The following is a 69879-nucleotide window of genomic DNA, read 5'->3' as shown; positions in this document are numbered from 1 at the left end:
GGTGCTTGCCGGATCTACAACGCGAACCGCCGGTGCCGTGATCTCGAGCTCGCGGGGCTCTGCTTCTTGTGCTAGCGCTGGAGGACCGGCGCAAGGTCGGTGGACGCTGCCACGGCAGAGCGCGGTCAGGTGGAGTGGGACAGCAACCAGGCGTGGATGCAGGGCACCTGGAACGCATGGCCGCATGTCGGGAGCAGCCGGAACCCGCGACCAAGGCGAACTCGCACAGCTGGCACACGTGCAGACGAAGATGGGGGGAGCGCCTGGATGAATGCCTGGTTGATGCCAGAAATCCACGGTCTAACTACTTGTCGTTGGAAACGAAGAGAGTACCAAACAAAAGCATGTCATGTATCCAAACAAGCTGCAGCATAATACAACGTACAAAGTTCCATTTTGGCTACTACATATTACTCCTACATGAGATATCAATGATAGGTAGCTGGTAAAAAAATTCAAAAGTTACTAGTGTGGTTATTCAGGATGAACGCTAAAAAGCTAGAAACACATGTGCACAGTGCACTAACATTTTAGAGTACCATCTCCAGAAGTTTCACTAAGAAAAACTCCAACGCCAACACTGACCTGAAAAAAATAAAGACATGGCACAAAAAACTTTTACGGAGAAGCTGCCACAGGAGATTCACTTTAGTTCTGCTACTTTTATGAGCTACAGTACTTAAAAACACAGATCCTCACAACAACATTCATGCCAGAGGGTTCAAATTACAACACAAGCAGATGCCTCTTCAATGGCCTTGCCCATACTAATCCTTGTCTGAAAAAGGTAATTGTCAAAAGAAATACGGAGTACAAGCTAGGAGAACATGGAAACTAAAAGTGAGCATCAACAATCTTAACCAGCATTCAGACTGTCTTTACCTTCTCTTCCACTGATTCTATTATCCCCTTAAGATCTTTAGATATAGCAGCTGAGTCTACCTCATAGCTACAATTTGGGGGTATTGGGAGCTTCTTCCCCTAGCATATCCTTCCCCTCCTCCACTGTTTTTGTGATCTCCTGAAGAAGTTCTTCAGAAATGGCAGCAGGGTCTACCTCATAGCTATCTTTGGGCACATTTGTAGCTTCTTCCGCTGACATCCTAACAAAAGGAACCTGGTGTGAAAACCGGAACATCTCATCTTTCGGAATCCTCTTGATGACATTCAGATCCTGATGACGCTGAAAAATTGTTCTATACCCTTTTATCTTTATCAAGGGAAGGACAGTAATGCTGCAGTCTTGATCATAATCAGTCAGTACCTCAGCAAGATCATAAATACGAATCACATTATCTGGAGTATCTCCATTCCAGTCAGGTGAGCAATTCCGGTACACTGCCCAGATGTCGCCTTTCCGTGGATAAATTTTGATTATCCCACTTGGACCTTTCTCCCATTTAATCTGATGAGAGAATATGTTAAATACTTCACGGGTTTCGCATCTACCGATCCTGAAATTACCACATGTCTTTTTGAAGCCAGATGAAACCCAATTTAAAGACCCAAATTCAGTATTTGCCCTTGAGGTAAGAAAGCTAATTTTGATATTAAATGGACTAGAGGAGATAGGTTCCCGAATAAATGCATAATAGCGAGGCATACCATCTTCTTCATCATATAAAGCCCATATTTGATCACTCTGAAAAGATCTCTCTGTACGATCCTTATCAAAATCATGGAAATGAGGATCAGCAACAATATAAGAGGATGGGCCATCTTCTTCATTTGCATTAGAATAATCGATGCAAAAGTTTTATTAGCCTCAACATGTTCTTTAACTATTTGCTTGTTGCTCGCTTTTCCATCAACTACAACTTCGACTGTTTTACTTTTAATCTCCTTTAGCTTCTCCATCAAATCGTTCTTCGTCTTGTCAATCATAATTCTTCTCATTTCAGCATTAGAAAAGGTCTTGCTCATGTGAGTACGAGCTCTTTGTTTCCCATTGGACCCACCATAAACATGTTGAAACTGAGAGGATCCGCTGCTGGTGGAAAATGAAACGCATCCATCTGGCATTCTAAAAGAATTGTCCCCTGCATCTTTACCCACACTTCTCATCTTCTTTCCACATGCAACATCACTTGTTCCAAGGTTAACAGAGTGTGACATATTTGATTGTTTTTGTCGAGGCTTGCGCTTCTTCTGAACAGCATTTTCCCTTCCTGTTGCTGCTTGTTTCTCCTCCCTCTTTCTCTTAACTTTCTCAAATGTCTGATGGACAGCACCAGGAGCTGCCCTTGCCTTAGTTGATCGAGATGTCTTCGGCCGGAATATCCCTAACTTCCTCTTCCGGTCATACAACACTTTCTTGGTTTTATCAGACAGCACACTATATGCATCTGTGACTTTTAGGAAAGCACCGAGAGCACCAACTGACTTATTCTTGTCGGGGTGAATCTGAAGAAGCAACTTCCTGTACTGCTTCTTTATAGTCTTGTCATCTGCCGATGTGTCCACAGAAAGGACAGAGTACCAGTCCTTCTCCCCGGCAATCTTTACCTCTGAAGCAAGGTAAATATCAAAGGTGGTAATCATTTGATCAATGCCTTCAATCCCTGGAAAGAGAGCCTGTGCCTTGAGGGCCCACTTCTTGGCACCCTTCAGGTCCATGCTTTCAAACTTCCTCTCTGCAAGCTCCCTCAACCTAAGTGCCGCAGCCTTGTTGCATTCCATTTCGTCACACCTCAGAAAAGTAGAAATGCCACAACGACAAGACGGATTCACAAAAATATGTCACTTCAGAGTCCTCCAATATCAGAGCTAAGCACGTGACCATAAAACAACCTTCCAAGTCATACCCAAAAGGAAACAAATGTTAGTTACAATAATGACCAAATGCAGATACAAAAACTTCTTTTGCATATAGAACCCTCCCATAATATCTAAATAATTACACAAAACTTAAACACTGCCCTAACATTCAATGCGCAGTGCGCCAACTATGAAGGATACAAGATCAACTGCAGTTACAAAAACTTAAATGACCATTCAAAACACAAGGGGACTTATAACTGTGCATAACTCGAAAACTAACCTACTGCACAATGCAAGATGCACCAAAATATAAGGTATAGAAAGCCAATTAAAGATACCAAAATTTGGCATAAATACTGAAACACGCCAAAACATGAAGGATGCAAGACGAAATGAAGGTACATAAATTTATTATAAAATAATCACCCCTAGCACCACTCGAATTAATGACACGGAACTAACATTTCCCTACAAGAACTTTGCCTAAATACAAGCATCCCCAGCAGACTGCAGGAAATCTAGAGAACTCAAACACTGGTCTGGCACAACACACACCAAAATATGAGGACAGGAAGAGTAATTCATGACACGATAAACATAATACAAACAACACCATATCCTAGGTACGTGAGACTGGAATTAAAACTACAGAAAACTCATACTCCTCCAATAGCGCGCAATGGGCGACATGCCAAAATATATAAGACCAAACGAAAATAGGGAAACTTAGTAAGCAACAATCCCTGACATGACTAGAAGTATAGCTACGCAGTGCGCACTCCTCTAGGACGTAGTGGGTGAATTCACCAGTAGAACAAGGTAGCTATCGTGCTCCACGGGATAAAAACAAAGCATGTTGCGCAGTGGTGGAGCTCCATAGGCCAAAGAAGCAGCTATAACTAACCCAAAATTACGAATGAGCCATAAAAAAGGTATAGCCCACATGCATATTTGATGTGAAGTTTGAAATCCACACTTAAGGACACAATAAATTAGATAAAATATGGAAAATATTGAGCGAGATACAAAAGCTAGTACGTAATCATCAAAGGATTGTCTTCGAGCTAATCATGCAATCATCGGTGATCCTCAAATCATTTAAAGAACTCTTTAATGAATAATAGAAGCATTGCACATAAAATTAAGCCACTTGTCAAATGAGGGATGGCAATGCAATTTCAACAATATGTTTAGTTCCCCCAAGTCTAACAGATAAGAATTATTCATCAACATATAGTCTTTTCTTCAATAATTTTACATTCATCTATCGGAAGCATAAGGAAGCAAATGCTTGTTAAATATATAGAATTAAAGCAAGCTAGGGCTTCCTTACCAACATAAGAAATCATGCAAGGATGGATCCTTACACCGTGCTGGTGATCTGATGCTCCGTACCTATGAGAGAACTGAGTGCGTCTGCTTTGGCGCTGCTGGATGGATCGATGGAAAGGACCGAGGTACTGCAAGCGAGGCGATGCGTGGTTAGAATAGCAGCTACATCGGCAAAATATGAAGGATACAGGATCAATTGGAGATACATAGTCTTGTTAGAAAAAAAAAACATATGCGACGTGACTGGAATTAAACTCCGCATATCGCATGGCTAAGACATTCCCCTAGTGCAGGATGCATAACACACCAAAAAATGAGAAATACAAGGCCAAATTATTTTCGAAAAGGGATACAAATCCAATTAAAGATAATTCCACACCCCCACCTCCACAGCCAACATGGCTCGCATGCCACCAAATTGGAGATAAATAAAATAAAATAAATAACCATCCCTGGGATCATTAGAACTAAATACATGGGACTCAAACATTTCCCTAACATGTGCGATATACATCACGCCGAAATAGGAATGATGCAGGACCAACTGAACATGTAGAAACTTAGTGTAAATACGGCCATTCTCATAATCACTGGAATTGCGGGGACACAGGGATCGAACACTGCTCTAGCACAATGGCCATCACACTAAATATGAAGGATACGACACCAACTGAATATACAATTAAACTTTGTAGAAATAAAACCATGCTATGCTTGACTGGAAATACAACTACAGAGAATTCACACTCCAGTTGTGCACAATGGATGACATACAAAAATTGGGTACAAGACCAAGAGAAAAATACAGAAACTTAGTATGCAACCATCCCCAACAGCATGAGTGGAATTATAACTGTAAGGGACATAACCCTAACATGTAGTTGGTGATTCGCAGAGACAACAAGCTGCTATCACACTCTAAAATAGTGGATCCAAGATTCCAGAAAGCCATGGGATAAGAACTAAGCAACTACAAGTAAACCCAAAATTACTCTCGCTGAGTCATAATAAAAGTGTACCACACTTTTTTCCCCATGTTTAATCTACTGTGCACGTGTGATACGCTTTTATTTTTATTTTGAGGAATAAATGTGCACATGTGGTATGCACGTGTGGTACACTTTTATTCCTAAAAAAAGAGTAGATTAAACATGGGAAAATAATAAAACATATACAAAAGCTAGTACCTAATCAACAATCAGTGGAGATTCTAGGATCATTTGAAAGGAATCATGGGTCATTTGAAAGGAATCATGGAAACATGTCACCTAAAATTAAGCTTATCATTTTTTTAATAGAGGGATGATTATTCAATCTTAACATCCTTGCCTTCTCCTAAATCTATTAGCTTGGAATTATTCACAAGGAAGTCTTTTCTCCAAGAATTTCACATGCATTTACCGAGAACATACAGAAGAAAATATTAACTGAACAAGAGGACATAGATTAGCCCTAAATTTTAGAAACATTTGCCTTCGATTGTAAAAAAAACCTCAGATCATGAAAATGAATCATAGAAAAAATGCCCTGATTTTTTTGAACTGGGGGATGAGACTTCAACTTCAGCCATATGCTTGCTTTGTCCCCCCAAATCTATTACTAAGAACTATCCAGTATCGATCCACAAAGAAGTAGTCTTTTGTCCAGATCAGAAACATACGCAAGAAAATAGGTGGGCTTAGACTAGCGGCTGAGATGATACTAAGCAATCAAATATTCAATTGTAAGAAAAGCAAGAATTCAAGCACTCCTTACCTACAAAACAAATCAGGCAAGAGGATCGAGGTTTACTCCACGCACGGGGATCGGAGGAGGAAGCCTATAAGAGAACCGAGCAGGTCCGTTTCGAGCTAGCAGTCTAGCACATCTAGGGGAGGTGGCGCTGCAAGCTAGGGGATGGAAAATCAGATCCGGCAGCATACAAAAAAAGAAAAGAATCGCGGCTGCGCGCGGCGGCAGCATACACGTGGAATCAATCGTCAGCACCTCGATCGGTGTTGCCTCGAGCTCGTCGGGACAAGCGGCCGCTTCAGTGGAGAGGGGCGCCGATCAGGGGTGAAGCTTCTTGCCGAACCTGCAAGAGGAGACGAGGCTCTTGATTAATTATCCATGTAGCTTCGGAGTTAAACAGGAAATGGAGGGAGAGGGAAATACAAATACCTGCGAAAGAGGGAGACGAGACGACGGTGGCCCCTTTTGGTACAGGAATGGAAGAAAAATTTAGGTTTTTCTCATTTCATCCATGGATGGGTTTATATAGGCAAACCCTACCCAAGAGAAACTTAGCGTAGGATGGGGGTGGAGGAGAAGGACAGTACCGTGGGCCACAATTGTGGGTTGTGATATGATAAACGAATAAGGTTGCGGTGGGAGGGTAGAGTAGTATGGTGGGCCACGATTGTGGCCTGTGATGGTGGACGTGGGAGGGTAGAATAGTACCGTGGGCCACGATTGTGGGCTGTGATATGATAGACGAATAGTTTGGGGTGAGAGGGTAGAGTAGTACTGTGGGCCATGATTGTGGGCCGTGATATGATGACGAATAAGATGAGAATGGGTATTTGCTCAATAGTGGGCCAATCAAAATTTGGCATGTCACATTTATGAGCCTTATTTTGACATGGGCCATGTAGGGGAAGAGCTGATGTGTGGATGATGAGGTAGGTGGAACATTACCTTGTGCCACAATTGTGGGCTATGGTATGCTAGGTGGATAATAGTGACATAATAAATATCTAGCATGTGTCACGTTTATGAGTAGAATGATGGTTATTAAAATTAGAACTATGTTAGACACGCTACTACAGAATTCGTTCCTCTTGAAAGCTCCACACTGACGCAAGACTAAAACGCGTCGACGCAGATCCTTATCTCTGACGCTCCTTACAAGGTGCGCCACAGGTAGCATCCAAGAGGCCGCGACAACAAGACATTTCTAAGACCTACCTCGGAAAAGCGTTAGAGAACTTTCATACTTCTGACCCTTCATTTCCATTGACGCTTCCTTACGTCCTACGTGTCAGAAGAGACTCTAGCTGCTATAACTCTTTCCTTTGTGGAAGCGTCAACTTTGTTCACGAGGAATTCTCTGAGTCTTCCTTGTGTCGTCACGTTAGTATACTTTTGATGCTGCACCGACCTCTTGTTCTAGCGCGCGTCATAGATTGTTAGAACTCACTTTTTTTACATGCACGACGTAGTTCCTAATTAATTCAAAGCTCGCTACAGCTAAGAATAAACACAAATCAAAATAGCAGCTAATATTGCTACAATGCTAACACATGCCACACTGAACCTAGTCTACTCTTGTAGCTGAACTTTGAGATTTCAGATCAGTTTATTCGCTCCTTTTATCTCCCTTTCGAGATTTTCTATCACCCCATCCTGGGCAACAAGATCGAACTCTAGTTTGAGCTTCTTATCGAACAATCTGTTGTTCACCTTCTTTTCATCCTCCACCATGGCTTGTAGCTTCAACACCTGAGTTATCGCCACCATCTTACCTTCCTTAATGCACAGGAGGTACTCAGGATCATACTCAGGATTATCTTCAAGGAGATTATCTAAGTCCTGGACGGAGGAGGTGCAAGAAACGGGGTCCCTAAGCCACGACATCATTGTTTCACCTGCATCGTTGGTGTATCCACTACGACCCATGAAGGAAGAATTCAAGGAAGATCTCGCAAGAGGGTTTTTTCCTTCCAGTCACTGGCAAATTTATTTCCGTAAGTAGAGGAGAAGGCAGACCGGGATATATATAGATTGCTAGACCGCTGACCCATTTTCATCCAACAAGAGTGAGTGGTGTAAGCTGAGAACCCGCATAATCTGCTGACGCTTGCAATACCAACAAGTGTCAAAGAACTACTCGAAGGATAAGATTCACGGGTTCTTACGGTTTCTGATGCTTAGCACAGAATAAACGTCAGAAATGTATATGGACAGACGAGGTCTCTGACAAAGCCTAGTTCCGGCGCGTCAGAGATTAGTTTGGAATCTACATAAGTTCACGGGCGCTGGTCAAAAAGGTAGTGTGTTCAGATGGAGCGAGCTCAGTATAGGTGCATGCAGAGCCATGGCGATGCATCGGGCAGACGCATGTACTCTTGTTTATCCGGTTCGTTGTCTCCCCTTCTGGTCCATGGACTGCCTCGCCTTGGCTATAAAAGCAACCTGATGCAGTGCAAGTCGGCCAGGAACTCCACCATGGTTCCTACTATCATAGCCGCATACTGTCGTCTAAATTAAATGGGTGGGTGATCCAGCAGCGACCACGTTCGTCCACTCCGCCATTGGCTGAGCCGACGCCTCCGAGGGGGCTTCATGCAGGCTCTTTGCCTCCGCCTCCGCCTTAGCTTCAACCTCAACTGCCTCAACCTCAGCCGAGGATTCCGTCGTTCACCGTCGACGAGGCTCCGACGGCGAAACAGCATCGGAGATGCCCACGATGTACCCCGGTGATTGTGATTACGTTTCTTAAATCACCCCCTTGTTCTTCTTCATTGCCCCAACTACCTCCACCCCCATAAGCACCTTCCTCTTTCCTCCTCCCCAAAACACCAGCTCCTCTTGTTGTCCCGGGTCATGCACCTCGCCTTCTTTTGTGTGGCGCTACACTGCTCTGATGTTTGTACCTTGTATGAAATGTAGTAGATCTTGTAATGCAATGCAATTTATTATGGTCGATCTTATATGAAATGTAGCAGATCTTGTCTGCAATGCAACGTAATGTGGTCGATCTGATATGAAATGTAGCAAATCTTGTATAAAATGTAGCGCATCGCATGCAACGAATGAAATTCAGATTGGCTCAATGTTTTCCCTGTGATTTAAAATTAAAATTATAATGGTTGACGCCGACGTTGATAGAAAAAAAAGTCAGCTGTAACTTTTTTTCTCTCATAAGAACCATCACTGCCGCTTCTTGTTCAAGGAGGCACGAAGATAAACCAGCTCTGACGCTTCTTATGGCCCAAAAGAGTCAGCAAAAAAAAACCCGATATGGCTCATGAGGCTCGGAGAAGACTAGTCCTGACTCCCGACACATGTCCTGGAAGAAGTGTCAGAAGGTTTTTCCTACCTCTAACGTTTGTCGACGCATCAGAAATTTTCAAGTCATCTCTGATACTTGATTAGTGACACGTCCCATTTGCATCACCTTAGAGGTTTTTCAACGCGTCAGAAATAAGTGATTCTGTAGTAGTGACACTTTACCTTGACATGGGCCATCTAGGGGCGAGGTGAGGGGAGGTAGATGCAACGGTCTCACATGCCACGATTTTCGGATGTGGCCATTTTTACATCTGAGCAGGTTGTGGTAGGGAAGGATATAGATGGATCAATGTGACAAAATATGGCTACACATTCAGTGCAAACTCCTTCACTTCAAACCTGCAAACTATCCACGTGGACCGTCGAATCTAAAACATGTGGTGTAGATCAAAAGTGTGAATCAAAACACCCACTTAAACACATTTTCAACAAAACCCCATATTCGCATCCCCTCATTTTTTTTCCATCGCTTTATATTTTATGAGTTATCGCCTTCCTCCCTTTGATTTATGTTCCCTACCCCGTGTGTTGGCGGCTTGGAGGCCAGCGACGACGCCGAGCAGTGATGGTGCTTTTGCTTCTTGGCTAACTTGGAGCCGGAGTCGTTGATGAGGCTGTCTTGAGATGCTCGATCTCGTCGACAGCCTCATCAGGCGGCATGGCGGCCGCGAAGAAGGAGTGGAACACGCGGCGGGACCCGGCATACGGCCTGAAGCAGAGGCGGAGCTCCGGGCGGACACATGACGTGGCATCATGGCCAACGGCCGGGCATCGAAGCGGCAAGCATCATGGCCGGCAGTGGATGCAGAGCTCAGAGCATCACGGTCGGCGGAGGACGTGATATGATGTCAACGGTAGAGCTCTGGCGGAGCCATTGGAGGACTAGGAAAAGCGTTGACGCGGGAGGAAGTGCAACGCCGGTGATCAGAACATGATGGCGAGGCTCCATCGCAGCGAGAGGCCGGCAACAAAGAAACGAATCTTCGGTACGAAAGAAATGAATCGACGAATAGTTTTCTTCTTCCTGCATTAGCGTTAGCAAGCGAGATGGGAGCAGGTTTTTGTGAAAAAAACATGTTAATAGTGGCTGGTTTGATCCCACCTTTAATCATGAGAGCTTCGATGCCCGTTGATAATTATGTGTCAGCGGAGGTTCAACTTCTACTGACGCAAACTCAACCGACGAGCATTGTGCATGATTGTCAATAGAAAGCCCTCCGGCCGACTTTGATAGTGCTTAAGGGAATGCTAAACTACTACAGACTAGGCCTTTTAAGCACCCCAATCACACATCAATTGAAGCAATTATGGGTGATGTGCATAATCCCACACAGAGTAAGTCGTGTGTCCACGATGCAACCGTGTGCGACGGTGAAATGAACATACTGTGTTTGGAAATTCCAACCATGTGTGATGTATGGCACACATTTTATTCATTTAAATTGTGTACAGTGAATATCCCATTCACACACTGCGCGAAGACCAACCGTGTGTGATGGTTGTTCCTCTATACTCGGAGTTCCAAATGTTTTTATAGTGCAAATTTAATCTTGTTTCATAAGAATACTCAATTGGCAAGAAATTAAACTAATTTAGCCGCTTAGAATTTATAAACTACGCACAGTTATTATCACAGTATTCGATCAGTCAATAGAGAGTCAGTTTCAAACCAAATGGAACTATATTAAACATAAATAAATTATATAATTAAACTAAGATAAGAGAACATAATAGGAGGGAGTAGTAATCCCTCTGCCCGTGCTGATTTGCCCTTGCAGGTCTTCGGTGCGCTTGGTCATCAAAGAATTGCGTCGACCGAGATTGATATCAGCACGCTCCTCCATGGCGTTCAAATCCCTCGGGTACCGGACTGAGGGGCTGTTTGCTTTTGAGCCAAAATCGGCCCGACCAAATAATTGGCTCGTCCTGGATTTTGGACGGTCTTTAGCTGGGTACCGATTATTTGGCTGGCCCAGCCCCGCCAGAGTCCGCCCGTGCATTATTCGCCAATTCAAGGGCGAACCGAGGGCGATGGAATCGCTCGCCAAATAATTGGCGACCAACTCTCCTGTCGTTCCTCTTCTTCCTCGCTTTTTTCTTTCTTCTTCCTATAAAGCTCTCGCAAATGAATCAGGCTCATAGGACAAGATGACAAGGAAATCAAGCATAAAATTGATTGCAAGTAATCCGAAATTCCTGTTCCATCCATTTCCCCTCTTAATTGGTGAACAAAAGCACATAAGAGGTCAGAATTTGCAAGTTTTTCCCACCAGATCTGGGCAACGGTTTGGCAAGTGATCGATCTTGCTGAACGCCTAAAGCTCAAGGCGAGACGGATAGTAGAGGTGGACGAGATCCTCACTGCGCGGTTGAGCGCCCGCCGGCCACATCAATTCTTCTAGCGGAGTATTCCAGGAAGGTCTGGTGGTGGATAAACAAGCACTTTGTGATGCTGTAGCCGATGCCAGAAAAAAAGATAATCAGCTGCATAAGTTTAGTATATTTGCTACGATTTCTGATTCAATACACCCTCCTTTTCTTACGAAAAACACAAGGACGGTCCAGATCGCTCCGTACCCCTTCATAAAAAAGGGCAGGATGGGCATTAAACATCATTTCTGTCTCTCTTTCCCGTCTGGCTCTGGACAGCACTCGGTGTTTTTAATTTTACCGGACATTGCACCCTTAGATTGTCACGAAATTTCACTATATAGTAGTAGACACAATTCCACACAATCCCACCAAAGGGATCGGTGAAAACTTTCTTGAGAAATCGGGAAACAGGCGAACAAGTCGGATGTTCGTGCTGTCCCGCACGGGCGCACAGCACTCGGTGTTTTGAAGTTTTCCGGAGCTTCCACCGTTGGATCGTGATGAAATTTAACATTTTATTAATAAACATAATTCCGCACAATCCCACCGAAGGGATCAGCGAAACCTTTCTTGACGCATCGGAAGACATGCAAACAAATCTGTCATTCGTGCTGTCCCGCACGGTCGCGAGAAATCAAAGCAACATTCGATGTTTTGAAGTTTTCCGGAGATTCCACCGTTGGATCGTAATGAAATTTTACATTGTGGTTGTAGACAAAATTCCGCAAAATCCCACCAAAGGGATCGTTGAAACATTACTCGAATCTGCGGGAAACATGTGAACATCTTGCCATCACGCACGGCCGCAACAAATCTGAACAGCACTCGGTATTTTGGTATTGGCCAAAAATTTCACCGTTGGATCGTGATGAAATTTCACAGCATCGTAGAAGAAACAATTCCGAACAACCTCACCGCTGTGATCGTCGAAATAGTTTTTGAGACAGCGGATACCTTGCAAGAGAGAAAGGAGGTAGGAGGAAGAAAAGAGCAGGCGACTGAAAAGTCCATCCTGACTTTCTGAGTTTGAGTAGAGGGGTGTATTGAATTTAGCCTCATTTGCTACTAGTATAAATACAAGGCTTGCTTTTAGCGACTTATACAAATTCTTGTGATTACTAGATCTGCCGATAGCTCGATCTGTTTTTGTTCTCCTCCGATCCTACTAATATGCCGATGAGCACAGATGGTTCAGGGAACAAACATCAAGAAACAATCTCTCCATTAGCCAAACACTAATCAGCCGTAAGTAATTTGGGTGCAAACCAAATAAAAGACCAACCACTTTGTAAAAAAATTGATGAGTATAGTTGGCTGCAATCCAAATAACTAAACCTTACCAAAATATTGGTCATACCTTTATTTTGATCATGCCAAATATTTGGCAGGGCTAGTTGGGGTTCACACCAAACAGCCACTGAGATCCAGTGCCCTGCCAGAGGCAGGACACGGGGTGCCATGCCCCCCATCATCCACCGTTAATTTCAATCAAACGGCCAGCAGCAACTCAAGCCCCATGCTATACCAAGTCAACGAACGCAGCACTAAAACAAACACTTCGCGGGTGTCCTCGCGCGGCCGCGCGGGCTCTCCCGCTGTCACCGCGGGAGAGAGAGGGGAGAAGCTCCGCCGGCTACCATTCGATCCTCCTCCCCCGATTCTACGGCTTCTTGCGTCGCACACCGCTCCGACGGCCTCCTCCACCGCGCACAGCTCCGACGGCCTCCCCCTGGGACCCCTCCTTGCCGGATCCATTCACTCCGCTGTGGCCGTTCCATCCGCTGGCCGGTGGCTGCCGGTAGCCGCCGCCAGCCTTACCCTTCCTTCTATAGCTGTGGCCATCGAGCTCCGGGTCGGAGGACTCTAGCAGCAGCAATCGGGGCGCAGCTAGTAGCCTAGTACAGCTGGTAGAAGGTGGAATCCGGATCTTTGCTCCCACGGAGTCTAAACATCATCCTCTTCTTGTTGGCTTGCTCAATCTTGTTGTTAGCAGCAACATCTAGCAGTTGCCTGATCCTGCATCTTTTTGCTTCCTCCACGAACGTCTTAGCAGGATCTCTTAACCGGCTGAGAAGGATTTAGATTCTGAGGCGGAGGCGGCGGCCGGCGCCCTTTCACGCGGCGGCGGCGGCCGGCGAAGCAGCCTGCTGTTTCCTCCCTGCCCCGTGCGTGCGCTCGTTATGGGGCTTGAGTTGCTGCTGGCCGTTTGATTGAAATTAACGGTAGATGATGGGGTGCCATGCCTCCAGCAGGGCTCTCAGTCCGTAGCCTCCTCCTTCCGCTTGCGCCACTTGTCCTTGTGCTTCAGCTCCTCCTACCACCCTAGTTACGGGTTGTGGTCGTACTCCTCATTGACGGAAGTGGCGGCACAATTTCTGCCATCGTCGTTGTACTCCACCTCAATATCGTCTGGGGAAAGGGCTGCCCCGGTACAACGGGAAGGGTCAAGGGCTGCTCTGGGACCTATCTGGCAAGGGCTACTGCGAGATAGTGGGACGGGATAGGGGCTTCTTGGGGATGGGACGGTTGAGAGATGCAAGACTAGTGTCGAGCATATGCACACTAGGTAACCTCGAGCTGCCATGTATCGGCCCAAGGACGTGGACGGCTGATGGGACCTGTCTGTGTGTGCACCAATTTGTTGGGACTCCAAGCGAAGACTGATGTAGCAAGCGTGTTTTCTCTGTCCAGGCCCTATCCAGTTTGGAGGATTTACAAAACAAACATAGGAATAGGAAAAGCGTAGGAATAAGATGTCCAAACCATCCAAATTCTTTGAAAAGCAAAACCTCAGTATTTCTGAATAACTAGCATTCGGTTGCACCATTTTGTAACATAGGAAAGGTACAGGAATACACTAGCCGTTAGCACACAATTAATTGACTCAACTAGCCGTTAGGTTTCAACTAGTACTAGTACGTGTATAAATAGCATCACTGGTTCTCTTCAGTTCTTCCTTTTTCCAGCTGCTCCTCGCACACTATGCTCTGTTTTATTCTCTTCAATCTCAGCTTTGCTCCTGGACAAGCCAACACAACAAGGCATAGCTGGCTGGAGAAATAAGGTCAGTACATGTCCAGCTTCTGCAAAAAAAAACTTATTTTCTCCCAAGCAAAAGTAATGATTTTCTTTACTCTCTTCCATTGATTTTTCAGCATCATCTGCACAACATCATTTCACAACATGTACTCAAGCTACCAGCGTAGATCAGCAACTGATGATGAGTTCATTAATTTTGTTCTCCCTACTTTAGAAGAGTCATCACCATCATCTTCTAATAGGAGATCAATGCACACATCAAAACTTACAGGTGCTTGTCGTGTTCATGAGATCCTGACTGGACATGAAAGCTTATGCAAAAGGAACTTTCGCATGGAGGTTCCCATTTTTGTTGCACTAGTCAATAAGTTGTGTGAGAAAAAATATCTAGTTGATACAACATATGTTTCAGTAGAAGAACAAGTTGCTATATTTTTGTACGCAGTAGCAAAAAATGCAACCAATGAAACACTTGAAGATTGGTTTCAACATAGCCCAGATACAATACATCGACATTTCAAAAGAGTTCTTGAAGCAATCACAAATCTCACACCTATCTACATACGTCCACCTTCTCTACACCCGCATTCAATATTGAGGAAACCAAAATTTTACCCCTTCTTCAAGGTACGACTACATCTTGAATTGTTTTGGTTTAACATTGGAATAAAATAATTTTAAATATCTAACTTTGACTTGTCTTGTGTGCAGAATTGTATTGGTGCTGTAGATGGTACTCATATCCCTATGAAACTTCCATTGGATCAACAAGAACCATACAGAAATAGGAAGCAAACAATCTCATAGAATGCGATGGTTGCTTGTGATTGTGATTTGAAGTTTGTACATATAAATCTTGGTTGGGAGGGATCAGCTTCGGATGCAAAAGTTCTACAAGATGCACTTAACCATGGTTTTGAAGTTCCTGATGGCAAATTTTATCTAGTAGATGCTGGTTATGCAAATACACCTCAATTTCTTGCTCCCTATCGTGGTACTAGGTATCACTTAAATGAACAAGGAAGAGCACGTCAAAAGCCACAGAATCACAAGGAACTATTCAATCTCCGACATGCTCAACTTCGGAATCATATTGAGAGAATTATTGGCATATGGAAAATGAGATTTCCTATACAAGTTGCTTCGCATTTCCCAAAAGAAAAACAGATTGACATATCTGTGGCTTGTGCAGTTCTACATAACTTCATACGCATACACAATGGAGATATGACTTGGCCTAGTGATGCTATCATGGATATTGATCCTGACCAGATTGTTGATGTACCAAATGGAGACCATAGCTATCATGCTGACATTCATGCATTCAACAACTCCAGGCTTGCGGGACATCAAATGCGAGATACCATAGCACAACAAATGTGGGAGCAGTATGTATCACATAGAAATTCAAGATAAAGATAGTGAGAAGGCTCCCAAGTTGTATTACCACTGATGTAACTTGGAATATTAAAGTTCTAATCCATAATATAGTAGTCTTAATATATTTTTCCTTGTTCCTTACCATGGCTGCAATAGAGATAAGCTTATACAAAATATTACCATTGATGTTAGTTGGACCTCTCGGCTTACCAAAATATACTAACCACCAAATGGCCAAAATATATGCTAACCACCACATGACACCATGAGATATGCAGGTTCTACTACTGACCTCACGGCATACCAAAATATACTAACCACCAAATGACCAAACTATACGCTAATCACCACATGACACCATGAGATGCAGGTTCTAGCACTGATAATTTGTGTTGCTACGTGTAATCTCCCTTTTAATCCAACCAACCGTAGTTCATCACTAGAAAATGATAAGAAAACTTCCCTGTGATCTTTTGCTTGGAAGATATCTGACGCCAACAAAATGTGACTCACTTGTAGACCATCTAACCCTTCAAGAGTTATAATGCACTTGTTAATGCTGTAGGGATCCTCTGCTTTCTTCTCCTCAATATAAGCTTTCTTCTCCTCGATAGCTGCAAATCGGTCTATTTCTTCCTGCTTCAGCTTTAGGTATCTCTCATGAAATCCCTCGGGAGGTTCAGCAGTACTTCTCTTTTGTTTTTTTGCACGTCTGCTGCTAGGCTTCTCAGTACGTGCTTGTGCAGAGCTTGGTGTGGATTTCATTTGTTGAAAAGGTGTTGATGAACATTGGGCAGCATCCGCAATGAAATCCTCGGTCTCTTCCTCAATAGAAAAATGCATACCATATTCTCCGGCACCTTGTAAAGTAGGTGATGGAGACTGATAAGCATCAGGCTGTTCATCAACAGAAATCACCACATTATTTGCCCTGCTTGCATAATAGTCCATACCACGACGAGTCCTTCCTTCAGCATGACGGCCTACATATATGTTCAATAAAAATTAGATTGGCATCAAGAAAAACATGACTAAAGCATGCTGAAAAAACACAAAGCTATAAGGATATTTCGCTAACCGTCGTAGAGTGGAACCAATTCATCATAGTATGGGAAAGACTTGTCTCGCCATTGGAGGGCATCCTTGCTGTTCTTGCGAGCAGCAAATGTGGCCTAAATATCTGCTGGTGCATCTACCATCATTCTCACGCTATCCCATCCAAAACCACTTTCAGCTAACAAGTCTTTTACACTTCGATAATATTTCTTTAAATCCTGCTCCTCTTGCTTGACTTGGTTAACAGTGAATGACACAACAAACTTGGTATTCAATTGAGAAGTAATACTTGTCCATGCTTCCTTACTCCATGCATTTTGGTTTCGAAAACTAGGCACATCATGATCTTTCAAGAGTTGAATAAGAAATAGCTTCATTTGGTGACTCCATTTAGCTCTAGGACAAGGCCTTACGGTACCTAAAGCAGGTAGAAACTTGCTCAATTTCAACTATATTAGTCCTTCTAAGGAAGTAGGAGAACACGCTAATCCAATTTATTTAAAACTGGAGCAATACCAATATATTATGCGCTTCGTCTGCAGTACCAAATTACTAATGCAAGAAATTTAACCCCTCAAGAGTAATACCTATTTGTTGAGAAGGCTGAGAAGTCACACGATCAGCTTCAAAATCACTTAGTCCCTGTGATTGTGAACGATGGCCTTGTTGCTCATAGCTCCGGTGATTACCATTCTGTAATAAGACAACAGTATTATTGCAACCAAAATAATCACCACAACTGATTGCTAATATTCTTCATCTGCACCTAAGCATCACACATTGGTGCTGCAGATTAATTACTGCTATGTAGGAGCACGTTAGTACACTGGCCAGATTAATCTCATTCAGTCATTCAGAGATGACTAGGACACACGGTAGATGGAGATTGATTGGTTCCGGCTTGAGAAAGATTACTTGGTGTACTGGTTCTACCTTCGGAATTGTCATCTGGTTGTATTTAACATCTCCTAATTATTTTCCAAAGCCAACTAATCATCTGGTTGTATTTAACAAAGAAAAACTCTGCTATTAATCTCCTAAGGGGACTGAAACCACAAAATTGATGAATCAGATCGACTGATCTCTGAACACCTGACATACCTGCAAAGAGGAACAAATGGCCATGCTGTAGGGATGACCTAGAGCAACCGGAGAAGACAAGATGGCCGAGCCTCGCCGTAGTGAGCGAGCGGAGAAGACGAGATGGGCGAGGGGAGAAACCAGCAGACGGGATCTGGTGGCTATCGTCGGTCGCTGCTCCCCTTCTAGACGAGGCAGAGTGCCTCCCTTTTTTTCCCCTTTTATTTGTCCTCGCGAAAGATCCAGATATATTACTTTTGCCGCGAGAGTTGGCGCGAGAGTAGCGCGCGCGGGGCACTTCGCGCAGTCATTCCGCGCCAGGAATTTTTACAAGCGGTCGGACTTCATGTTGAGATTCCGCTGGAAACAGGCTCAGGAATCGGTTTTCCTAAGGAACTCGGTATCACCGATCCTGTGAACCGAATGCCACATACAGGAAAATATCCTCTGGTTCAGAATCCCATAAGAATCCCACAGATTTCCTGCAAACCGAAGGAGGCCTTAATATCGAACACTTGAAGATATGTTTATATTCGATCTTTCTGTTTCAAGTTTTAGTGAGACAACCTGCAAAACACAGATGTTTGTTTTGTGGCCCCAACGGTCGTCTGTCACAGTGATATAAGGCAAAATAAATATTAATAACTAAAAATAAAATAATAGTAAACTAAATAAACTATAGCTTTAAGTAAACTAATTCTAAACACCAAATTAAACTAACTATTCCCTCTGTCCAACAAAGGATGTCTCAACTTTGACCAAATTTAAATACAATTATACACTAAGTCATGTCTGGATACATCCAAATTTTGACAAACTTGAGACATCTTTTGTTGGACGGAGGAAGTAGAAGATTTAATAAACTTAACTATAATATCAATTAAGCAAGCAAATAACTGAAAGCGAATTTTTAGTTTGTTTTGTTTGCCGAAAACTATAGGGGAGGCCCCGACAGTAAGTCTATTTCATTAACCAAAGATATGTACAAGGGTGAAAATATAAAACTAAGGTAAAGACCTCAGCCATAAGAGAAAAGGAGCCACTCAGGGTGGTTTAAATCTATGATGAAGAAGAGAATTGTCCTCAACAAAATCTCTCCTCCAAGATCTAAAGGAAGGCCTAGTACACTCAAAGATGCATCTATTGCGCTGCTTCCAAATATGCCAACAACTCATGGCAGCCACCTCCACAAAGAAATGATGCCCAAAAGATCTCCGCGTGTTTCTGATAATTTGCTTCAAATCTCCACCAGCAGACCACTGATAATTTTAATTTGCTTCAAGATCTTAATTTGTTTTTTTGGTACTAGAAAGGTTTGGATAGCAAGTAAATAATTGCAAAATAAATATAAAGATAGTTTTTCTTATGATTAAAATAGGAACGGTGTACACGGGTTCTATTGTAGTAAAATAAAACCCTTATATAGGCCGGGTCTTCTACGTCGCGACGACTAAGTCAACAGTTTTCAAGATTGGTCAACATGCCAACGAGGCACGGTCATGCCAATTAAGCGTTCATTAAAGGAAGTCAACAAGTCAAGCCTCCCATCCCATCGTCAAAATGGAGAAAAGAGTTTGAGTAGGGGCCAAGGAAGCTAGATGCAAAAGGGCAAAAGATGTAGAGATGAGTCTTTTGGTCCATGGTGGACCATGGGCCATCACCATCTTTCCCACTTGGTACGCACTAAAATTATGTACCAAGAATCTCATTTTACCAATTTGCCTCCCACTTTTCTCTCTCTCATAAGGGTAGCCATGGTTTTTTTTTGTCATGGACAAGCTCAAGAATATTTCACCATGGACCATCCCCATCTTTTCCCACTTGATACACACTAAACCTATTGATCAAGGAGCTCCTTTTACCGTTTTGTCCCTCATTTTTCTCTCTTCCATAAGGGTACCATGGTTTTTTGTCATAGACAAACTCAAGAATATTTCAAGATGTAAGATGTAGTACTATGTGTATGTTATGTTTGCATCACTTTCAGCTCAAGTCCTTGGCTTTTGTTGCGAGTCTCGTCAAACAATTATAGGTAGTGACAAGTACCAAATTAACCCTAAAATTTGTGAGCCATTTTTGCATCATTGCATTCCAAACAGGAACTGAGTTTTTTTTTATGGATCGAAGATAAGCAAAAGAAATAGCACAGAACAACCTTTTCTTTTCTACTTTTTTTTCCACAAAAGGGCATGCAACATCCTAGTGTGCTTTTTTAGGGAGATTTGTTCTTACCACAAACAACAGAATGTTCCAAATAAAATACTCCCTCCGATCCATATTAATTGTCTCAAATATGAATGCATCTATACCTAAAAAATGTCTAGATAAATGTAATATTTCAGGATATTTCTATAATATGGATCGGAGGGAGTAACTACATTTGCTCTGATAAAAGAAACTACATTTGTACAAACCGAGTGATCAAATTTCTCTCACTGAAAAAGTCCTTGCGGCCCAACCTTCCAGAGTAAGCTGGTGATGCCAATCTTATTTTCTTAGTTACCCTGATCTAATTATTTACATACGTATTTGGCCTTTTCTTTTCTTCTGGATAGCAATGAACATGCATGTGAGAGTTAGGATACAGTAAGTCAGTAGGGCAACAGTGACCGAGATTTTCTTGGCAACGAGGAAGGATGCTACGATTATTTAAGAAAGGGCGCGAAGGCCACTTCAGATTATTCAACGGTAACATCCAAGAAACACGAGAAGCACCAACCAACTGGCACACACCACATTCCTCTCTCGACTCACTCACACTACTAAATCGAACTAGCACATCAACTCAACCTTCAAATCTTGGAAAGAGAGCAGCTCCTAGGAAGGCATTCTCAAATCTCCGACAGAAAATCCAAGCCACCTTTCTTCTTTCGGCCTAGAGGCGGACAAATCATTTGCTCGACGCCTCGCCTTCGACAGCCAATGGAACGGTGCTGGCCATGGTGCGGAACTTCAGTGCATACAGCATCTCCAGGTAGCGGCGGGTCTCGCGCCTCTCGAGGTTGGAGACGTACTTCCAGAACCCGTAGACACCGGTGAGGGTCATCAGCCTCTCTGAGTAAAGCTTCCAGGTGTATCTGTAAAATGACGGTGTTAGTTGCAGCAAAACGGTCCAAGTTCAGAAACAGAAATCAGTGAATTTTCAGGTGCATACTTCTCCTCAACACGCTGAAGCCCACCCTGTGAGATCTTGGTCCAGTGGCTGGGGTCTCCCTGGCACTTCTCAAAGAAGTCAACGAGCAGAGCGGAGGCCGTGTCGCCCTGGTAAGGATCAATATGGTAGCCGGACACACCATTCACAATGATCTCAGCTGGACCACCATATGCAGTAGCGAATGTAGGAAGACCACAGGTCATGGCCTCTATGACGGTAAGCCCAAATGCCTCGTAGAGAGCAGGCTGCACACAAAAGAAGCATGTGATGACAGAAAAACTTACGAGACAACAATGCTGTTTATGCAACATGTGCTAACCTGCACAAAAGCACCCTTAGTGTCGCAAATGTAGCGGTAGAGCTCAGCGTTGCGGACACGGTTCATCTGAGCAGAGATCCAGCGGACATGGCCATTCAGGTTATATTGCTCAATAAGGTCAAACATCTTCTTGAACTCAGCTTGCTCCTCCTTGTCCTTGGATGGATTTCCATGGTCACCACAGACAATCACAAGGTTAACAAGCTCCTGCAGGCGAGGGTTCCGTCCATATAGCTCAACCAGACCAGTTAAGTTCTTGACACGGTCCAGACGAGCCATGGAGAAGATGATTGGCTTGTTCCTGTCCTTCAGCACATACCTGCAAAAGGTATTCCAGTCAGATTAACAGCAAGGCACAAACCGCACCAATGCAGCTCAACTTAATTAAGAACAAATTCTCAAGTTTTTACTTGTGCTCATTGTTGTCAACATCACTGTACAACAGCTCCTCAATCTCTGGGTGGAGGGAGGTGAGTCGCCTTTGTGACTCAGAGTACGGGAAGTAGATGGACATGTCCGCACCAGGCGATACTATGTTGAACTTTGGGTCAAAAACATCAATACCGTGGACAACACGGTACATTCCAGGCATTGTGAATGCCATGTGAGATTCGTACTGACCAACAGTGTCCTTGCTGAAAAGGTAGAATTGCCATTAGATCATGGAAAGATAACGACATTTTACCACAAAACCAATGAATATATCAAAAGAACTTTGGATGCAAAGAAATATTACTTTCCAGCAATCTCTTGGAAGGTACTGGTAATGATGAAGTCAGCATGGTTCATCGCAATCAAGTCAGTGGTGAACTGGCATGAGAAGTGGTAGTGGTCCTCAAACTTCTTCCAGTAGAGGTCAGAGTTGGGGTACTTGGTTTTCTCAAGTGCATGGGCAATGGTACACTGCATCGATGGCCAAGGTAACATCAGCAATTATTGGTACGTGGTAGTATGCTTCCAACAAAGGAGCAGCAAGAATTCGTACGTGGGTAACACCCATCTTGTGTGCAAGCAAGCATGCAACAAGGTTTCCATCACTGTAGTTTCCGATGATCAGGTCAGGATTGGCCTGGAGCTCTCCAGAAATCTCGTGTGCCACATCCTGGCAGAAATGTGAAAGCAATGAGATATTCATCTTATACAAACAAATAACCAAGAAGAGGTATGATGGTGAGGTTAGGTATCTACATCAGTGAAAGTCTCCAGGTATGGCCAGACTTCAAAACGTGAGATCCATTTGCGAACAATTCCATTTTCAGTTCTGAATGGCACACGGAGGATGTGGGTGTGCTCAGTGCCCAAGACCTTCTCAAGACGCTGACCGCAGGTTGTGCCGGTTGCATCAGGGAGCAGCCTGGTAACCTGTGCAGGACCAATAAAAAAAGGTTCAGTATCATATCTCCATAACTGACAAGTTTTGCTTTTACCATTCGAGATGTAACACTTACAATGAGGATCCGCGGTGTGATGTCAAGACCTTGCTGCTTGATCCTCAGCAGCATCTCACTCTCCATAGCACGGACTTGATCCAAAATGTAGACAACCTTTGGGGAATCATAGCACAAAGATTAATGAGAAAAGTTTATTCATGTAAGCATGTATAAATGCCAAAAATATGCAAGGATTTTACCTGTCCGCCAGTGTCAGGATACCCCAAGACATTGGCTTGGGCAAAGTAACCATGCGGGGAGAGGATGACAACATTGAACACCATTGGGATCGTTCCAAGGAACTTCTCAAGGGTGGATGGGTCAGGGGCCTCAAGAAGGTCTAGTAAGAGGTGCAGGGTCTCCTGTGCACGCTTGGCACAATCACCCCAACCCTTCTCCAGGCCAAGTTCTTGGAACCTGTATTGTCCAATCAAATGAATAATCAATAGCTTCGTCAAGAACATACTCAAGTGTTAATAATGACATAACAAATATTCAGTACCTGTGGTGGAAGTCCGAGTACGGTGTGTCTGCTGGAAGACCAGACAAATGTTCCTCGGCCTTCCTCAGAGCTCCCTGGAGAGCACTTAGACTGCGGATTCTGTCGTTCATCATCATGGTCTGCAGAATACAAGTTTACATAAATAAAGAACCACATCACGGAACTTGAATAATGACAAGGATAATAATGAAAGATTGGCTTACCATGCCCTTGTAGTTGTGTGCGCGGAGGAAGTTGAGCAAGGGGTACATGCTTTCCTTGTCATGGAAGAGCTTTGATGACAGGTGCCTGTTGAGGAACTGCACACCATTGCCAATGGACTTTGACAGGGAGGGCCGGGGGAAGGAGGCATTGAATGGCTCAAAGTCCAGCTCAAGCACAAAGTCTTTGTTGCTGCCAAAATACAAAAATGTTACACAGATAGGAATTAAATATCTATAAAAAGTAAAATAACCAAATGATCAGTTAAACATCCAATTCTCCAGTACAGATTTATATACCTTCCTTCCACAAGCTGTTCCTTGAACTGCAAGTACTCAGGGACACTCAACTCCTCAACAGCAAGCTCACTCACATTGACCCTTATATACTCCCAAACACCAGGCCTTGGACGGATGGCAAGGGCAACCCACGGGGAGATAACAATCGCCTCCTGTACAATACAAAATAATCCATAGATTACAGCAAGAGCAAAAGTGAAAAAGGAATGCTTAAGTCCAATGAGATCTGAATCAGATGCAAACCTGCGCTGCCCTCAGTACATCCTCAAAGGCACCATCCTTCAGCTTCTCGCGCGCTGCTTCAGGAATTGCAGTATTGTACTCAGAGATGATCTGGTGGGGCTGCAGCATTCCTTTTCCAAGGTTAACCAACCTGCACAAAGCAATATCACGTCACATAAGATCCAACAAAATCCCAGCTCAGACTGAATTATTCCAAGACTATCTAAATGCACGTGTGTTGCTACGAAACTATTATTATTATTTTGCCTAAGTTGATCAAATTTAGTTTTGCCCTTATGTTCTCAAATTTTGTGTTGAACAACAATTATCACAAAATATACATCAATCATGTCAATTGTAGTCAAAAGATTGTAATATGTATATCTAGCATATTAAATGGTGCAATTTTATTTTTTATTAGCAATATAAAGAATAGTCAATGGGGTGAACGGACGACCACCAACTAAGATATTTATAAGTAATAATATATAGAAAGAAATTGTTTAGCACGCCATCATATCAACATCATTCAGAAGTTGCTGAACTATATGAGAATTAGAAATCCTATTGAACAATATGAGAATTAGAAATCCTATTGGAAATATTGAAGGACTTGTTTCGGCCTTGCAACCAAACTTGAACGAAATTATATATCAGATCCAGTCTGATCTATACACTTATGCCACAGACTGCTCAAGAGAAAAAAAAAATAGAGCCGCTGACAAAAGTTTTAGCACTTGGCCAAGTGCAGAATTCAATCATTCTATCCAGTTGCACTGTATCAGGTCTTACAATGCACATGCAGTCAGATCTACTAGCAGCACATGCTGTATCATCACTATTTACTTATTAAGTACTAGGTTTTGACAAAATCTTGGATGTATAAAGAATGTCTTTAGATATTCATTTGAACAGAAACCTGAGTAGGAGTAAGTGCATGCAGTTCAGCATTCCTGGTACACTAGGCAAGATCTAAAGTATCTAAAAATTCCTGGTAGTAAAAGGTCCGTCGACATCATCACCAAGAGACATACGGGCACGCTAGTAGTATCAACTTATCAAAAACCAAACTATGACCATAGATAGATTATTTCCCTTAAAAAGGAGAAGAAAATTGAACAGAAAAATTATCTGCATAACAGTGTAGAAAGCCAGAAACTGGTTATTCCAGACGTAATGAGATGGGGGCAAACCTGGTGAAGACAGCGACGAGCTCATTCGGGTGCGCGGAGAGGGAATCACCGATGCGCTCCCTCACGCTTTGGAGGCGGCTCAAGACACGGTCGCCGGCAGCTTCCCCCATTGCTCAAGCCTGCACAAGAAAAATTGGGGCTTCAGTTCAGATCCAGTGGCACAAGCGCCGCACAAAAGATCCAGAGCGAAACAAACCTGAAACCCCAAACCCCAAGCAAGACGCCAAGACAACCCGGAGAAAAAATCGCAGGAAAATAACAACGCCCCGCGGTTCCCACCTACTACCGGAACATTCGACGAGCATGCAAAGAAAGAGCAGATGAACAACGAATCAACAAAAATTCCTTGAAACCCAAAAATATCGACACTACCAACTGGAGGATTGAGAGACATACAAGAATCAATGCAGAAGAAGGCTTTTAGTAAGCCCAGGCCGAGGGGAAGTGAAGTGGGAGGGTGCGTATTTATACAGATCTGAGGGGAGAAACCAACAAGAAATCCCGATGGCTTCCAGGGAAAAAAGTTGTTAGTATCTTGCTCCACTCCAGGCGAGGGCACCAATGAGCTCCAATAGCTGTCCGTTGGAACCGACGGTGGCTGGCAAGGAGAAAGAGTGACGCACGCGAGCAGCTTCTAAACATGGGATCAGCGTGGGATTGGGGATTTCTTTCGTGCAGGCCATGACAAGGTCATTAACAACATTAATCGAGGTAATTAAGAAAAATATAAAAGATAATCTAAAGCTAATCATGTCTATTAGCACTAGAAACAAGAACCGTCAGTATGTCGCCGAGTTTCTGAGAAGTCAGACGAGCATAAGACCAAGTAAAAGCAGGAACACTTAGTCTGAAGCAAGCAAGAGAATTCATCAGTCAATGATACTTTAAATCCGTACTAGATCTAAAATCTTATCCACCTGACAACTTGTGAAGCAGAAAACCTTAAACCCAGATAATGATGAGATCTCGCCAGATCCAGAAGCATCCACCAGATCTCCGCAAGTGGATGCTTTGCTGACAGAGATCGTGCAAACCCCATATATGCACGTGCTATCAACCCTTAGTGCAAGAAACATCAGAAAACAAAATCTTTTAACCGGCCGAAATAATCGCGATCGGACAAAGATTTCTCCGTCAGTCCATCCAGTCTGGATTCGCATCAAGTTTCCTTTTTTTCTTGGCATGACCTCTCTACGATGGCTCCAAAGCCCAAAGAATCCTGGCAGCATAGTTCCTCGGTTCCTATCCTACTTCCTACCGACGCCATGGTATTCGATCGGGCATGCATGCGCAGTAGCGGAAGCTTTTTTTTTTTTACAACAGGGCATTGTTCAAGCAAAACCGGAACAGAGCATTATTCAGGCAAAACAAAGAACTCCATGGACAGGACAGCGATCCCTTTACCTTTTTCTCTTCTTCCGAAGGAGAAACCAAGGAACGCAACGGTGGAAACTTGGTGAAACGGACTGGGGGTGAACGGGAACGGATTGGTGTGAGGAGAGCCGTGCCCCCGGACCCCTATTTATACACGGACTGGCACCCTCTTCCTCCCCTTACCTTTTACCATATAAAAAGATTGCTGATTGCTTGCGAAACAATTAATTAGTACATTTGCTTTGCATTGCACTGGTTTGATTTGATATCCCAGCCGTGTGTTTATTTCTGTGCATGAGTATGCCTCTGTAGCATCCAGCCTTAGTCCTTCCTGTACCAATTCGGACGCAGTTTAGGAAGGTTTTTATGGTGGCCGGCGTTCTGGGAAGGTTTGTGGAGCACGCCATGAGGCAAATAAAGGCTAGGATCATAATTTGTGCCAAATTATCGTTGGGGATCTTTTGGTTCTTCAAATGTGTATAGCTTCGTACCATAAAATTTGTGGTACCAAATTATAACGAGGAAATATAACGATTAACTTAAACATCACTTCCGTGGCCGGTTCTATTAGTTAGCCTAAATTCCAACATTTCTCACATATTACCGTGAAACGGACAACTACGAAACCAAGTGTGGACTAGGATGTCCGACGTGGAATAGGCGAGTTCGACTGACTCCTCGTGTGCTACGTCAACGAGTTCCTGGCGCAGCGGGGCTACGCATGCTACCCGGGTCATGGGTGTGCTATGGTTTGGCGAAGCAGGACCGTCCTCATCGCCCCTCCCATAGCCGCCAAGCTCTCCCGTCGCCACCCTACGGATCTGCAACAAAGCTTGAGATCCCACAGATTAGCGGTGTCGTTCAGTCGTGTCGCCGCGGCGCTGAGATCCCCCACATGCAGGGTCAAACATTTTCACGGCATTGGCCACTGCCTATGCAGAGATCCCGCTGGCCAAAACCGTCGCTGAAGAAGACCACTTTGTGCTGCTCAAATCCTCGTCGGGGTGCTCCTAGTAGCATCCGACGGGCCGCTTCTAGCAAACTTCATGTGCTGCATCCACCATCTTGTGGTCGCTGTCAATGCAAATGCCACCACCACACGTGGTCTTAAACTTTGTCTCGCGCCGTGTTCTACTAGGACGTCGTCCCCGACCTCCTTGATGTTGTCATCGACGACAATCACTCGGACTTCTCCTCGTGTGCCGCCCACCTCGACACTTTTCAACGTGGCATCGCCTCTGTCTTCAGTTATTCACTCCTATCTAGCTCACCACCTCTTAACGCGGTGGCAGTGATGCAGAAGCCAAGATCGTCAGGACCCGTGATTGGACGAGATCAAGTGGAGTGTAGAGTGTCACGGACTGACTCAAGCTCTCGCATGATGCTCGCCTCCACGCATCTGACATTGGTCAAAGCTGACGAGGATGAGTGCGCACATGTATGGTGTCAACATGGGCAAAGAGCAAGGTGAGCAAGTTGATAGCGCTAGTGGCGAGGAAAATGGAGGTGCATGGGTTCAAGAACACATGCAACATTCAATTTATTAGCACTAAAGTTAATTGTCCGATGGCTGTACCATTTTGTAGAAATGCTAATATTGAAGATAAACATGAAATAATAATTAGTTAGTAGTAAAGATAGCGTTGGCACTGACTCTTCACGACATTCAATTTATTAGCACTAATGTTAAAAAAAAATTTGAGGGAGCACTAAAGTTAATTGTGTATGATGATAACGAGTTTGGCTTTTAGCTGAACTCTTAGTTAGCCGAGTCTTCGCAGAAAGTCATACTCCTTCCGGCACAAAATAAACGACGTGAATTTATGTAAATTAACTTTTGATATGGAGGGAGTATTTCTTTTCGATCTCTCAGAGCCGCAGCTTGAGCGAGCTATAAATATCAACTTTTTGCGGATGCTCACGCTCCTAGCGCAGCGTTGCCTTTGGTGTGCCCATGTTCCTCTCAGAGTCAGACTGGCCACTCGGGCACTCCTACGGCCATCCAGACAGAGCACCTAAGCTGTGGGATTGAAACCACCGGTAAAACCACGTCGGGACAAGGGAACCCGCTGCGTACACCCCCATCTTTCCACGCCAGCCACAGCCACGAAGCAACTTTTCCGTATTCGAGGGGACATGGCTCCAGCCAAAGGACGGATTATCAGATGTTAGGGGGATTGATGAACGATCATGCATGACGAAACCCAGCATATTTACCAACAAATCATTGGTGCGCGGACGGATAATGAGATGTTTGGGGGATTCACCGGGTTTTGCTTGGATTTCAAACAAAGGTGAGGGGGGTGCTGCGTTCACTTCCTGATCCAACCCGATTTTTGCACTGTTTTTTTTTATTGGCGGAGATTTTTACACTAGCTTTCAGGGATTTATTTATTTCAGCCCCCAACAGCTCACATTGATTGGTGGGGAAAAGCAATTGTCACCCGCTCGCTCAGCTTTTAGATCGTGTCACTGTCGTGTATTCGTGTTACAGTACAGATGTTAATTAAAAGTCGATCGCATTCTCTCCGAGTGATGTATGGATTGTTAAATCACACCTGAAACTAATGATGTGGATTGGATTGCTTTTTTGTTCAAAGAAGAGATGAAAACTTCTTGCGTCTGCATCAATTGATACATATAACTCTCTATTATTGACAAACATATCCAGCTTTTACAATAAATTCAAATAAATACGTAGGGCATATGCCCTCAGCCTCTACACATGGTACTACAACTTATGGACTGCGTAATCTATCACTAGTATGCCACACATACCCATTGAGCATATCCCAAAGCTACTAGTATCTTCAGTTTATTCGGGCGGATAAAATATCCTACGGTACTCCTTGTAGCATTGTTTTTATGTTTATTGCTATATCTTCTTGAGGGCAACAAAGCGTGTGTGTGTTTTTGCTCAAGGAATGAGATAATTCCCATTCAATTCGTGTGCAAAACCAACAAAGTTGAAGTCCATTGTAGATCAATACAACTCAACCACCCAAATAAATATTCATCCTATCTATTTCCTCTTACCAATGGATTCAGTAAGACGGTATTGGGATTTTGCCTAATGTTTATAGTGTTAAAAAAAACCTCGTCTGTCCCATACCAAAGCACAGGTCAAGGTAGCACAGATCAAGGTCAGTTTTGATCTCACGTGACGCCGTGGTGCTACTGTGTATGGTGGGGTATGAGGTTCGGAAATTTTTTAGCCTTGTGTGAGAAGGTTTTTTTCTTTCTTCTTTCCCGCGGGCCTATTTTTTTTTTAACAATGCTAAAAAACATAGTATTAGGATGCTTCGTGGCCTCGTTGGTGAGGAACACACCGGACGTCGCGCAGAGAGGGCAGCGTCGAGCCCACCATCGCGTTTAGGCACATGTCACGTCACACTGACTGACCTCATCGTTGGTAGATCTCCCCGCAGGATGCTGCGCCGGTGGTACTCCACGTGGCCGGCCAGTTAGCTTCTGTCCTCCGTTTCCTTTTCTCGTTTGTGTATCTCTTTCTTTTCTCCAGGCTGGACGGGTTGCCGTGGAGCCGGGACAAAGAATGAATACCAGCCTTGTAGGAAACCATGGTTCGTGATAAACCAACGGCTTTCCCCAGCCTGGGGCACACACAGATTTGTTCTGCTGGGCAATCAGCGGATTACCATAAAAATACGTGTTTTTCTAGGACAAATCTCACACGCCCATATGCGTACTGCCTAGGTAGCAACGTTTCAGGATTTTTAATTAGGAAACTTGTCGTCCATTTGGTAATTCTCAGTAGTCCTCAGAAAATTGAGACGGAGAAGGAACAATTGAACGCAGGTCTGCTAATTAAGTAACTATGCACTGAAATGGAGCGTCGGTAGCTCTTTTGTACAAGCCGAAACCTATGGATCTGGGTCCCTTGATATATCTTGTCCTGAAAATTGTAGCTATGTGAATTTCTTTTCTATAAATTAGGTTTTTGTGATACATGTCAAATTGTCAATAGATTTTACAGTAGTTTCCTTGATGTTTAGTGAAAAAACTTCAATGCTTAAACAGCATTTAATTAAGCACTAAAGTTGATTTTTCTTTAAGCGTGCCACAAAACTCATTTATTTTTCACCTGAAAAAAACTCATTTATTTTTCAAAATAAATAAACAAATACAAGTACACAACTGACATTTCAACGTGTGTTCCTTTATACAAAAGAGTAAAATACACTGGAAGTCCTAGTTTTTTTTAAAGATGTTAAGTTAGTCCTTAAATTTTGGAAATGCATGTTTAAGTCCTAAACTTTTCATAAGTTGTTCATCATAGGTCCTCATTGTGTATGCGTCGGTCTAACATGGTGCGTGGCCTGGCCCACATGTCGGAAAACCCTTCGATGGGTAATATTTCAAAACACCCTATGCCTTCTTCTCCTTTCCGACCTGCAGCCCCTCCCTCTCTCTACCCTCTTCACCAAATCACCGGCGACACAGAAGCGACAAGCCGACGGTGCGGTTAGGTTCAGAATCAGCAAGGTTAGGACTTTACTTATCGTATTGCGGTGGGTGGTCATAGGGCTTCCGCCGGACTGAGGCCATCTCAACGGAGTCGCCCGCGTTGTCCACCGCCTAGCTATTTCGCCTGAGTGTACCGTGTTGTCGACCTCCTCGTCATTGCCTCTGCGATTCTCCAATAGCACCTCCGACATCACCATTCCCGACATTGCATGGTGCTCGCCATGCCCATGGAGGTGTACTTAATCTGAAATAATTTTACTTGATGTTAGATTTTGAAATGCAAATGCAATGTATGTTGATCTTGTATGCAATGCAATGTCTGTTTGATCTTGAATGGAATATGAAATGCTCTGTGCAACGCACGCTTGGCATCTAACGCTTCCTAGTGAATAATGCGTCAGAAGTGTGACCTGGACGCACCCGTGGCGTTCCAGGAAAAATTAGACGCCTCACCCTTCTTACTAGCCACACGTCAGAGATGAGGAGTACACATATGACGCTCACTGACTCTTCGGTTTTGCAACAGAGAAGAGGATTTAGAAAGTGTCGGAGATTAACCTTTGTGTAGTAGTGGGACCTAGTAATTTTTAGAGCACTCAATATTGTTTTCGAAAGCAAGATGATAATCTAATAAATTTGCCACCGAAGAGGCGGACAAGGTCCCGGTACCGCATGGATCACCCGACACTTGTTTGTTTGGGTGCTTATGCATCAATAAATGAAGGCAGGGACTCGGGTAATTTTTCTTCCTCGGAATCGACTCTTCCCAAAGTGACAGTGTTTTTCTCTCTCAGCTGTCTCTCTCTTCCATATCAAGAACCATCCTATGTGTTAAAATTAAGGGTTAGCACTCTTAAGTTCTAGATGTGGCACTAATGAAGGCTGCAGAAAGTTACCTTATATAACTTCAATATCAAGAAAGCAACTGAGAAAGATGTCTTTGTCCTCGAGAGGCCCAGGTATGATTGAGCATAGCTCATTTCTATTTAACCTAACAACCAAGTGCCCTCCAAACTATGAACTAATTGCGCACTACATTTGAAAAGGTAGGTAGTAGGTCAAGGTTTCAATATTAGGAGTGAGAGTGGATAATTAGGGCCCAATGAAATAAGTAATGTGATGTTTTTAGACCTGCGTACTCAAAATACCATCTAAATGAGCTGAGAAGCTCAATTCCATGAAGGCATGAACCTAAAACTGATTTATAGTTGCTTGTCACGTCACGCATTCACGCAAGTTCTATAATTTTTCCATCACAGATATATTAGCATAACTATTATTGTTCCCGCTATTACTTCATGGCAAATCAAGACCATACTTCTCTTTCTGCCGGGGAGGTGGAGCAGTACCCCAGATCTGAACCATTTGAGAAGAAGTTACATTGTCATATGTCAGTATGTCACCGGGTTTATGCGATGGCATTTTCTTCTGCTGACTAAGACAGGATATTAGAGTGCACAACCACCAGACTGGTCATTGGTCCGCTTCAACAAAGCAGCCTACCTTTTTTCTGCCGCGACCAAACAGATCTGACAATTGCACTCATATCTTTACTGAATAGCGATGCATGCTGACTGTCCGTCCTTATCCACTTTGGCTTACAGCACATGATTTATTTGATTGTTTCATTCATGGCCAGCTAGCTAGCTGCCTTGTTTGTCTGAAAAGGCCAGGGAGGGATGCAAGGCTTGTTTGGTCATATGTGGCCCGGTCAAGCATCTAGGTTCGATTTCCTCCGGAATGATCGACCATTGAGGCCTCATTCGTTTCACGAGAGTTTCATTTAAATTTTTGTTCCTGCATTAAACTCTCTCTTCTTCTTTTTTCCAAAAACGAGAGAACCATTGGACGAGGGGATATACATGAGAGTTTCTGCTGGTTTTTGCACATATATTGCCAAGAATTTCCCTTCATGGATGCAGAGCTTTGGCATCCTTTTGTGTGGACAATCGCTAAAAGATTAACAAAATATAACATGCGATTTCTCATAGGTTCCTATATGAATAGTGCAACTTGATTTTTGCTGACTGTTACATGCCCTTTACTAGGCCTACTCAACAATATGAACTAATATCATTGGTTAACCATCAGATCATGTCGGAGGTTAAAAAAGAGTAAACCTAAACAATTCAATCATCTCAAGCGTACACAATCTGTCCGTGCCCCAACAAATTCCCTTCCCTGTTCCTCAATCGTAGCACGCAATTTTGAGATCCATCGAAATAGAGCAATACAATAGCTTTTAGTGCAGGAAGTTTAGCTGAATACAAAAACTCTGCCTGTCTGCTGCTCCTAGACAAAGCCATACGAGCAACACAAAATTGAGAACAGGTACCTTCTTCTCCTGCTGCTCTGGAGAAGACTGGCCCTGACCGCCCCTTCTTCCTGGGCTTTCTTCTCGCACTCACCTCCTCAACGGTCTTCCTGAACGGTGGGAAAACAATTATCCTCGCAGTGAATATAAAAGTCTTGCAGTGAACTCGGCCAATTGTCCAGTAGAACAATAGACTTTGGATAAGCTGGTTTAGTATATAGAGCAGGTGCTATATGTTCAACAACTAAAAGAGCTCACATGGAGCCTTGATCTAGGCTGTCAATTTATTTTGTGAGTTCCTTCCAACAAAAGACTAACGTTTGTTACCTCCACTGCACATGCATTGCTCCCCAATTGATTCATTCTTTAGTCTGCTAGACAACAAATGACGAAGATAGAAAATTATATTATGGGTGGATTTGAAGGACCAAATACGGATAACTGGCTGGAAAATTAGTGCAGAAAGATAGAAGAACAATAATTTTACAAGGAGGGGCAACAAATAATTCATAGAGGAACATCAATTATAATTAAGTGGAACAACTTGTTCTATGGAGCAAAACAAAAAGTAATTCTTCAAGGAAACTATTCTATATTAGTCAAACATTCTTTTTGAGGGAATAAATAAAATTCAAAATAAGTGACATAAATTACAGGAACAAATATTTGCTCTAGGCAGAACAAACATATTTTCTGAGGAACATATCTTTTCTTTCTTTTACATAAAAGGGAAATTTTGTTTCTGGGTAGCAAATGAGTTTGAAAAAAAAAAGAGAGGAATGTAAATCAACAATCGAAGGAACAACTATTCTACATTAGTGAAACATTTTGGGAAGAGCAAATAATTTCATTATAAATCAGAAATAACAGGAACAAAAAATTGTTCTAGGAAGATCCAACACATTTGTAGCTCCCGGGTGCAAGGTAGGCTACAAAGAGATCTGCGTAAATAAGTCAAATGGAAACATGATGATTTGGATCTCTTAGGTCATATCCTAGCGGTTTGTCTTTTGCCATATTTGTTCCTTTCGGCGTTAGTGCACGAATAATGAGCAGCTACATATATATACAGGGCATAACTGCTCCCTCAAATATAGTGGTAATTTTGTACTTTCCGATCTCTATCCCCGTATACCGCCAACTCATATCCAACTTCTCTCTATCCTCAATGAGAAAAATGGATTAGACTAAACCCACCAATCATTTCCCATGCATTCCCATTCCCCTAACTTACAATCTGCAAGACACCTAGAAATATCTAATTTCCTTTCATAGTTCAGCAATCAACTTTCTTCGGGACTGAACTTTGTCTCTATCTGGTATTGTGTTATTGTGTATAATTCCCTGAAGAGAAACATCTACAACACCGCACTTGTAAACCTGTGAAATTCCAATTTTCTATAGATGTATCCACCGGAAAGATCAGTGGTGAGATAGTAGCTAACGACATTGCACAATATTCTATCAAACGAAGAAAAGGACTGAGATAGAGCCACAGTAAAACAAGCACAGCCGGCAATATGTTTCCAATTTATTTATTTTATTGGTACGAATATGAAATTGTTAAATCAACGCTAAGTTATGCACGAAATAGCAGCAGACAACGCAAGTGAATCGAGAGGGAACTATTTTGGGACTCGAATCCGATCAGAGGGGAGGGAATCCTCACCAGCGACCTCGTGTCGGCGGGAGAGATCGGGGGCCGAGGAGACCCCGCGGGCAATCATACGGCAAGACTGCGCCTCCGAAGCTGGTGCCCGGGGTTGGATGGAGGCGTCATCGGGGATCCCGCAGCGAGCGCGAGCCGCGAGGTCACCGCCGCCGCAAAGGCTAGTCGCCGAGGCCCCGAGGACGAGGGAACCAACCAACCCACTTCTTTTAGCTTGTTCGAAGGTCCATCTTCCCCTCCCTGTCTCTTGGGGCCAGCCCACTCAAGCGAGACGATTTACGTGATTCTAAGATTCGCTAAAAAAACGTGATTTTAAGAATTCTACTCAGTTTAGAATGAATTCTCAAAAAAGGAATGATCAGACCGAATGAAAATTTAGGGGGTAGGCAATCGGTTGGACAGGAACATCGAGGGACGAAATTGACTTTATTTCCCGGCGCACTTCTTCCAGCGTCACTGGGCCACTGTGAAGATGGATATTGTCCAGGCGGTAAGAATTTTTTTTGAAACATGTACCATGCCCGCAGGCGTCAATGACACAATCATCGTGCTAATCCCTAAGATCAAGAATCCCACCTGCTTGAAGGACTTTCGCCCCATCAGTCTATGTAATGTGATCTACAAGGTGGCGGCGAAATGTCTAGTTAATCGCCTCCGCCTGCTGCTCAACGGCCTGATCTCGGATACCCAAAGTGCTTTTGTTCCGGGGAGAATGATTACGGACAATGCGATTGTTGCTTTTGAATGCATCCATGCCCTTCAACATGGATAGAGAGCTGGCAGGTACTGTGCATACAAACTCGACCTGGCAAAAACCTATGATCGTGTTGATTGGGAATAACTGGAAGCGGCCCTATGTAAGTTTGGCTTCGTCAACAAATGGGTGAATTGGATCATGACCTGCGTCATGTCTGTCAGGTATGCTGTGAAAATGAATGGCCACATCTTGGAAAGCTTTCGCTCGACGAGAGGGCTGAGACAGGGAGACCCCCTCTCCCCGTTCCTGTTCTTGTTCGTGGCTGATGGACTATCGAGTTTGATTGGGAGAGAGATTGAAAACACTAATCTGAATGTGCTCAATATTGTGCACCGTGGACCGGGAGTTTCACACTTGTTATACGCTGATGACAGCCTCCTTTTCTTTGACGCAAGATAAGACCAAGCTCTGGTTATCAAAGACACCTTGGCCAGGTATGAATCTAGTACTGGTCAGCTACTCAGCCCGCCGATTCCATTCTCTTCGGAAAGAATGTTTCTCAAGTTGACGGAGCTGCTGTTTCCACTGTGCTCGGAGTGTCTAATGTCGCTTTCGAAGAGAAGTACCTTGGTCTGCCAGTTCCAGAGGGGCACATGAAAAATGGCCGGTTCCAATTTGTTAAAGAAAAGGCGAGGAAGAGGCTCAACAACTGGTCCGAGAAGTACCTGTCGGCTGGCGGGAAGGAAGTCTTAATCAAATCGGTAATTCAGTCCTTGCCCACGTATGCAATGAGTGTGTTCAAATTCCCAAAAGGTTTATGTGAGGATTTGGAACATATAACGAGAGATTTTTGGTGGGGTGATGAGCACAACAGAAGAAAAATCCACTGGTCTGCGTGGGACAAATTGATCCGGCCTAAAAACAAAGGTGGTTTGGGGTTCAGAGATATGGCAATGTTCAACCAAGCGCTCTTAGCGAAGCAAGCCTGGCGCCTCATCGATAAACCCGATAGTCTGTGTGCCCGTCTGATCAAATCCAAGTACTATCCTGATGGCAACATTCTGGACACGGCGTTCATACAAGCGGCATCGCCGGTATGGCAGGCCATTGCCCACGGCCTAGAACTCCTGAAGAAAGGCTATATTTGGCGGATTGGGAATGGGATGAATGTTGACATATGGCGCCGGTGCACCGGCAGGACGACGTTCTGGCTTGGTTCCCTGATAAAATGGGCATCTTCACGGTGAAGTCTGCCTACAGGCTTGCTCTGGACTTGTCTATGGCGGAGGGGAACGACAGCTCTAGCTTGAGCCCCGATGGTGATCGCAAAATCTGGGATGTGCTTTGGAGGTGCAATGTCCCGCCGAAAGTGCGGGTGTTTGGCTGGAAGCTGGCCACAAACTCCCTGGCTGTGCAGGCTAATAGATGTCGGCGCATTAAGAACACAACCCCTACCTGTGCTATCTGTGGTTTGGAGGAGGAGTCGAGGTATCACGCCGTGATGGTCTGCCCAAAAGCCCGCGACCTTCGCCGTCGTATGAGACTTGAATGGGAGCTGCCGCCTGAGAAGATTTTGGAACAGAATGGGAATGACTGGGTACTGGTTACGCTCGATTCTGTTAGCCCGGGTACTCGCCAGAAGTTGCTGTTCTTGTGGTGGCGGGCGTGGCATCACAGAAATGATGTGCTGTTCGGTAAAGGAAACTCCAGCATTGAGGAATCGGCTCGTTTCATATATGGCTGCGCCAGGGCACAGGAGAGTCTGAAAGGAAGTGAGCTTGAAATCTGTAAAAGTCTGAATCTCTTTAATGGCACCAAAGAGGCCCAGTCCATCGACGACATGAGGCCGGTGGAACCTCTGGCCGGTATGGCTTCCAGCTCTGCTGCCAAACCTAGGGTGTGTTGGTGCCCGCCTGCACCGAACTGGCTCAAGCTCAATGTTGATGCAAGCTTCCTGGAGAACACTAAGGAGGCTTGGTGGGGCGGGGTGTTAAGATCCTGTGATGGAGGTATTGTTGCCTCCGCATGGGGGCCGATTACCAACTGCTCGTCTGCTTTTGTTGCCTCCGCATGGGGGCCGATTACCAACTGCCTGTCTGCTTTTGAAGCTGAAGCTGATGCCTACATGCTTGGTATGGAAGCCCTTCCCTTGCATCCGGAGGACAAGCTCCACCTGGAAACTGATTGCCAGGCACTGGTTAACTACCTGCAGGTCAGTGCTGTTGATAGATCTCCAGCTTGCTTTTTACTCCAGGAGATTAGGAATGTTCTCTGTCGCCGTAATGGCCTGTTAATTAGCTGGGTGTGCCGGGATGGCAACTTGTTAGCTCATGACCTTGCTCGTTTGCTAGATTGTCGAAAACTGCTGACCAGCTACAGGGGTCTGTCCCTGCTCTGACTGGTGATCAGCGCAATGCACCTGTAAACTGTTATCCTTTCCGAGCTAATTGATTGCTTTCCCCTAGAAAAAAAAAGGCATGAACAAAAAACTTTCTCTTTTCATTGGACCGAGGCATATTCCTCGCCGTTTTCTCTCGGTCCACAATTTTTCTTTTCAACACTTTTTTTGCTACGTCGGCCTTAGCAAGGACCGTATTGCAAACCCATCGGCCCAGCAACCGTATTTTTCCTTGGCGCCATCTTCTACTCCCTCCATCCTATATTAAAAAACTAAATATTACATGTATCTAAATTTTTTTTGCTATAGATATATTTAAATTTGAACAAATTTGAGTCACTTAATATGGTACGGAGGGATTGCTTGTTCTTGTCTTCAAAGCCCCGAGCAATGCATCCATGTCCACGTGCCGGACGTCACCGTCACTCGCTGCCGCCATGCATGCCAATGCCGCGCCGGCCACTTTTCGTTCAATGAAACATGATTGCTGTTACCATCCCTTCCCATGGATTCTTGCCTCCCGAGACCTGAGAGCGTGCAGTTAGCCCAAAGCCCCAAACCGAACACAAACTGTTATCTGTTTCTGATGCCACAATTTGGCCACTGAGCGTGAGGAGTCGGGCTCTCGGACGTATCCAACGAGTCACCGCTCTTTGAGGAAATATCCGAACACATGTCATTGACGGCTTTAAGATCAGCTAAAGCCTGCTCCCAGCCTCTCTCCATTAAACGAGCCTTCTCTGCGAGCTCGGCATACCTGCCAACCATGGTCCTCAATGCTGTACGAGCCATCACATACCTACGATAACAACGATTAAAACGTGCCGACTTCACATCGTTGAATTGAACACCAAACCTCCTACGCAGAGCACGTATCATGCAATCCGCCGCTCTTTCCTCCGCATCAACCGCCGAAGTAGCGGCGCCTCCTATAGCGTGCGAATGCAATCAGTGTGGCATCTCATAGGCAATGCCAGCTGGACACACGACCACAGGAACAGCTACACACGAAAAAGATAAAGACCTGGCATCCATTAGTACGAGATTTACGCAAAAAGTTAAGCATCACAACCGTCAACTCAACATCTACATTCTAAAAGAAATAGCACATACGTCCATACAAAATTTACATAAGAAAAGGAACAACATATATATAGATCACGAATAACATTAGAAACCGAACAAGTGAATAACTACACCATACTTTACCATTTGGGGCAGGATCCATACGAAAAAACTCAGGAGACTAAACGCAATGCTAAATCACAAGTGCTAAGTACGCAGTCCCTCTCCCCTCCTACTGTCAATCCGATGGCACCCAACTGTACTGAGAAGGCGATGATACACCTTGCCATGCATGCATATATATACATGGAGCCACGTCACCAATCTAACAACATGTGCTCCCTTCGGATAACGCGAGTACTCCGCCATCTGACACGTCGCTCCATGCAAACCAGATAGCCGACACGTTGGTAGCCGGCCACCAGCTCACCTCATGTAGATCCAAAGGAGTCTATCCTTCACAACTACCTGTCCCCGTAGCCCATTCTGTACCGACAACAACGATCCTCATGTGCAACCGCCAAAACCGTAAGCTCAACTCAGGAATCTTTGGCCCATACGAGACGACGATTTGGCCAACCTACAAATTGACACAGCTCATGTCAATCACAAGCGGCCCAACAGTTTAAAAGAAAAGGCAATTTCCGCCAGACCGTTACAATTACTGCTATTGTTTTACTGTTTGATGATCTCAAAATTATGAATTCGAAACGCGTAATTTCATTATAAACGTAGAATCTCGACCAATCCTAACCGAAACACATGGTCCCAGGAAAAGAACCTATCGTGCCATAACACGAATCATACACACCTGCACAATAAAAAAATGTACAAAAATACAGTACACACCAATATGGGTGTCCTCAATGATAGATAAATAAACTACCGAAAACTACGGCCGGCACGGGCCTGACGGCGCAGTGAAGCGCGCGTCTTAAGCTAGTATAGACAAGGTGACGGAGGATTGTAAGATTTTGAAATAGAATCTTTTTAAAACCATTATCTATATTGAGATATAGGCAACCAATTTAGACAACCGGTTATAATCTGCATCCTAATTAACCACCCCGAGAGCGCTCTATAGAGGCCAGAAACAAACACCTGAAAATGTATATTTTGCCTATAAACAGAAGAAAAGGCCTTTGACACCACTCAGATAATTGGAAATCTAGGGTTTTAGCCCAAAAGGCCCACAAATATAAACCTCCCAACTCGTTACCTCTCCATCACCTATCGCGCCGCCAACCTCTTCTCGCCCCTCTACTCTCTCGCTCGCTCGCACCCCCCACGCCAACCCTAGCTCCCGTAGTCCTGCGTGCGCAAGGATGGCGGCGGCGGCTGCAGGCGGTGCCCCGCGGGCGCTCTCTCAGCGGGAGCAGGACATCCAGATGATGCTTGCAGCCGACGTGCATCTCGGCACAAAGAACTGCGATTTCCAGATGGAGCGCTACGTCTTCAAGCGCCGATCCGACGGTATGCGTGATTAGGTTTCTTATTTACGGATGGATTACTACCATAACAGACATAGATCATAGTTTCTCCTGTTTAGATAGATCAGGTTGTACTTATATGTGTGGTTAGGGTTTTTAACTGCGTTAGGATGCGATGTCCCAAGTGGTAGGATTAGATTTCTCGCCTTGTGCGCCTTGGTGGTTGCATATGATGATATGGGCGTTGACAACGTTTCGCGGTACAAGACGATTTTCTTTGTTGTGTTAGATGCTTGTTCATAAAGGGAATAAACTACTTACTAGTTGGTTCATAGTATTTAATCCGCCAAAAAAAGGTTCCTAGTATTTAGCTAGTGCATCATGATGGAATATGATGTATACCTTGATGGCTTGGTTAGCTGTTAGTGTAACTTTCAAATTGACATAAGGCAATAAGTGGAGTGCTTCATAGTATCATATACCTCCTGTTCTCGACGTACTCTACAACTGGTTAAGAGTGGTAGTTTGAGATATCCACCCTGTTGTGATTCTAGGTTTTGTACTAGCTGATTGTGATTTCTCACAAATATGCTGCAACCCTGCAGCAGCTATTCTTTTTAGACATCAGAACTGCAAATCAGAGCCTGTGAAAATTTTCTGCCACAATGCAGCCAAATGATAGAACATCAATCACATTGTTTCTTGCAATGATTTCTCTTGTTAAAAGGTCATCAAGATTAAGGGGGCTTCTCCGTAAGCAACTCCTTTGCTTAGAAGCGAAATTTGTCATATACCAATCCATTGTGGCAGTAGCAGCTTATGAGGTTATACTTGTATATGGTTCTTGCAGGTATTTACATTATTAACCTTGGCAAGACCTGGGAGAAACTTCAGCTTGCTGCCAGAGTGATTGTTGCGATCGAGAACCCGCAGGACATCATCGTGCAGTCTGCTAGGCCTTATGGTCAGAGGGCTGTCCTCAAGTTTGCACAGCACACGGGCGCCAATGCCATTGCTGGCAGACACACCCCTGGTACCTTCACTAACCAACTGCAAACCTCATTCAGTGAGCCACGTCTCCTCATCCTGACCGATCCCAGAACTGATCATCAGGTATTTCTCTTTTGATTTTATGTGCTTTTGTGCAATGGAATTTGGTAAATGGATAATCTGGTTAACATTTTGTTTTACTGAGTGCAGCCCATCAAGGAGTCTGCTCTTGGAAACATACCTACCATTGCCTTCTGTGACACTGATTCGCCTATGCGCTATGTTGATATCGGCATTCCAGCCAACAACAAGGGAAAGCAGAGCATCGGTTGCCTATACTGGCTGCTTGCTAGGATGGTTCTTCAGATGCGTGGCACAATTCTCCCAGGACACAAGTGGGATGTCATGGTAAACTTGAAAGATCCGATGACACATCTCAATTTTTGTCTTGGTTCTTACTCAATTGGCTTTTGGAAATAACATTCTATCTGCTATTTCATCTTGTAATTACTCATGTATCTGTTATTTTTTTGTAGGTTGATCTTTTCTTCTACAGGGATCCAGAGGAAGCTAAGGAGCAGGATGAAGAGGAGGCTCTAGTAGCTCCTGAATATGGTGCCCCGCCGGTTGACAATTGGGGTGATCTCCCTGCCCTCTCTGCAGCACCAACAGGTGCTGAATGGGGCAGTGCTGTACCAGGTCTGTTCACTTTTTTTGTCGTTCATAATCTTAATTCTGTTATTTCTGAATATCCATCATGAACAATGCCACCTCTCATTATTAAGTTGATTTCTCCACTTACCTTCATAATTTGACTGGCCATCTAGTCGGATTACAAGTGTCTAATCTGTTACCTTGAATTAAAGAACCACAAATGTAAAACTGGCTAGCTGAAGAACTTCATTCTGTAAATGGTTTTTTTGGGCTTGGTCTTCTTCCTGTTTGTGTATCATGGTTGATTACAGAAAACATGATTGTTGTATCATGAGACTGAAGCACCATGTTTTTATTGAACTGCAGCTCCTGTGGCTGGAGAAGGTTGGGAGGCACCTTCCGTCCCTCTGCCTGCTGATGCTTCTGTTCCTGCTCCTGGTCCTGCTCCTGCCACTGGTTGGGAAGAAGGCAGTGCTCCTGCTGCCACCGGCTGGCAGTAAAGAGGTTCAGCATGGCTGTCACTCGTCAAAAACAGGAGGAAAAAGCTCGAGTTACTTAACATTATGTTCGTGTTGGTAGATCTGTTTATTAAGCTACCCAGTTGCTGTACCGTGTAATGTTAAGGGCGAATCAATTTTGTGTGTTCAGTGTTCACTCAGCTGGGCACTGCCAGTTACGTACCATGGATATCGTTTTTTAGCTGTACCATGGATATCGTTGCTGCAATGGCAATGGTCTCCTCGTTGACTTTTGATGTCTTATGATGTCATTTTATTTTTCTTCTCGTCGTAAATTAGAGATTAATTGCCAGTTAGACCCATGTGAAAAGATGACACGTGTATTGCGGCATTGCGCACATCTCAAAGCCCTTTTCCCCAATGTTTTCTTCTGTCCTATCTGACAGATCAATCCGGCCGAAGCAGATTCGCTCGTAGATCATAATCATCATATATCCGTGCTCTTGTGATCTTGTCTGTGTGGGGATCAATCGGGGAACAAGGAAGACGCTGGGCACTGCGTTTTGAGAAACGGAACTGTAGCTCACAAGATTCTGATGAATATCAGCTTCCAAGATGCATGGATCGAACCAGCTTTACAAGGAAAACCAACCTCGAGAAGAAACTGGAGAAGCTCGGAGAGGTGATTGCGTATTAGCTTGCTGATAGAAACTGTTGGATTTGCAACCAAGTGCAGCCACGTTGCAGATGGCATGCTGGACCGGCTCGACACTTCGACAGGTATGCTGGCAGAGCGGGTCATCAAACACGCGTGAACCAACAAGGAATGCTCACCAGTTCGACAAGCAAGCAGTGACCATTTTCATCTAGTTTATCAATTTGATAGTAGATCAACCCCCTTCAATTAACCCCAAGATATATTGCTCCATCTTTCAAGGTCCACGTCCGATCGATTTATAGTGCAGGGAGCACACATGACGAGTATGTACTCCTGCTTGCTGGTTGCCATTTTTGGGTTGAGCTCAAGGCGAGAATGGATGTACACATGACGAGTATCACATCAGTATGCTGGAATTAAATTGTTGTACGTCTTAATTGCACCGTGTTCTTCCACCTAACAAGAGACGTAAGTGCGCGCGCTGGACGGGTCGAATCATGTCGCAAGCATGAGTACCTTTCGTAATCATAGAAGTTTTCCGGATGACGGTGCGTACCTCGATGAATTCCGTAATCGGCAAGGTTGATTTCTGTTGAGAAGGAACACGAGTCCAAATTTCATTTTGTTTTCATACTCCGTATTAGTATAATTTCTTTTCGATTACGTCCAAATTTTAGCAATCTGAGGAGGGGCTTTTTTTTGTTTCCGCGGGCTTCATTGTGACCCCAACCTCAATAAAACCTAACAACCTGCGGTGCAAATTCGAGAGCCCACAGACCAACCAAGCAAGTAAGCAAGGCATGGAGTCCAGCAACCATGAAAAAAGAAACCTGACTCAGCCATGAAGTGCGTCGCAGTCTTCAGCAAAGAAATACTCCCTCTGATCCTAATTAATTGTTGAAATATTACATGTATTTATACACATTTTAGACATAAATACATCCATATTTTGGCAAATTTGAGATAATTAATATGAATCGGAGGGAGTACCTTTTTCTCTCCGTTCTTCCCATATTTCCAAAATTCTCACTTCCCAACTATCTCTTTTGTCGAATGCCTTTGTATTGGAAAGTGGTTAGAATATTGCTGATTTTTTTAATCAAACTGCGTTGAAACGGTTGAAAGCTGCAGTAAATTTGTGTAAGAAGTGCTGAAAGTTTTACAAATAGTTAAAGGTTCATCTATTTTTGAAAGTTTACAAAAAAAATAGTTGAATTTCATCAAAGAAATGTTATAGACAAATACACGAGAGACAACTAACTGAAATTGATGCAAGGGCAACTCCAACGGGGCGACGCATTTGAGCCTGCGTGGTCCGTTCGCCCTGAAACGGACAAAACGCGTCCCCAGCGGGGCGACCCATTTTGCGCGGTGGTCCGGATTCTGATCCGCGTCGACCCATTCGGGGCAAAATCTGGGGCGGGTTTGCGTCTCCACGGACGCGAGAAGAAGTGCCGCGCGGTCCGGTTGGTCCGCGTGGTCAAACGTCCTCGCCTTCCCTGTCCCCACCTGCCAGCGACCCAACCACCTCCTTTCGCGGTCATATTAAATGGGGACCAGCCCCCGTCCCCATTTCCCACCCCACTTCGCCGAAGACGAAGAACGACCACGCGGTGTCGTTAGAATCGCACGTTCACCATTGGTTCCCTCCTGTCAGCATCGCGGGGGTTCACCATTGCGCCGCCCGGACGCTCCGGCCGGCCAGGTCGACGATACGTCAGCATCGACTTGGCCAGGGATACTGGGAGCCCGTTCAAAATGGCCTGATGTGCATCTGCCGCACGTGTGGCACTTGAGCCTGGAAAGGGTTCCGGCACTGCCGACGCCGCTCACCGGCCAGGCCCGCCTCCACGAAATCATGCGGCGGCGAGCGCAGCTCACACCGGAGGAGCGCCAGCTGGACATGTACCAACCGGTGTCCTCATACTGGGACGCCTTGTTCACGTCCGAGCATGACCTCCGGTGCGAGGGCGTCGACCTCAGCGTGGCGCCGCCCGCCGCCGTCAAGGAGGAAGATGAGGAGGAGGACGACGTCAAGGAGGAGGTGGCGCCGCTGGCACGGACGGCGGAGGAGGAGGCCACTTTTGGACACTCTTGGAAACAATGAAAAGGTTCTAGATTAGATAAGTCATAAAACGATCCTAAAACTAGATACTTTAGGTCCTTCTCCCGGATTTTTAAGGGTTTTGATGCCAAGTTGAGCGGTTTTTCCCTGAATTTTCGACGTCGGATGTCTCGATGGCATTAGGTTCCTGCCAAAAATGGTCCTTGAATTCAAAATTGTATACATTTGATACCTCAAATATGCACGGTAGCATCTGACATGTAGAATTCTTAGGAAAAACCGCGCCCCGTGGAGTCAAAACCAATCAAAATCGCCCAAAACCGGAAGTGGGACTGAAAGCATGCAGTTCGCAAATTGAGAGACCAAATGTATATGATTTTTGAGTTGAGGGAACATTTCTAAACTTTTTCTGCCAATTGAGGAACAAAAAAATTGTAATTTTCTCTTATAGAAAAGTGTACCAACATCTATCACTGTAAATTAGTTTATTAAATTTTTCATCATATTTATCTTCACAATATATTTATTTGATATTCTAGATATTACTCCCTCCATTCATAAATTCTTGTCGTTGTATTTAAGAACTAATGTTGTAGCTATCATTGTAAATTCCCATGTTTGTTTTCCCGTAAGACCATTGACTGGTTTCCTGCTCAAAAGCTCTTATAATCATTGTTTTGTAAATCAAGGTTGGAAATAAACACTCCAATCAGTAATCACAAGTGACAAAACTAAGGTCCCAATGACATCTCACTCACAGTAACCCTTCTGTCTCGACCCATCACCATCTCTCACTTTCAACTCTCCCACATATAACCACTAAAAAAATCTCTCTCATATATATATATATTAAAAAATCTCATGTATATTCTAAGCCACATCTCAAGGCAAATCGCAGGGGAGCATCCAGAGCCCTACCTTGGCCTCATCAAAATCCTAAGGACAGACATACCTCCATTTCAATCTCCTTCTCCTCTGATGATAGTCATTCGTATACCCACACCAAATCTTACAATCTCAACCAGCCAAATCAGAATTCTTTCCACTCCAACAAACAAAAAGGAGGGGTAAAAAGTCTCGCCCCTGAGATCCATCCATCCACAAAGGGTCTTGTTTGTGGGGCTTCATTGCGTCAGCTATTAAAAACTCGCCCGCTTCCAGCCCCCCCATCGCACAAGCACCTGCAATGGCCGCTTCCGCCCCGTCCGCCACCTCTCAGATGCGCCCAAGCCGCCGCCGCCCTTATTAAAGACCGCCGCCGCCTCCCCCGTCCTACCCCGCTCCTACCTGCCTTGCTCGCCCGCACCCGCACCCGCACCGCGCACATCTCGCGCGGGCTCACCCCCCCCCAGGCCCGGTCCCGGTCCTTGCCTGCACCGTCTCCTCGAACTTCGTGGCTGGTGGATGCGCCGGCCCTCCCCCTTCCGCGAATCCAGGTGATTCGCATCGCCGTCGCGCCGTCAGGATCCAGTTCGTGAGCAATGGCGGCGGTGGCGCCACCGCTGTGCACCTGGATCGTCGCCGCCTGCTTGTCCGCGGCCTGCGGCGCAGACGAGAAGGAGAAGCAGCGCAACTATGGCGGCGGCGGCGGCCTTTTTGGCTCGCGCCGCCGCCTCGGTGCTCGCCGTCGAGGTGGGGCGCGCTCTGGTGAGGACATTTCCGTTTCCTTGTATGTTTTTTCACGGCTTCTAGCTCCTCGCCCGGATGTGAACTGTAAAATTCCAGCAGGGTTTTACCACATAGGTAGTATCACCGGGTGTTTGGTGCGGCGTAAAGGTCCGGGATTTATACGGTCTCAGGCGTCACATCTCTCGTGTGCGCATTGGACTTTCAGGGGAGTGTGCGAATCTTGGTCTAGCATTTGTGTGATGTCTCGGGCTTGCCGTCATGTCCATGATTCCGTATGTTCATGCATGCTTTGGAAGTGAATAGGTGACTTTGCCATTATGCAATCATGAAAAGGATATTTAAAACCTGGGATTTTTTTAATCAGAGTTGAAGCATATAAATTTGTTGTTGGATATCCTACTTAAGAAAACTGGAATTTTTTGTGGGGAAGCATATGTTTTGGAATTATTGCCAGTTAGCAACTTCCATTCATTTGCTATGTTTTATTGCGGGTATGCATAAACCATCCTATGTTGTTTGTCAAATTTGGTCGCTCAAAGAAACAACCAAGTGATAAGCTTTTGGTTTGCTGTCTATTCATCGGCCATCACATATGCTGATCTGAGTTTGTTGCCCATGGCCTAAATAGTTCTTATTTACTGCAGGAGTCCCAATTGCTGTTTCTTTGCATCCTGAGAGAGGAGCTCTGGAAAACAAGAAGTCTGATACCAAAAAACGGAGGGTGGTTGTCACTGGCATGGGTGTAGTGACTCCATTAGGCCATGAGCCGGATGAGTTCTACAACAACCTTCTACAGGGTATCAGCGGAATAAGTGAGATAGAAGCATTCGACTGCTCCAGCTATCCCACGGTATTTTGTTATTCTACTCATGATAGCGGATGTGACATTTATTTTGCAATGTAGCTGAGAAATACCTTTACAACTACACTGCTTGACATGCTTTCTTCCATACAGAGAATTGCAGGAGAAATTAAATCATTTTCTACAGATGGTTGGGTTGCACCAAAGTTAGCTAAGAGAATGGATAAGTTCATGCAATATTTGATAGTTGCTGGTAAGAAAGCATTGGAAAATGGTGGCATCACTGAAGATATTATGAACGAGTTGGACAAATCGAGATGCGGGGTTCTAATTGGATCTGCTATGGGTGGCATGAAGGTTTGGTTCTTGCAGTTTATTATTTACTTCTCATAGAAGAAAAGTGTTCACACTGTTACCTTTCAATTTAGTGTAGCTTTCTTATGATGCTGTTTTAAGCAGGTTTTTAGTGATGCAATTGAAGCATTGAGAGTCTCTTACAGGAAGATGAACCCATTTTGCGTACCTTTTGCAACTACAAACATGGGTTCAGCAATACTTGCGATGGATCTGGTGCCTTATATGATCTGATCTTCCATTATTCTTTAATTTCCCACTGGTTAATAATTCTTATAATTTTAAATTGTATACCTATGCAGGGCTGGATGGGCCCAAACTACTCTATCTCTACTGCTTGTGCCACTAGTAACTTCTGCATTCTTAATGCAGCCAATCATATCATAAGAGGGGAAACTGTAAGTAACTTCATTGCATGATATCTTCTGCAAACTGACAAACATCCTAGTTGCTAACATATACTAAACACAGGACTTGATGCTGTGTGGTGGTTCTGATGCACCAATTATCCCAATTGGTAAGACACCTCTTATTTGAGTATCTTCATCCAAACAGTTATTGGCTTATTGCTTTCTTTTACCTGAACCTCTTGTTTTCTCATGCGTGTATCATTGATCATTTGAACTGTTACATACAGGGTTGGGAGGTTTTGTGGCCTGTAGAGCTCTTTCACAAAGAAATAGTGATCCAACAAAAGCTTCTCGGCCTTGGGACGTGGTTAGTTCTCCCATATTTTTCAACAAAATCACTACCTATTAGCCAGTTATTTGCTTCATATGTGTCTACATTACAGGTCTATATCATTGATACATTTGTTTGCATTTTTACTGGCTTGGTGCACACATTTACCTGATGGTGATGACTGCAGTAGTCACATGTGTGGAATCAGCAGGACTCTTACTGTACTAATAGTCTGTGTTATCTATTTTTCTGCACAACAGGACCGTGATGGGTTTGTCATGGGAGAAGGGGCTGGTGTGCTTCTTCTGGAAGAACTTGAGCATGCAAAGGTTTCTTTAATGCAATTTCCTTGATTTGTGAATTTGTTTTCATTTGTGTAGTTGTTCCATGGTGATTTTTTTCAAATGTAAGATAAATTTTCATTCTGCAGCAAAGGGGTGCAGAAATATATGCTGAATTTCTGGGAGGAAGCTTTACGTGCGATGCATATCATATGACAGAACCACATCCTGAAGGTGAAGAATATACCTTAATCTTGTGGTCCATATGTTCTTTCATTCCCGTGTTTCCCTAATATATTTTGTGCCATTTTTTACTAAAAATATGTTTATGTAATGTCAGGGAAAGGGGTTATTCTTTGTGTTGAAAACGCACTGGCTGATGCAGGAGTAACAAAGGAGGATATTAACTATGTAAATGCCCATGCTACATCTACACAGATGGGTGATTTAAAGGAATTTGAAGCTCTCGTCCGTTGTTTTGGCGAGAATCCTCAGGCATACCTCCTGATTTCAAAAATATTTTCCGTCTCTTTCAGTGTGTAAACTAAGCTGTGGAAATGATTCGCATTTTGACGTTGCAGCTAAGAGTAAACTCAACAAAGTCAATGACTGGCCACTTGCTAGGAGCTGCAGGCGGAATAGAAGCTGTAGCTGCTATCCAAGTATGTTTTACTTAGTTCTTTTGCTTTCGGTTGTTTACTTTTCTTATTCTATTATTTATGCAATGTCGTTTTTGTTCCTATCTTGCACTTCCATGGGGCTTCTTGAAATTTTCTGCACTATCGCGTTTTTGCCCAAATGTTCATCCAATATGATGATGTCATGGCCAGTTGATCATGCTATAGTAAGATAACCTACATGGCCTGTTAGAATTGGGGTCTTGGCTTTCCTTTCCTTTGCGACATGGCTCTAACAGAGAGGTGTAATTACTCACCTTTAGCACCCAGGCTTGTGATGGTTGTGAATTCAGGGTGTGCATTCGGTTTTCGGTTCGGTTAATACGGTTTGTATACTTCGGTTTATTTGGTTTCATATAAAAATACGGTTCGGTTCGGTTATAACCAATAAATTTCGGTTCGGTTTCGGTTATAACCAAATTAACCAAAGTTGACGCGATTTTTTGTGCAACACATAATTTTTTTTTCATGTCTTTCAATTTTCACTGTATAATGTGAAACATCGATTAGCCTACAGACGTCAATCTATGTTCCTTTTTGAGTCAGTTCACAAATTGCACAACTAATAGCCTTGAAAATTGATCTAGTCATTCGGCTGCCTAGGCCTTGCTGAGCACTTGCCAAATGGTTATAAATGTTGTACACTTGCAAATGGCAGACTACTTAGTATTAAATGTTGTAGACTTGTAAACAGTAGCTCTGCTTTTGTTATAGTAGAGCAGTACTAGTTTTTTGTTCATGTGTACAAGAAGGAAGAAGTAGAAGCGTAGTACTAGTGTACTACTTTTCTCAAAAAAGAAGAAGCATACTACTTTTATTTTGTTGCGACAAGTAGAAGTATACTACTAGTACTACCGACTGCTGCCAAAGTGCTGAGCAGTGTGTCAGGCAGGCCATCGATCCATTCTCGAAAACTAAATAGAAGAACTCATCGGACCACCGGCTATCGGCTACGAGGCCCTGTTCATTTACCTGTCGGCCCAACCAAGTGCAAATCACAAGCAGGAACCACACAAGCAGGAACAGAGAACGCACATGCATTAGATTTAGTACCACCTCGGCTTGGTAAGGAGAAATGAAGCTCTACCAGGCCTATAAATATACCAGGTCCGTGCGTCGTCGGTGTCCATTGAACGGCAGGAGCGGCCCGCGCGGGTGGCAAAGCCATCTGGTAGGCCAAAATTAAATACTCCCTCCGTCCAACAAAGGATGTCTCAACTTTGACTAAATTTGAATGTACCTATACACTAAGTCATGTCTAGATAGATTCAAAATTTGACAAATTTGAGACATCTTTTGTTGGACGGAGGGAGTATTAAAATATTTTTCGCTTTTGTTCGGTTAACCAAGGGTTTTTTGGTTTCTAACCGAAAAAACCGAATGCGAAACGGTTAGCAGATTTGGAAACCGGAACCGAAACCGAAAACCGGCAAAACCGGAATTTCGGTTCGGTTTTGGCTTTTCCCGGTTCGGTTTTCGGTTCCGGTTCGGTTTTGCACACCCTGAGTTGTGATGATAGATAATTTTTAAAAAATTTCGTAGTTGGGCATCTTTTCTACTCCTTCCGTTCCATAATTCTTGTCTCGAATTTGACCAAGAATGGATGTCTCTATTCCTAAAAAGTGTCTAGATACATGTAATATTTCGACAAGAATTATGGAATGGAGTATTTAAATACGCTCTTATATGCGCTAATTTCTAATTATAATTCACTGATTCACTGGTGTCACCAACTTTGAATTCTATGGATTGTGCTTTTGGCTTTGGGTTTTGGCTTATACCATCATGTGACAATATCCAGTCAAAATCCAAAAAGGCAAAGCCTTATACAAGCCAAAAATCAAAAGCCACAAGTTATGCCTATCCAAACAGGGCCTAGATTAATAACTGTATGCACAATGCCTTTATAATCTTGCAGCGTTATCTCACCCTGAGTTCATATGCCACTCTACCCTTAAGAATCCTTATGCTGAGGGCAAAAACAGTTCAAACTAACAGAATATCTAACTACCCCCTCCTTTTATTTTCACTGAAATTTAGGTATATGGTACTGATGTATGACATTTTTCATAAATGCCAGTGTAGTTTTGATTTTTAAATAAGCCGTTATTTAGCCACAGAAATGTCAAGGATTTCGTTATGTGAAGAACTGGGTAACATACTCCTGTATTCTTCCTTTCTCACCCTCTCCACCCATCACCGACCTCCTCCACTCCCACTTGGCGGCTCACCACTGAATCATGCACTGACTACCAGCTCCAATGGGGCGAGCTCGCCCTGCAACTCCAACAACCCTGACACCCTTGGTCGCGTTGACCTTGCCTTGGAGGTCAAGTACTGTGACTTTTGAGGCACTGTGTCCTAGAGGTTTAGTGTTTAGGGAGACGGAGGTGGACGAGGTCAAGGAGCATCCCAGCTTGGCTGTGGACGTGGAGGTGGAGAAGAGGCATCCACTCCAAACTTGGGGATTTCTTCCCCAGATCCATTGCTGGGTTTATGAAATTACCGTAGGGTATGGAGGATGTGAAAGGAAGAATACATATATTTATCATCCAGGTTTTGACATAATGGCATTCTCCAAATTTCTGTACATAATACTTGTGTGACGCCTACTTGTGTATTTAACAAAATTTGTAGTGGTATTTCTTAAATCAGGCAGCTTAGACATGCATTCATGCTTCGTACTTATTAATAACTGTCCAACAATCAGCTCAACAGTATATGGATTATGTCACAAAGGTGAGAAGCATCGGATTTATATTTGAAAGTGTTCATATAATCATGTTTGGCAATTATTAATAAAATACAGCAAATGAAATCAACAGCTCTCGTTTGATTTAGGACACCGTCAAGGTTGTCAGGTCGTTTTAGCAAGCTGTGGCAACCCCAAGACCCAGGAATGCCTAGGTGCCTACACTAGATTATATGATGTAAATAAAAATCATGAACCATGCCTCATATGGCTTGAAATTAATAAATAATTATGAAGCATATGGCTGGTAGTTAGGAGATATAGTAGCACAATAGCATTCCCAGTTACCATGTCTCTAGAGGGAGCAACAGAGTGAGCCATGGAGCAAGAAGAGGGAGTAGAAAAAGAAGCACAGAAGCAAAGCAAAAAGACGGTGCTGGGAAGAGATTGGTAGAAGACAGGGCAGCAGAGCAAGTAGAGGCAGAAGCAGCAGAGAGAAAGAGAACAGAAGCAGGTCTGAGCAGAGGAAGGAGAAGGAAACTAATCTGAATTCAGCTAGTCTCAAACTTTTGTGGAGGTGGCAGAGTGCGGAAGGCAACTAAGACTGAGATGGTGGCAAGCTTGCTGGAGTGCAAGGATCCCTCCCTCACAGAACTCCTCCTAGTCATCTGCCTAACTCTGGTTGGCGAAGGCAAAGCTCCCTGATGTCTGCCTCTAGCTCCCGGGACAATTTGATGTCTCCCTCCAGCTGCAAGGATGACTGTGCCAAGCCATACTGGGCCTTATGAAAATCAAGAGAGTTTTTTTACCTGAAGTTATGGCCATTTATCAATCTCAATATGGACAGTTGCTAGACATATTTTACAAAGAGGCATCAAGTAGCATCCACCTTTTATTCATTCCAAGGTCTGCAGATTCTTGGATTGATAACCTGCAACATGTCGTAATTTCTTGTTGTGCTACTACCAACTTCAGAGTTGAGAGAGCAGCTGCCAGGGACGAAACCAGGAAAAATAGCCACCGGTGTCAGCCACTACGCCGACTATGGGACTATGCCACTATGGCAATATTTGAACGAACTAACTATTGTACTGGTATAACCTCACACCATCTCACCTTACGAATATGACTTTATAAGACATAAATAAGAAAAATATGCAAAGAGGGGGTGAGTGAGGGAGATATTTTGAGATTTTTTGGTGCTGCCGCAGTAGAGAATTGGGGTGCACTTACTGCCACCGTTCCATTTATAGGAGGGATGCGAGAAGCCACAGAGCCGCCAATTGGCTGAATCGTGTTGTAGCCTTGTGAGCTGTAGGTCCTAGTGGGGCTGACTGTTGGCCTGTTAGTGTTACGGTTGTAGTTGAGCTGAGAGCCCAAGATTGTGGGCTTGTGAAGCTGGGCTGGGTTCATCTGTATGTTTTGGTTGGGTTCACCAGCATATTATAGCATATATACTCCCAGTTGAAATGCTCAGTAGCATTGGTGTCAGGTGACACCAGCGCTTACATGTCATCTCTGTTCCTGGCAGTTGCTTGGAGCCTAGGATGGAGGATCTACTGTTTGTTTTGATGCATACCATTTGTTTTGATGCAAATGATAACATTAGACTGAACTCATCATGATTGTCTTCCTCATGATATTCTATTTCCTCGTGTCTATGCAGGCTATAAGGACAGGTTGGATCCATCCAAATATCAATTTAGACAACCCGGAGAAAAATATGGTAATTTTCGTTTGATACACAATATTTCGCTTCTCTTGAATGAGTTACAAATCTCTTCTCACTAAATTGAGGCAATGCTGCTACCAAAAAAAAAATAGTTATGCCAGGTTATGTTTTTTCCCTCAGGCTATCACTGAAGAAGTTTGAAACGAAACAACAAACCTAGCGAATCTAATGTGCAGTGTTTCTTTGAACAGATAGGATTGTTTTGCTCCAATGTGCTACTCCAAAGGGGTTTCTAAATTTACGGTCTTGGTCACAAGTATTATCTTTTTATTTGTATCAATATACTGTTGTAGATATTTGTTCAACATAAAAATAAAAATAAACCCAGGCATGATAAGGAAATTAGTACAAATTTGAACTAAAACCACGACAAGAATTTAGGATCCGAGGGAATAGCTGCTATTTTAAACAGGGAGTTCCATCTTTTTGGGTGGGTATGATCTTTTTGCAATATTTGAATTCATCTAATATGCAGAAGATTTCAATATTCTTGCAGGATGTCAGCTTACTGGTGGGATCACAAAAGGAGAGATGTGATGTGAAGGTGGCGCTGTCAAATTCATTTGGATTCGGCGGGCACAATTCTTCAATTCTATTTGCACCCTTCAAGTGATCACGATTGATGTGCTACCTTATGGTAGGATTGCATCACGGGACTGGGACTTTGTCAACTGAACTCAACAACATTTCTTGAGACACAAATTTAATATGGGAATCCAACCTTGATAGAATATATTGCCACATAGCCAAGCAGACATAGCAATTGAGTTATTTTGTATTGCAAAAGGAAGAACAAAAAAAATCCCATGCAAGGGTGTCTATTCAGAAGTTGATCCAGATGTTGCAGGTGCGCTTTGGTCCATCCTATTTTTGTACCAGATGTTATTGGATTATATCGTATAGGAACATTACTGGGCCGGTGTGTTTACCGGACAAATACAGCGCTTCCTTACAAAACTGCCTCGTTGCGCTCGTTTTGCCCAGGAGCTGCGAGTTTGTACTCCATCGATGTGCAAATAACTGTAATAAGCAGCTGCGAGTTGCTATTTTGACTCCTAATTCGGTGTACCTTGTTTTGCATTATGTTGATTCCTAATTGGTGTCGGTTCGCATTGCTGCAAATAGCACATCAGCCTGTCGATTTACGCAGGTGTCAAACTGAAAACTGCTTACGAGATGTTAAAAGCTACCGAGTCTCCTAGCGACGAAGCTGCAGCATCTTGTGATCGCCGTAGACTGGCACTTGACGGCAACTTGCCCTTACTGTCACTAGGTCTAGGCATTGCGTTGGAACATGTTTTATAATTTGCTGATGTGGGAATATAGATATGAACGCAGGAAAAAATTGGTAAATCATCAAATGGTAAACGTACCAAATCATGCCGGGCTCCCGACATCTGGCTCCATTAGTGAGCTTTGGGATGGCATCGTCCAGGGCAGTCCCTAAACGTGCTAAGAAGAATCTCAACGATCGGCCCATCTACACCTGGTGGGAGATATGGAAGGAGCGCAACAAGAGGATGTTTAATGGTGCGGTATTGCAGGCCTGCAGGTTGCCTATTTGGTTTAGGAGGAGTATCTAAGGTAGGATCCGGGCGTGTTCGGCAGGTCTAGGAGGCTAGGCTCCTCTTCGTTGCTCTTCTTTTGCTTTATTTTGCTCCTCCCCTGCTTCTCTCGGTCTCGGGATCAATCTTTCATCCCTTTGTACAGTGATTCCTTAAATCGACTTTTCCTTAAAAATATCATGCTGTGTTGTGACGTTTCACCACCGACCCCTCCCTCTCTCCTCATCTAGTTTCCCGTGGCTCTCTATACTGGCAGGGCGCTAGGGCGTAGGGCCTTATTTTTTTTTTAAACACATCACAAATCTTGAGAGATATGAAGAATAGCGCTGATTAAATCAACGTGAGCAACAATGTCAAGTTTAGGATCTGAATCTGGGCGAAGTGGTTTCACCACAAGGAAGATTAAATCAATGTAAACACCCATGCCAAGTTTAGGACATAAACTTTGGTGAGTTTCTGGACAGTACAATTATATTTCCACGCCCGCTTTCTGCATGTACCGACTTCGATCAGTCGACTGCGCTGCTTTTGGACTTCAGGAACGCACTGCCTTGCATCAAGCCTGCTCATGTGTTCGACGACACCGACAAAACACCTTGTAAGTTCTCCGAATGAACTTAAGATAGAGTTTGTTCTAAGCGAATTTGTGTACTGCCTAGAGTTGTTTTTGTACGTTAACATGTATATATAGGTTATACTAGCTTGTTAGTTAAGAATATTTTGGCCGCTGCTAGAAGTAGTCTTTGCATCGTAGTCATTGCGAAATTTGCCGATTAATAGATATCGAAATTAAAATAAATATTGTTTATTGTTTCGAACGGCCTATGGATATGCCGAGCATATCACCCAGCTAGCGGAGTCTAAGCTCTTCGTGTGGTGAGCCCTTAATTTGGCCTTTGTACATAATTTACCTATATTTCTTTTTTACTTTCCTATCAACATAACTTATACGGTAAACGTGCAGAAAAGAAGCATTTTGCATGCAAAGAAGTGCTGGCAATCTAAGCAGTACTCTCTCCGTTCCTAAATACTCGTTCACGACAAGTATTTATGAATGGAGAAAGTACTGCACTTATGAGATACTAGTACTATACCTTGATTATTCAAGGTAGTGTTTTGATTAATTATTCAAGGTACAGTGAGATGCATGTATAGCAAAAGGGATCAATTCTCGCTCAAAACTTCCACTAATTAATGAGTACTGCATGCTCTACCGGACTCCCGGGCCGTATGATAGAAGACGACATGTCATGAGAACCACTCCGCATCCCATCCTTCGATCTCTCCTATGTCCATACTGCAAATAAAAAAAGACAGAGATATACAAATATTCCCCATTAGAAAAACTTTGCACCATACCTAATTTGGGTATAGCAGTCCCGTATAACATTTGCCTAATTACTTACCGCGGCCAGGAGACGTCTTCAGTACCGTAGTAGTCACCCAGATGATGCACCCCCGCCAGGACGACGTCAGAACCGCTTCCTCCCATGGTGCCCTGATGATGGCCGAGGATATCTCCAAAACAGTCCCCCTGCCTGTACTGCTTGGACGCGTCCTCCATCGTCTCTACGGCGGCCGCCTGCTGCTGCGCCACCGCGGTACTACCTTGAATACCGACGCTGTCCTGGAGCTTGCTCCACCACGCGGAGGTGACGAGGTTCATGGTGTCGCTCCACTCGATGTCGTGCTGCTCCCCGATGGAGTAGATCGCCGCCATCTCCTCGTCGTCCAGCGCCCGGTGCAGCTGCAGCTGGCCGGACGCCTCGCTCGCAACGGCAGCCGCAGCCGCAAGCGAACTGCTGTTCTGATCCGCGGTGACGGCGCCGGACGAAGACATGTAGTCGTTGCTGCCGGCCATCGTAGCCGACGGGGAAGAGTAGACCGAGTAGGAGGAAGCAGGCGACGGCTGGAGCAACGGCGTTATTGGATCCAAGGAGCTGCAGGCCGTGATGTCGTTCTTGCAGGCATCGTCGACGTCCACTACACCGCCAACATTAACACTACTGCTAGTGAAGCCCTGGAAGCTAAGGTTGAGTCCTAATGGCTGCGTAGGGAGGGGAAGCATCAAGTGATCCAAAGCATCGGCCTGCTGCATGGGTGCAACGGCTGGTGTACTGCTGTGATAAGGGAGCTGTAGCGGTGAGAAATAGCTACCGGTGCTGCTGCTGCTGGTGGTTGCTGTGAGGTGTGAGAACGGGGAGGAGTTGTACAAGTAATCCGAGAAGGAAGCGTAGGGGCTCATGGTCATGGGTGTACAGGCTACCCTGCTTCCCGTTTGGCTTTGCTCTTGCACTACCTGATGATGATGAACCTCTTGCTGCTGTTGCAACTGCAGCAGCTGTTGCTGCTGCTGCTGCTCTTTGGCTTGTCTCATGGAGGCCCTGTGGATCTTGAGAGCCGTGACGATCTCTCTCCTGGCCTCTGCCATGTTGAGTAGCCTCTCCTGGTATGGCCTGCTTGTGTGCAGCCTCCTCCTCACCTGCTTCTTGTGTGGCTGCTGCTGCTGCTGCTCTACTGGTGTTGTTTGGGCAGCTGCAGCTTGCTGCTCTTCCTCCTGTGGTTGGCCGTGTGGTTTGGTGCCCATGGTGCTGTAGTGGTGGTGGTCTTTGGATCTCGCTGTAGATGAGGAGCTAAGCTGCTTCACAAGGCTCCTAATGTATGCCCCTGAGAGGTGTGGCTCTTCTTGTTTGGTGTTGTTCTTTGAAGAGGACGAAACGGTAGGAACTAGCTTGTGGTTCCTCATTTCTCTTTCTCTTTCTAGCTACTCAGATTCTCTTTCTCGCTAAGGGAACACGAGGTGTATGGGGAGGTAGGGCGTGCAAGGGAGGGTGATGGGGGTGATATAAATAGGGTGGTACTACAAAAGCATATATATAGTTTGTTAGGATGCCATGTTATCCTTTTGGCAATGCATGCCATATGGTCTTCTTATGGTAGGTAGGTTGGCAGATAGTGTAGCTAGAACACGCAGCACACAACCGTGGGTCATCTTTTTGGTACTTGAATAACATTGACTCTTGCTCAAGTCTGAAAGTCTCCCCCACATCTCAGGGATAAACATATAAAATGTCTTGGCATATATATTCAAGGTCAATATTTCAAAATTTAATTATGTGGGTAAACTTCAGAAAACCACACTAGAATTGTGGCTAGGGTGTCAACAGGACAGAACCGAGCAGGTTTTTCCAGCCATGCAAATGTTGTGTCGTAAGTTTTTTCGCCTAGCCCACATGTTTCGGTTTTGACCATTTGACCGAATCCGACAATATGGGTCCACATGTAAGGTGCCATGTGGTTATTTTCTCCCAAGCACTTGTCCATGTATGATTCTTAACCGGTTCATCCTAACCCTTCCATCTACACCTTGACCTGATTTCACCAACCAACCAACTAGAGCTGCAAGTTTGTGACTCTCCTTAGTTCAACCAAATGAACTAGTTTTTCAAAAAGTTGTGTCATTTTGAAACTTTAGTTCATTTGGTTGAACTAAGAAGAGTCAATGGGTACCCCGAGAGTCACAAACTTGCAGCTCTGCAACCAACTAACCAACGCCAGCGCACTAGACTTACCGCCTCTCTCTGCAACCACATGCCTGTAGGCCCTTGAATCTGCCGCTCACGCATCTACAATGGCCTTCTCATCTAGTTTCCTGCCCGCCGAGCCATGCTCCTCTGCCTCACTAGAACCGCCAACGACGACTCCGATCCTTCCAGGCCAGCATCATCCGCTCCCTTCTCCCGACCCATTGCACAGCACACGGAGGACCCCGACCAAATTCGGGGATCTGAAGGAGGAGCCCGACCAAATTCGGGTATATCAAGAGGAGCCTGACCAAATACGGGAACCTCAAGGAGTAGCCCAACCAAAACCTTCGCACGTCGAGCGATTGGCACGGTGGGAGCACGCTATTTGGCACTACAACTTCACCACCTTGGAGTTCCTGAGCGCCTCGAACATCACTACCAACCAATACTCCGGCACCAGCCGCCCGAACTTGTATCGCACCCCGCACGTATTCCACAACGTCTTTGGCCCTGTCCTACATTTTGGATCGGGCGGAAACCTGTTAGAATCCTACGTAACAAGTAGGTGGGGTGAAAAGCCAAGTGACACTTGCATGTTGGCTGATATTGTCGGATTGGCTCTCAAATGGCCTAAACCAAGAGATTTCGGTTAGGTTAAAAAACTGGCCGCACAACATGTGGGCGACTGGAAAAAAACTGCTCGTTTTTTTCTTTTGAAATCTTGGCGGCACACTAGCGTGGTTTTCTGAAATTTACTCAAATTCTTAGACAAAGATAAAGAGTCAAAACTAAAATGAGCCGAATCTGGGATCAGTCCAATGCTGGAAAGCTGGGATGTACATTCAACACCAATTTAAAACTCCTAGTTTTAGTTTATAGAAAAATCCGCCAACATTCAGAATCCCAAATTAATTCGTTTTATTAAATCTGTTGTTATATATATTTTCATAGGGTACTCATTTGACTTAGGACAAACATATATAGAACTGCTTTTTTTAGAAACGGAGAGAGTATGTACCAACCCAACTTGTGTGCATTGCTTCATTGGTGGAAGTTGTAGAAACATGCAAATGGAAATTTCAGTCAAAATAGCTAGCAGAATATACAGTAGCTACGAAATAAGACTTGCACATGGATGCAAAGCATGTACGACTATACAGGCACATGCATACAAAAAATATGCATGCTGGTCGATTTTTCAAATATGGCAAACTCTTTTATTCAGCTGCGCGCACTCGATCACTACAACTGACTCGAAAAGCGATAAGATTCATCAATCAACCACATAAGGATAAGCAGGTGGTCTACGCAGATAGATGTGCATGATTTCTTCGATTCTGTCATGCATGGACCGATCGATTCAGCTTCACAGAGAACTTGGAACATTGAATATACATAGATGATCAATGGCAGTCGTCTAGCCGTCAAGTGCAGTCCTCCCCATCCCTGATTGTGCCCTACTCGCTCATAGAATGATTGCCTATGTACGGATCGCTCTCTCTCTCTCTCTGTCTGAGACCACATGCATAAAGCTAGCTAATTTCGGTAGGAATACAAGAAACTAGAGTAAAGCACTGTCGTCTGTCTAAAGGGCCGAAAGGAAACTGGCGTGTACCGATTGTAAAAGATCATTAATTCGTTGGATGATCCAAAACTGAATGGAGATGGGCTGCCCGGCCACATACATGATAAAACATTTTCGGCTTCCGCACGTGATGATGTTTATCGGGTGCCTACAGTATATCCACGCAACGACACGACATTGGTGAATGAGAAGGCGGTTAAGTTTGTTTCAATCACTTTCCGGCGCGGATCATTCAAAGCTTGCCCATCTGATCCTGTGTGAGTGTATGCAGACCGGGGCCCACTGTCGACCGCCTCAGCTGCCAGCTTGAATGATCCTACGGCCTGGCTTTCTAGCTAGTACTGTAAATGTATAGAGCTAGCTAGCTCACCGCGCATGTCCTGCTGATCATGTACTACGTGACCTCAGAGCAGGAATAACAATGGGCTATAGGCTGGTCAGAAGAATTTAAATACTATATTGGTGTTTAGTTGGAGGAAAGAGAAGATGAAAAAGAAGAAAAGTTAGAGTAGTAGTCACTAGCCACTTTGTGAGACTGTAATGTGAGCCTAATAAAATAGTGTATTCTTATAACCAATTTATTATAAATGCTAACTATTGTATTAATTAAAAATGATATGACAAAGCTTACGGCCAGTCAGCAGGTTAAACTTTAATCTTGTTCTCATATAGTAAGGTTTAATAACATAGCGTCTTAAAATTTCTCTTACTAAGTCTCCATAAAACAGAGTGCAAATAAAAAGAGTCATGCAACGCATAAGTCGACGAAATAAAACACATTTCATATTACAATCAGAATATATCACATCACATGCATGACCATGCTTCCTTCTCTTGTCATGGTGCACGCGTGCGGAATGAACTAAAATAATGATCCCCATCCCCGTGTACAGAGGCACATATATGAAACATCTCCATCCATTGACGCTTTGAGATGTGCCTCTCCTCCTAGCTTCAAACCTATATCGATCCTACGTACCTAGAGTGTCGTCCTTTGACCATGGGGAAGGGAATGCCGTCCTGGAACAGGGTTTATGTGCGGTAGCTAGGGCATGCGATCAAAGAGTTACATATACAGAAATTAAGCAATCATGCATTTATTTTGCTGCCACGCACGGCCATTAATTTGCTTGCAGGGATGGACGTAACATCCTATAGGCTAGTAGCTAGCTAGTTATCTCTACGGAAGCATCTCTGTACAACCTAGCTAGGGTTACTACACATCATGTTGCTAGTAGCTAGGCTCTCGTACGTGCGTACGTATTGTACACACGTAGGTTTGTTAGGTTATAGGCGCAACTGATCCACTTGCAATCTTGCCGAGAGGGCCCAAAACACTCGCTTCACCGTGCCTAACACTCTGCAAAATACACTCGATTTGGTTAATAAAAGATCATTTGCCGCGAGTGTTTCCTTTGCAACACTCCATAAAGAGAGACTCTCGGTAAAAAAAATAACGAAACGATAGAAGACGGTATATCCACCACACTCGATAAAGATGGTTTAAAATAAATAAAAACGTCACAGCCGCAGAATCCAGGTCCACCACCCAAAACCCACCACAACCACGCAGGTTGTCGCTCACCGCATCCGCACAGCCACCGCTTGCCAGATCTGCAGTCGTACAGCCCACCTCGCCTGCCGTGTGGACAGCCGGCCGGGCCGGGATCCACGTAGAGCACGTGCCACAATCCATCACACAACGGCCATAGGAAGTCTGGTTGTCGCTGGTGAGGCCAGGCCACACCAGCACCGAGAAGAGCCTGCCCCACCACCACCATTTGCTGTGCGGGCTTTGCACTGTGGCATCCTCCGGCGAAGGCGGGGGATTGGTTGGGAGGAGATCCTATCGGTGTCTAGGGTTCCATTGCACCGAGTCGAGCAGAGGGGGATAAGGCTATAGTGTTGTTGTTTTCGCTCAGAGAATTAATGGTAGGGATCCCACATGAATTACCCACTCAAATTTTGTGCATTGATCTAGAGTATGCATGATTCCGACTTATTTAGAATAAAGTGATGAGGCGTAATTCGATACGACCCCCCCCCCCCCCCCGGCGTAAGTCATCGGGTTTCCAGGGTCCCGTGACTTAAGTCAGGCCCCTGTAGGTATAGCCCGCCGTAAGCCCATATCCAAGCCTTGTATAACGCCGTAGTCGCGTACGTATTCGTCTATGGCGTCGAGGTAACCCGCCCGCAAATGTAAATAGGAAAAAGAAAAGAAAAGGAAATGAAAAAAAAACAGAAACGGCCGGATCAACGCCACGAATCGCGCACGCGATACATTCTCGGCTGGCGGTTTCCAAAACAAAATCATGCGGCGGCCCCCATCTGCGATTCTGTCCGGCGGAAGAGACCCGACGCCACCTCGCCATCCTTTTACACAGATCTCCGTGAAAACTCCGGCGGCCGAACACATATATCGACGGAGTGGTCTCGTTCGACCAACCCTGTCGTGGTTCCCGCCTCCTCCGTTCGTCTGAAGGTAATGCCGTGCTTTCATGCTATTGGCGTCCACGCCAACCTCATGTAGGTTAGCCTAGCTAGCGCTATAGTTTAGCTTCGCCACCCAGGTAGCCACCTATACATTCTGGCTTTTTCATTATCAATAACATCGCAAGTTCATGTGGTTGTGCAGTGCTGAGGTATGGAGGATGACAACAGATACGCGGGCGGGGATTCTAGTTCGGATAATGAATCTACGTCGTCTAGTCCTAGGAACGGGCCCTCTGGTGGCGAAGGAACCGACGATGGAAACGTGAGGCTTGAGCACGAATTAGGTGTTGATCATGAGCAGGCCGATCCTGCTGATTCGGACTACATGAGCGATGTAAGCTGTATACCTCGTTTCCTATTCATACCTGAAGCGATGAAAAATACAAGGAACGTGACGCCAAGTTATGACACGTATGGTTTCATTTCTTTTCACAGTCCATGATGGGTTCCGGCGATGAATATGAATACATTGGGGATTCGGACATTGACATGGGGCATGAAGAAGACCCTGAAGAATCGGAGGTTATTACGGGGTCCTACTCGGCATGCACGAGTGTGGTACGTTGATCATCTGTTACATGATGAAATGATATTGAGACTTATATATGTATTTCACATTGTGTAGTTGCAAGACCATCTTCAGGATGAAGAAGCGGGAGACTGCAATTTTAATATGAACATTGAACTTGACGAGGATCGGCGTGGTAGATACCGTCAGATAATGGAGATGTTTTTTTATTCGGAAGATGCTGCTTACAGTTTTTACAACAACTATGCTAAAGAAAATGGATTCAGCATAAGAAGAGACAAGGTGAAATGAACCAAGAATGCTTTCGGACAAGTACGCTTAAGGCGTTTTGTCTGTTCGAGGGAAGGCAAACGTCATAAGAGGTACTTTGCCAACCTGGGAGGCCGCTCGCAAAGGCTAAGGGCTGAATCTCGATGCAACTGCAAAGCGCATCTCGTTGTGAAGCTCGACCGTCAGCGTGGGGTTTGGGTTGTTGCAAGGTTCGACGACCTCCACAACCATATATTGGCCAAAGCGGATGAAGTCCCATTTCTTCGGTTGCATAGGAAAATCAAAGATTTTCAGAAAGCAGAAGTTTTAGCATTGGGAGCTGCTGGGGTCAGAAAGCACATGATCATGAGTAGCTTCATAAGCAAATACAGCGAAGTGGGATTCGTGAGACGGGACATGTATAATGTGTGCCAGAGAGAAGAGAAAGCTGATTAAGAAGGGTGACGCGTCCACCTCACTCGGCATTATGCTCACCAGGAGGGACAATGATCCTGATTTTTTTTTGAGTACCAGGTAGATGAGATGGGACGTCTGCGAAGCATGTTCTCGTGTGATTCGCAGTCACGTCAGGACTATCAGGATTTCGGCAACGTCGTCGTGTTTGACAATACCTACAAGATGAACCAGTATGGCATGCCATTCATTCCCTTTGTTGGTCTGGACAATCACCGTAAGACCACAGTTTTTGGGTGCGCCATCGTTTCAGACGAGACTGAAGAAACTTACGTATGGCTGCTCCAAACATTCTTGAGAGCCATGTGTCAGAAGAAACCGAAGGCTGTGATCACTGATGGTGACGCTTCTATGATCAGGGCTATTAGGGCCGTCCTCACAGGCGTATGGCACCGTCTATGTTCTTGGCACATAGAGAAAAACATGAAGAAGCACCTTAGTTTCAAATCAAGAAAAGAGTTCCGGTCTCTTTTATACTACACCACTTCAGAAGACACATTTGAAGACAGGTGGAACGCGTTTGTTCAGAAATGGCGGACAGATAGAACAAAACCATGTACAGAAAGAAAAGACTGTGGGCCGCCTCAGGGGCGGACGTAGGACAAAAATCGAGTGGGGGCACCCATGTTTAGGGAAATCATGCTAATGTAGTATTAAATGCCTAAATATAACACAAAGTCTAGACAGACTATCACTGAAGTGAACTAACCTTTATTGACAAGTGAGAAAAATGACACTGAGATAGCATAATATGACATCCTGTAAATTAATGCGGACTAGAGACAAATTGCAGTTGCTTCCCAAGTAATAGTGTTACCCGTGGAGAGAAAATATGAGTTAAATAGTACTAGCTATGTAAACAGATTACTAATGACAGTAAACAAAGAAAGGGAATAAGCTACATTACACTGCATTCTTCCCACGACGATTTTTCATCTTGTGGAATTCATCGACTATCACTTCATTGGTGATTGTGTCTAGCATACCCTTTTCTACAAAGCAAATCAGGTTATGGCTCATATAGTCATCCCCAATTTTGTTCCGCAAAGCATTCTTCACAATCTTCATAGCTGAAAAACATCTCTCGACGGTTGCAGTGGCAACAGGAAGAGTAAGTGCTAGTTTCAAAGCCCTGTAGACCAAATAATAGGAAAGATGCTTCCTTGTATCCACCATCAGTTTAGCTAAATCAACTATGCTTTCCAAGATAGCAAACCGTGTATCATGGAGTACATTATCTATGTACAGGTCCAGTTCATGCTCAAGAGTCACCATATCCACGTCACTAAAATCATTTGGGTAAAATGTCGCTAATTTCATCAACTTCTCCTTGTCAAAACAGCTAAATAAATCACTCGGGCTCAAAGTAGATATGTATATAAACAAGTCGGAATTCACCTCATTGAATCTATCATGGAACTCTTTTCCTAATAGATCCAAAACAGCAAAGTAACAATCTATACGAAAGTGATGCTCATTGTTAATGCCAGTCTTTTGTCTTGGCTTGCTTGGATTCACATATTCTTTTTCCATGTCCAACACGGAAATGTCATGCTTATTGCAAAAGCAGTATACCTTGTTCAAAAGAGAATCCCAGCCCTCATCAGTTCTAAGCTTTTCCAACTCTCGCTTGGTGGATTCCACATCTGAAACTGCATTTAAAATGTCTTTGTCCTTTCTCTGTAATGTTTTTGACAGCCCATTTGTCAAAGCTAAAATCATCATCATCATATGTAAACAGAATACAAATTCAAATGACTGAAAATATTTTAATAGGCCATTAGTTTGCCGTCTCTTAATTCCATCGGTGCCATCTTCCTGAACATATTCTAGAACTTTAACAACTGAAGGAAACATCTTTGACAAGCCCACCAATGTTTTATAATGAGAGTTCCATCGAGTGTCACCTGGTCTTTGAAGAGCAAGTTCTTGGTTCAGTCCGGTTCCTGTAGCAATCTCTCCACTTCCAATTGCTTTCCTCACTTCTTCTTGGTGACTCTCTCGAAGTATGTCCTTTCTTTTGCAAGATGAACCAACCACAATCAACAAAAGTGATATCATATCAAAGAAATTCCCAACATCAATTTTTTCCTTTGCAATGGCCACAACAGCCAGGTTAAGCTTATGAGCAAAACAATGTGTATAATATGCAGAGCTGTTCTCTCTCAAAATTTTAGCTTTCAAACCATTAAATTCACCTGACATGTTACTTGCGCCATCATAACCTTGGCCTCTCACTTGGTTTAGACTCAAACCAAATTTCGCAAGTATAAAATCAATGGAAGACTTGAGATAAGAGGCTGTTGTCTCCTCTACATGAGCAACACCAACGAAACTTTCATTTAATACTCCATTTTTATTGACATATCGAAGAACCGTTGCCATTTTTTCTTTGTCCGAAACATCTCGACACTCATCAACCGACAAGCTGAACACACCACCATTGCCAATTTCTTCCCTTATAATGTCCAATATTTTTCTTGCAAAGCACTCTGTAATATCTTTTTGAATTGATGGAGACAACATTTGATTATTATGTGGAGCATTCTTAAATGCCTTGGCAATAACATCATTATGTTTGATAGTATAATCCATCATCTCTCGATAATTTCCTTTATTTTCAGACTCCTTTGATTCATCATGTCCACGAAAAGGCTGTCCCTGATGCAGCAAGTACCGGGAAACATAATTGCAGCATTTAAACGAATGAGATGCTCATTTTTCTCAATTTGGCTCTGTTTATGCAAGGCTGCAGGGATTGACTGATCCTTTTTCATTAGATCCTCACAACCTTTGAGTGCCCTGTTATGAAAACTATTACGGTCACCAATATGAGTCACCAATCGCTCTGTCTTATTCCATGAGTTGAACCCATCTACTACAAATGCATCATGACCATGGTGATTCTCTTTGATGCTGTCCCTAAACAAATAGCAGCAAAAACAAAAGGCTTTTTTCTCATTGGGGTCGTACTCTAGCCAATTAGCATACTTCTCATACCAATCTGGATTGAAGCGCCTCATCTTCTTATTTTTCCCAAATGGGGTATATGCAAACTCACAATCACGAGGCTGAAAAGGTCCCCAACATAAGTACTTCCTCCTTATCTCTTCCTGCTGATTGGGGTGATAATCTGACATCCTCTTCCTTTTACTTGGATCTCTCGGAAGCTTGTTTAAGTCAATTAGTTCAGGCACTCCAGAATTTCTTTTCAAAAATCTGTCCATTATCTCCCTGCCAAATAAATAAAACATTTACTATAAATGACCATCTAATAGATTCTGCAGACAAGAAAAGAAATCTGTAAAATAGATTGATGACAACCGATAACCTTGATTTGGGGACAACTGACGGAAGAAATTGGGGACAACGTGAGCAGCCGGCGCCTGGCAAATAGCTTGGCGCCTCCGCCCTCCGGTGATGGGCGTCGCCGCGTCGGGCGATCGGCGATTGGCCTGGCGGCGTTTATGGCTTTGTTTCGTATATGAACCGTCGTACCACGAAGTCGAAGCGTCAGCCGCTAGGCAGAGAAGAAGCAGCGAAACGCCTGTTGGTATACACATGCAAGTACCTAGCTGGGTTGTCCATGGGCCGTGAGTCAGGTCCAACTTGTGCAAATAGGCAACAGGGAGAGATGGACTGGGGGCATACGTATTACTTGACTGGGGGCGTACGAAGCAGGGAACGGAACACCTATAAGGGAAACAAAAAATTGACTGGGGCCTGGGACCCCAGTCACGTCAACGTGCGTCCGCCCCTGGGCCGCCTCCTATCTCTGGGAGGATTTTTTCTAGGTATGAAAAACAATCAAAGAAGTGAAAGTCTGAACTCATGCCTCCACCTTCACCCTGACTTCAGAATGACTCTCGTCGATTTGGTAGTGCACTATGAGAATGCAATTATTCGTATCCACGAGGCAGAGGCCTGCAGCTGTTCTCAGACACTAGCTGTGGCAGTTACAAACTGTAAGGCGATCGAGGTGGCCGCTTCACGTGTGTTCACTCCGGCAAACTTTTATATGGTGCAGAAAGATCTCAAGATTATTGGCGGCCTACAAGTGTTTGATGTACACGACGGAGATCCTCGCCGTTTCATCGTAGGATGGAAAAACAACAACAAGTACAGGTTCGCCGTGGACTACACACCTGGAAGTTCTGAAGAAACTATCAAGTGCAGCTGTCGTAGGATGGCTCGTAAGGGTCTCCCTTGCAAGCATATCCTCTACATACTAAAGGTATTGAAATTGGAAGAAATTCCTCAGTGTTGTGTTCTTCCACGCTTCTCAAAAAGGGCCAAGCATGGAGTGCCCGCGAGGCGAAACAACGATCTGTTTGCATGGGGATGGTTCGGAACAGGGGAGCGGAAACGATATAGCGACCTTAGCGTATTAGGCTCGGAGGCTTTCCATGTCGTGTGCAATGATCGGGTCCTGTTCGGTGAGATGAAAGGATTCTTGAAGAACATGATATCGAAGAAACAAGCTGAGGGCAACAGATTCTTCGACGAAGAAGATGGTAAGAAAACAGAAATCACACACCCATTGATTGGTGATCCAGTCAAAGTTTGTACCAAAGGAGCGCCCAAGCAGAAGACAAAATTTCGGCCCGGCCAGAACTCGCCCGTAACGAAAAATGGCCGGCCACTAGCATACGACGAGCGAACAAAACCGCAGGTGTGCAGCGCTTGCAAGCTTCCAGGCCATAACATACGCAGCAAAGTTTGCAAACTACATCCGTCGCAAGGGCCTTCAGACATCACTAATCGTCAATACATTTTAACTGAATTACTTTGTTGCTGAATTTTTGCCGTATCTTTTTGTGCAGCAAAGCAGATGGGAACTAAAAGGGCAGGGCCGGCGTGCATCTTTTTTTTTTAAATTTCAATGATCTATATTTTATGAACTTTATTGTACTCCTATATTTCGAGTGGTAATGTAGCCTGTCATGAGCGGATAAGAATG

General features: G+C 44.2%; 6 protein-coding genes, 1 long non-coding RNA gene and 1 pseudogene across 11 annotated transcripts; 2 read left to right on the top strand and 6 right to left on the bottom strand.

Annotated features, from left to right (window-relative positions):
- Positions 1 to 949: 949 nt before the first annotated feature.
- Positions 950 to 2679, bottom strand: LOC100825477. Its single transcript, XM_024458840.1, is given in 2 exon segments — positions 950 to 1744; positions 1747 to 2679. Coding segments are annotated over 2 exon segments (1728 nt in total).
- Positions 2680 to 16052: 13373 nt separating this feature from the next.
- LOC100824561 lies at positions 16053 to 18117 on the bottom strand (annotated as a pseudogene).
- Positions 18118 to 20687: 2570 nt separating this feature from the next.
- On the bottom strand, positions 20688 to 26953 carry LOC100839938 (sucrose synthase 1). Of its 3 annotated transcripts, XM_010230214.3 has the most exons (16): positions 25789 to 26003; positions 25589 to 25674; positions 25393 to 25511; positions 24221 to 24350; positions 23978 to 24129; positions 23681 to 23870; positions 23478 to 23596; positions 23176 to 23392; positions 22994 to 23089; positions 22734 to 22907; positions 22531 to 22647; positions 22282 to 22448; positions 21956 to 22180; positions 21546 to 21864; positions 21227 to 21471; positions 20688 to 21149 (listed from the first exon to the last, which is right to left on the bottom strand). In XM_010230214.3, exons 3-16 carry the CDS (start codon positions 25500 to 25502, stop codon positions 20963 to 20965), a joined length of 2448 nt encoding a protein of 815 aa, XP_010228516.1. In that variant the 5' UTR covers positions 25503 to 25511; positions 25589 to 25674; positions 25789 to 26003; the 3' UTR covers positions 20688 to 20962. The 3 variants fall into 3 exon arrangements, with proteins under 3 accessions (XP_010228516.1, XP_003557752.1, XP_010228517.1); XM_003557704.4 differs by lacking the exons at positions 25589 to 25674; positions 25789 to 26003 and adding an exon at positions 26797 to 26953; XM_010230215.3 differs by lacking the exon at positions 25589 to 25674.
- Positions 26954 to 33227: 6274 nt separating this feature from the next.
- Positions 33228 to 35489, bottom strand: LOC104581764. The gene is made up of 3 exons (XR_729902.3): positions 35235 to 35489; positions 33893 to 33936; positions 33228 to 33675 (listed from the first exon to the last, which is right to left on the bottom strand). It is a non-coding gene; the product is annotated as an uncharacterized LOC104581764 (long non-coding RNA).
- Positions 35490 to 40611: 5122 nt separating this feature from the next.
- LOC100839630 (40S ribosomal protein SA) lies at positions 40612 to 43261 on the top strand. The gene is made up of 5 exons (XM_003557703.4): positions 40612 to 40867; positions 41675 to 41937; positions 42025 to 42222; positions 42351 to 42513; positions 42835 to 43261. The coding sequence occupies exons 1-5, from the start codon at positions 40720 to 40722 to the stop codon at positions 42966 to 42968; spliced, it is 906 nt and encodes a 301-aa protein (XP_003557751.1). The 5' UTR covers positions 40612 to 40719; the 3' UTR covers positions 42969 to 43261.
- Positions 43262 to 46658: 3397 nt separating this feature from the next.
- LOC100839330 (3-oxoacyl-[acyl-carrier-protein] synthase II, chloroplastic) lies at positions 46659 to 55584 on the top strand. 2 transcript variants are annotated; one of them, XM_024457305.1, is made up of 13 exons: positions 46659 to 47281; positions 47923 to 48128; positions 48234 to 48437; positions 48540 to 48650; positions 48737 to 48832; positions 48906 to 48951; positions 49072 to 49151; positions 49376 to 49444; positions 49546 to 49630; positions 49737 to 49891; positions 49978 to 50058; positions 54432 to 54491; positions 54994 to 55584. In XM_024457305.1, the coding sequence occupies exons 1-13, from the start codon at positions 47131 to 47133 to the stop codon at positions 55108 to 55110; spliced, it is 1461 nt and encodes a 486-aa protein (XP_024313073.1). In that variant the 5' UTR covers positions 46659 to 47130; the 3' UTR covers positions 55111 to 55584. The 2 variants fall into 2 exon arrangements, with proteins under 2 accessions (XP_024313073.1, XP_003557750.1); XM_003557702.4 differs by having other exon boundaries at positions 46660 to 47296.
- Positions 55585 to 56583: 999 nt separating this feature from the next.
- On the bottom strand, positions 56584 to 58867 carry LOC112270015 (AT-rich binding protein). Of its 2 annotated transcripts, XM_024457623.1 has the most exons (3): positions 57469 to 58867; positions 57277 to 57359; positions 56584 to 56624 (listed from the first exon to the last, which is right to left on the bottom strand). In XM_024457623.1, the coding sequence occupies exons 1-2, from the start codon at positions 58806 to 58808 to the stop codon at positions 57311 to 57313; spliced, it is 1389 nt and encodes a 462-aa protein (XP_024313391.1). In that variant the 5' UTR covers positions 58809 to 58867; the 3' UTR covers positions 56584 to 56624; positions 57277 to 57310. The 2 variants fall into 2 exon arrangements, with proteins under 2 accessions (XP_024313391.1, XP_024313390.1); XM_024457622.1 differs by lacking the exon at positions 56584 to 56624 and having other exon boundaries at positions 57064 to 57359.
- A 6955-nt stretch (positions 58868 to 65822) lies between these two features.
- Positions 65823 to 67124, bottom strand: LOC100824257. Its single transcript, XM_010231835.1, has 4 exons — positions 66827 to 67124; positions 66495 to 66631; positions 66318 to 66346; positions 65823 to 66204 (listed from the first exon to the last, which is right to left on the bottom strand). Exons 1-4 carry the CDS (start codon positions 67122 to 67124, stop codon positions 65823 to 65825), a joined length of 846 nt encoding a protein of 281 aa, XP_010230137.1.
- Positions 67125 to 69879: the final 2755 nt, after the last annotated feature.

This window comes from Brachypodium distachyon, chromosome 1 (genome assembly GCF_000005505.3).
Source record: "Brachypodium distachyon strain Bd21 chromosome 1, Brachypodium_distachyon_v3.0, whole genome shotgun sequence".
Classification (NCBI taxonomy): Eukaryota; Viridiplantae; Streptophyta; class Magnoliopsida; order Poales; family Poaceae; genus Brachypodium; species Brachypodium distachyon.
The sequence above is the reverse complement of the archived record's forward strand: the minus strand, read 5'-3'. Positions and strand labels throughout refer to the sequence as shown.

Coding starts and splice junctions, on each gene's coding strand:
- LOC100839938 (XM_003557704.4), bottom strand. CDS start 25,502: ATGGGGGAAGCTGCCGGCGACCGTGTCTTGAGCCGCCTCCAAAGCGTG. Junction 22,648..22,733: donor ACCTGGAGACTTTCACTGAT/GTAGATACCTAA, acceptor CATTTCTGCCAG/GATGTGGCACACGAGATTTC. Junction 21,865..21,955: donor GTTGACAACAATGAGCACAA/GTAAAAACTTGA, acceptor TACCTTTTGCAG/GTATGTGCTGAAGGACAGGA.
- LOC100839630 (XM_003557703.4), top strand. CDS start 40,720: ATGGCGGCGGCGGCTGCAGGCGGTGCCCCGCGGGCGCTCTCTCAGCGG. Junction 40,868..41,674: donor CTTCAAGCGCCGATCCGACG/GTATGCGTGATT, acceptor TGGTTCTTGCAG/GTATTTACATTATTAACCTT. Junction 42,223..42,350: donor GACACAAGTGGGATGTCATG/GTAAACTTGAAA, acceptor ATTTTTTTGTAG/GTTGATCTTTTCTTCTACAG.
- LOC100839330 (XM_003557702.4), top strand. CDS start 47,131: ATGGCGGCGGTGGCGCCACCGCTGTGCACCTGGATCGTCGCCGCCTGC. Junction 49,445..49,545: donor AAGAACTTGAGCATGCAAAG/GTTTCTTTAATG, acceptor TTCATTCTGCAG/CAAAGGGGTGCAGAAATATA. Junction 54,492..54,993: donor ACAACCCGGAGAAAAATATG/GTAATTTTCGTT, acceptor ATATTCTTGCAG/GATGTCAGCTTACTGGTGGG.
- LOC112270015 (XM_024457623.1), bottom strand. CDS start 58,808: ATGAGGAACCACAAGCTAGTTCCTACCGTTTCGTCCTCTTCAAAGAAC. Junction 57,360..57,468: donor GAAGACGTCTCCTGGCCGCG/GTAAGTAATTAG, acceptor TTTTATTTGCAG/TATGGACATAGGAGAGATCG.
- LOC100824257 (XM_010231835.1), bottom strand. CDS start 67,124: ATGTCAGGTGAATTTAATGGTTTGAAAGCTAAAATTTTGAGAGAGAAC. Junction 66,632..66,826: donor ACTTGCTCTTCAAAGACCAG/GTGACACTCGAT, acceptor TGATGATTTTAG/CTTTGACAAATGGGCTGTCA. Junction 66,205..66,317: donor TCCATGATAGATTCAATGAG/GTGAATTCCGAC, acceptor AAATGATTTTAG/TGACGTGGATATGGTGACTC.